This window comes from Petromyzon marinus, unplaced genomic scaffold (genome assembly GCF_048934315.1).
Source record: "Petromyzon marinus isolate PM22_M1 ecotype Great Lakes invasive population unplaced genomic scaffold, UKy_Petmar_22M1.pri1.0 PM_G_Scaffold_3, whole genome shotgun sequence".
Classification (NCBI taxonomy): domain Eukaryota; kingdom Metazoa; phylum Chordata; class Hyperoartia; order Petromyzontiformes; family Petromyzontidae; genus Petromyzon; species Petromyzon marinus.
In genome coordinates, this window is record NW_027422872.1 from 4,875,033 (window position 1) to 4,947,121 (window position 72,089).

A 72,089-nucleotide genomic window follows, 5' to 3' on the forward strand; every position below is an offset into this window, starting at 1 on the left:
CAAAAATTAAATGCATTTTTGAGCTCCCCCCCCCACCTAAAAAAAACAAAAGTGTATTTTTATAATTGTTGCACGGTGTACAGTCTGGAAAGTACCCACATGGCAAATGTAAAGTTTGTTGCATGTCTGGAAGTACGCTAAACATTTTGAACAGACACACACAATCACAACTTTGCCTTTTATATGTGTGGAGATAATACGTTGCAGTAACAAGTAACCATCTCCCGTGGGCTCAACAGATCCAAAACAAAGCGTTCATAACCATCAACAATCAATTCGATGCGGCTCATTTTCAGACCATTACAGAGCTCCATTCCTTCAACAGTTCTGGAGCTTTGATGTAAAGCTGCAGTGACTGCAGTGATTCATATTCCTGGTTCTTTCGGTAAAGTCACCACGTTGAAGGGAAACAATAAAATAATACAATATATATAAAACAATAAAATTCTCACGACGTTTCGACTGCAACACAATCAACGGCAAGAACATTTGTAGTAGTGAGTCAGGGCCAGGATGCAGTTCCATATCTCCTATGAAGAACAACATGAAGACTCAATGTTTACATTGGGCGACGATACTTGTAGGATGGATAAAATCTGTTCGGTGGTGGCGCACTTAATAAATATGACTTTTAGGAAAGTGTTTTTTTTTTCAAATTTTATTGCTGTGGTTTTCACACCTGATGATGACTGCTTGTGTTGCGGTCGAAACGTCGTAAGAATTTTTATTGTTTTATACATATTTTATTATTTTATTGTTTCCCTTCAACGTGACTTTACCGAAAGAACCAAGAATAAATAATTCTGGAGCTGATAAATTACCTGCCTTTTGCTTTAATCAATGTGGGTGACTTCATTTTCAGGCCCCTAACCCGTATATTTAATTTGTCCATTGCAGAAGCCTCAGTTACCCTGTTGAATGAACAACTGAATTTGTTCGCCACCTTCGCAAAAGAGCGCCTACAAATTATCCTCAACATTAAAATCGGATGTTGATGTTGCCTTCATATCCGCATCTCCAGTTTCTTCAGCCTCCCACTCCCAGCCCCGCCCACTCCCCCCCCCCCCCCCCCGGCATTTCATTGCTAGTTTCTTAATCCCTCTAGCAGCACTCCACTCCCCATACCCCACACCCCCCTCTCTCTATCTCTCCTCCCTGGGTCCTCCCCCCCTCTCTTACCTACATAGCCTCTTGTCACGGCAACCCTTTTGCCCACTTCAGCAATTGTCTCTTGCTGTGGTTGTCCCACCTGATGACGGACGCTTGTTGTGTTGCGCCCGAAACATCACGTGATTTAATTTATTTTATTTTATACCTACCTACGTGATGACTTTACCGAAAGAACTTGGAGACATCACGACACCAAACAGCACGGTGCGAAGCCGAGACGCTTGGAGCGAGCCGCACACCTACACCCCCTCCCTCCCTCCCCCCCATGGTGAACTGGCCTCACCCATGTCAGAGTGAACCCCCTCCCTCCCCCCCATGGTGAATTGGCCTCTCCCATGTCAGAGTGAACCCCCTCCCTTACCCAGTGCCCGTCCCTCCTGACCCCCCCCTCCCGGAATGACGATTCCATCTCGGCGTCACGACCTGTCTCAGTCGGTCCATCCACTCACCCACCCTCCCACCCCTCTCCCTGCCCCCTCCTCCCTCGGCCCTCCCTCCTCCCCCCGCTCCACCCCCCGCCTCCCTCCCCGATATTCTCTGCACCTCCCCCCTCGCCCCTCCCCCCCCCCGCCTCCCCCCACGATCTTCTCTGCGCCTCCCCCCTCGCCCGTCCCCCCACCCCTCCCTCCGCTCCCCCCGCCCCTCCTCTCGCCGCCTCCTCTCTCACCCCCCCCCCTGCTCTGCTCCTCCCCCCCCCTCTCCCCCCCCGCCCCACCATGCCCCCCCCGGCGGCCGTCCACGCCTCCTCCGCCGGGTTGAAGTAAACGTTGACCCCCCGGCTCACGAGCTCCCGTCGCCTCTCGGCGAACCTCTGGTTCATCGCATGCTGCTCCCTCAGGAAGGCGTCGTGCTCCCTCGCCTCCCTCGCCCGCTCCGCCGCATCCCTCTGCCTCGCTCGTTCGCTCCTCTCCCGCCTCGATTCCCCGCGGCCCGTGGCTCCGCCGGCGCCCTCCGGGTGCCGGCCCTCCCTGGCCAGCGGCCGCCCCCTGTCGGGGACAATCAGCTGCCTCAGCCTGGCCGAGATGTCGGTGATCCTTCTCGGGTCTCCTCCGCCTCCTCCACCTCCTCCGCCTCCGCCGCCGCCTCGGCCCCTGTCCATGGCCGGCGGTTGTCACCGCTCGGATTCTCGCTCGGCCCTCCTGTGCTGTCACAAGCAGTGGGTCTCTGTGAGTGTGGGTCTCTGTGGGTCTCTGTGAGTGTGGGTCTCTGTGGGTCTCTGTGAGTATGGGTCTCTGTGGGTCTCTGTGAGTGTGGGTCTCTGTGGGTCTCTGTGAGTGTGGGTCTCTGTGAGTGTGGGTCTCTGTGGGTCTCTGTGAGTGTGTGTCTCTGTGGGTCTCTGTGAGTGTGGGTCTCTGTGGGTCTTTGTGCGTGTGGGTCTCTGTGGGTCTCTGTGAGTGTGGGTCTCTGTGGGTCTCTGTGAGTGTGGGTCTCTGTGGGTCTCTGTGAGTAGGGGTCTCTGTGAGTGTGGTTCTCTGTGAGTATGGGTCTCTGTGGGTCTCTGTGAGTGTGGGTCTCTGTGGGTCTCTGTGAGTATGGGTCTCTGTGAGTATGGGTCTCTGTGGGTCTCTGTGAGTATGGGTCTCTGTGGGTCTCTGTGAGTGTGGGTCTCTGTGAGTATGGGTCTCTGTGAGCATGGGTCTCTGTGAGTATGGGTCTCTGTGGGTCTCTATGAGTATGGGTCTCTGTGAGTATGGGTCTCTGTGAGTGTGGTTCTCTGTGAGTATGGGTCTCTGTGGGTCTCTATGAGTATGGGTCTCTATGAGTGTGGTTCTCTGTGAGTATGGGTCTCTGTGAGTATGGGTCTCTATGAGTATGGGTCTCTATAAGTGTGGGTCTCTGTGAGTATGGGTCTCTGTGAGTGTGGTTTTCTCTGAGTCTCTATGAGTATGGTTCTCTATGAGTATGGGTCTCTGTGAGTATGGGTCTCTGTGAGTATGGGTCTCTGTGGGTCTCCCCTCTCACTCTCCCCTCTCACTCTCCTCTTTAACTCTCCCCTCTCACTCTCCCCTCTCACTGGACAGTGTTGAGTCTATGGTGCAGTTCTGAGTCTATGGGCAGTGCTGAGTCTATGGGCAGTGTTGAGTCTATGGTGTAGTGTTGAGTCTATAGTGCAGTGTTGAGTCTATGGTGCAGTTCTGAGTCTATGGGCAGTGCTGAGTCTATGGGCAGTGTTGAGTCTATGGTGTAGTGTTGAGTCTATAGTGCAGTGTTGAGTCTATGGTGCAGTGTTGAGTCTATGGTGCAGTGTTGAGTCTATGGTACAGTGCTGAGTCTATGGTGTAGTGTCGAGTTTATAGGCAGTGTTGAGTCTATGGGCAGTGTTGAGTCTATGGGCAGTGCTGAGTCTATGGGCAGTGTTGAGTCTATGGGCAGTGTTGAGTTTATGGGCAGTGCTGAGTCTATGGGCAGTGTTGAGTCTATGGGCAGTGTTGAGTCTATGGGCAGTGTTGAATCCAGCAGATGTTCTTGCTTGGACCCGACATGTATCCATGATGTTGTGTGGATGCGCCGATGCCGGAACAGCGTGTTGGTAATTACAAGCCCATGGGCTGCACAAAAACCTAGCAGCCTCCTACCGTTGTTATTGAGCTGATCTGGCCCATGTCTTCCAATCACTCCAGGCCAGGTGCCAGCATCATGATCAACTCGGGCATTCACCCAACATGATGACTCTATCCCGAGGGTCCACTTTAGCCAGCACCTGTGACAGGAGGTCATAGAAGGCATCTGACTCATCGGCCTTGCCTGCATCCCTCCACGGATGTTCATCTTCGGTGGGGGCATAAGTAACCACGACCACCATTCCTCGCCACCGGTTGATGAGAAGGCGAGCCCAAAGTAGCCTGGGGCTTAGAGCTTCCTACACAGGTTTGGGTTAGAACGCCACTCCCTGTTGGTTGGCAGTCTCATGTCGTCATGGTGACGGGTAAACCACTTTCGCCGTCGCCATGGTGACGGGTAAACCACTCACTCCGTCGTCATGGTGACGGGTAAACCACTCACCCCGTCGTTATGGTGACGGGTAAACCACTCAATCACTCTGTCGTCATGGTGACGGGTAAACCACTCACTCACTCCGTCGTCATGGTGACGGGTAAACCACTCACGCCGTCGTCATGGTGACGGGTAAACCACTCACTCACTCCGTCGTCGTGGTGATGGACGGCTGAACCTAGGGGACGAGGCCCAGAACGAGTGTCTGATGGTGGCGCCATTCTTATGGCGTCATCCCTTGACCGGGGAATCAAACCCAGGCCGGAGAGTTTGCGGCGCTCCCACTTCTTGCATGGGTAAAGATGTAGAGGTGTTAACTACGCACTGTTGCGTAACCTGCGTTGCCACCAGGGCAGTGCAGCATTACCCCTGGGTACAACGGTTGGGGTCAGTCGAGGTGAAACGGATCGTGGCCAGGGTTTGGTGCGAACCAATCAGACGGTTCCACGTGGGAATGTATGATTGGTTCTACCTGGCCACGAAGGGGTATAAGACGGGTGACCCAACGGACCTGGGGAAGTTCGAAGACAGAAGACTGGGGAAGTTCGAAGACAGAAGACTGGGCTGAAGCCTAGCTAGGACCCTGGACCAGCCTTTCAGCCCTTCTAAGGGCTAAGGCTCGGTATACCCAGTGGTCAGGACCCACCGGGCCAGCGGTGGGTCAGATAGCCTCCCCTAGGTCCTAGCTGGAGGCCTAGGATAGCGGTAGACGTGTGAGTCCCGCCAAGTCCGGAGGTTGTACCTCCTTAGGTATCAAGGAGGTTAGCGGTAGACGTGTGAGTCCCGCCAAGTCCGGAGGCTGTGTACCTCCTTAGGTATCAAGGAGGTTAGCGGTAGGCGTGTGAGTCCCGCCAGGTCCGGAGGCTGTACCTCCCTAGGGTATCGGGTGAGGGGACCGAATATCCCTCTGTGTGTGTTAAGCGTTGTATAAGGAAATAATACAATAAACAGAGTGTGCCTCCTAAAGAAGTCTGCTTGTCCTTACAACACTACAAAGACAAAGACACCACTCCACCCCCCCCCCCCGACCCCCCCGTATAGCCCCAACAGGGTGTCGGGGTAAGTGCAGTCAGCGAACAGCAGTGCCTGTGAAGGCTACCGGCACTGTGGCACACAAGGGGGTGGGTGGCCAGCACCACGCCCGGCCGCCTTTGTCTCCCCCAATTCGGATTATCGCTAACCGGGCATTGTTAGGAATCAAACTCGGTGTCGTGACCAGGTCCGCAGCGCTGACCGCTTCGCTGATTTCCGCCAACATGCCACATGCACGCACACACACACACACAAAGATCCCCCGTGTAGCCTTAACAGACTGTAGGGGCAAGTGCTGTTAGCGAGCACCTATGAAGGCCGGAACGGTACACGAGGGGGTGGGTGGCCAGCACCACGCCCGGCCGCCTTTGTCTCCCAAGTGACGATGTCCACGACACACCGCTACACCGGGTACTCGTTTGAGCCCGGAGTCGACCGAGGGGATGCCCGGGACCGGTTCAGATAATCGTCGCCGATGCTTGCCGTGAGCGCGAATCGAAACCCGAATCGCCAAGTTCGTGGCGCGACGTAGCGCTAACCTCTACACTACGCACACTCGCGTAGTGTAGAGGTTAGTGCAGCGTAGCGCTAACCTCTACACTACACACACTCGCGTAGCGTAGAGGGGACGCGTCGAGGCCGGCGGGCCACTCGCTACCCCGCCGTCTGGCACACCTGCTGGTAGCCGCCTGGCCGCGTGGCCGGGGCCGACAGTGGCGCTCCAGCCAGGCCCCGAGGCGGCGCTGTGCGCAGGCTCGGCACGCTCCACACTGACGATCCACCGCGGGGGGGTTTAAATCGCGGCGCTCGCGACCGTTACTCCGTAGACGACCGCCATCGTAACCCCCCACCCCCTACCCCCACCCCCCATCCCTCCCCGCCACCCCCCCCCCCCCCCCCACGTGCCTCCTTGGTTGACCCGACTCTGTCAGGAGAGAGCTTCACCTCGCACGGACTGCCAGCTGCCGATGTTGCTACATGCGGCGAGGAGCCGGATGTGTCGGGTGGGGGCGGGTTTAAGGACACACGTTCTAACCCGAACGAACCTGCACCGCGGATGATGTTGGTTGCGAAAGTTTACTAGATTTCGATTTAAAGCTTTCATGACTACAAGGGTTCATCTCCTTTGGTTCTTTCGGTAAAGTCACCACCACTTAGAATGAGAATAAAATAATAAATTGATAAAATAAAATAACACAATAATATTCTCACGACGTTTCGGCCACAACACAAGCGGCCTTCATCAGGTGAAGGGACGAGACTGTCTGGAGGCGCTGTCCTCCAGACAGTCTCATCCCTTCACCTGATGTCCTCCAGAAAGTCTCATCCCTTCACCTGATGAAGGCCGCTTGTGTTGTGGCCGAAACGTCGTGAGAATTTCATTGCTTTATTTTATTATTTTATTCTCATTTTACGTGGTGACTTTACCGAAAGAACCAAAGAATATGTTCGTCACGTAAAAATAATCAAAGTGTCGGCCTACGGGCTGCACTTTTTGTTTTCTTTCAATCCCTTTGTCTCAATTCATTGGTCTTAGCCTGACGCAACTTTATACAAAATGTATAATGGTGTGGCAACTGGAGATGTCACTGTGTGGTGCCGGGCCTGCGAGGCCACGGCGGGATGGACACTGTCGTGGGTACACCCCGGACACACGTGGTGTAGCACCAGCCCTAGTGGGGGGCTTGGGTGAGCGCTGGTTCAGCGCCGTGGCTCCCGTTGAGAGAGCGAGAGAGCATCAGCCCAGCCAGGGTTACGTTGGGGGCATGGTACTCTGGCTAACCTGGGGACGCGTGACCGGATGATACTGGAGGGGGGCCACCGGCAGAGGGGGGCCAATAGGTGGTCACGTGGTCCGGGAAGAACTCTCGAGAGCCTTCGGGCAAGGGCGAGAGAGTTCTAGAAGGTGGGCGGGGCGAGAGGCGGAGCCGCCCCATATAAGGGGGGGGGGGGCCTGTGAGGGGCTCGGGGTTCTTACTGTTGGAGAGGCGGGAGATCCACGTCAAGCTTGAAGAAGCCTCCAGCCACGTGGTCCAGGACCCAGCTTGTGGTCCGGACCGGGATAGCGGAGCCGTGTCTAGTTCTGCCGTAGCGTGGTTAGTTGGGTGGTCACCACCCCAGAGTTTGTTGTGTTAATAGCCTGGAGTGTGTTGTGTTAATAGCCTGTAGTGTGTTGTGTTAATAGCCTGTAGTGTGTTGTGTTAATAGCCTGGAGTATGTTGTGTTAATAGCCTGGAGTATGTTGTGTCAATAACCTGGAGTATGTTGTGTTAATAGCCTGCAGTATGTTGTGTTAATAGCCTGGAGTGTGTTGTGTTAATAGCCTACAGTATGTTGTGTCAATAGCCTGGAGTATGTTGTGTTAATAGCCCTGGAGTGTGTTGTGTCAATAACCTGGAGTGTGTTGTGTTAATAGCCTGGAGTGTGTTGTGTTACTAGCCTGGAGTGTGTTGTGTCAATAGCCTGGAGGGTGTTGTGTTAATAGCCTGGAGTGTGTTGTGTTAATAGCCTACAGTATGTTGTGTCAATAGGCTGGAGTATGTTGTGTTAATAGCCCTGGAGTGTGTTGTGTTAATAACCTGGAGTGTGTTGTGTTAATAGCCTGGAGTGTGTTGTGTTACTAGCCTGGAGTGTGTTGTGTCAATAGCCTGGAGGGTGTTGTGTAAATAGCCTGGAATATCTTGTGTTAATATCCTGGAGTATGTTGTGTAAATAGCCTGGAGTGTGTTGTGTAAATGGCCTGGAGTGTTTTGTGTTAATAGCCTAGAGTGTGTTGTGTTAATAGCCCTGGAGTATGTTGTGTTAATATCCTGGAGTATGTTGTGTGAATAGCCTGGAGTGTGCTGTGTTAATAGCCTGGAGTGTGTTGTGTCAATAGCCTGGAGTGTGTTGTGTCAATAGCCTGGAGTGTGTTGTGTTAATAGCCTGGAGTGTGTTGTGTCAATAGCCTGGAGTGTGTTGTGTCAATAGCCTGGAGTGTGTTGTGTTAATAGCCCTGGAGCGTGTTCTGTTAATAGCCCTGGAGTGTGTTGTGTTAATAGCCTGGAGTGTGTTGTGTCAATAGCCTGGAGTGTGTTGTGTCAATAGCCTGGAGTGTGTTCTGTTAATAGCCTGGAGTATGTTGTGTTAATAGCCTGCAGTGTGTTGTGTTAATAGCCTGGAGTATGTTGTGTCAATAGCCTGGAGTATGTTGTGTTAATAGCCTGGAGTGTGTTGTGTTAATAGCCCTGGAGTGTGTTGTGTAAATAGCCTACAGTATGTTGTGTCAATAGCCTGGAGTATGTTGTGTCAATAGCCTGGAGTATGTTGTGTTAATAGCCTGGAGTATGTTGTGTAAATAGCCTGGAGTGTGTTGTGTAAATAGCCTGGAGTGTTTTGTGTTATTAGCCTGGAGTGTGTTGTGTTATTAGCCTGGAGTGTGTTGTGTTAATAGCCTGGAGTGTGTTGTGTTAATAGCCTGGAGTGTGTTGTGTTAATAGCCTGGAGTGTGTTGTGTTAATAGCCTGGAGTGTGTTGTGTTAATAGCCTGGAGTGTGTTGTGTTAATAGCCTGGAGTGTGTTGTGTTAATAGTTAATAATCGTGTTGCTCCTAAGACGTCTGCGACTCAGTTACACCCCACCTGCTGGTCATACACAACAACAACAACCGCTATTCGCCACTTAAGTGTCGGTGACGTCACCACGGCGCTTGTGCCAGGCTAAGTGCACGTTAAGGCAACATGAAGTATCGAACGCCCGTCATTATGTTCGGGCACACGTATCAGCAGCATTTGCAGCGACTGCGGGTCGTGTTTGCCAAAGTGCAGGCAGCCAATCTCAAATTTAAACTTGCAAAAGTGCCACCTCTTGCAAACATCGGTGCAGTATTTGGGCCACATCGTTAGCGAGTCCGATTTAGCCATGGCTCCCGACAAAACGGCGCGCGTGCACACATGGTCAACCCCCAAGTCGGTGGGTGAAGTTCCCAATTTTGTCCGGGTTTCACGTCATATTATCGCCGCTTTTTTCCCCAAGTTCACGACGATCCCAAAACCGCTCCACACGCTCGCTGCCAAGGACCAGAGATTTCGGTGGGCGGGGGGGGAGGAGGCCGCGTTTGTCGCGTCGGGCGATGGCCTCGTCAGCGCGCCGACCCCTCGGCGGCCCCGATTTCTCTCCGCCCCTTTGCGTTGGACACCGACAGCGGCGACGCCGGAATTGATGCTGCGCTGTCCCAGGTCGCGAACGGCACGGAGAACGTCGTGGCCCGCGGGAGCCATGCGTTGTCCCGCGCAGAGCGGTGCCGCTGTGCGACGCGCAGAGATCCGCTGGCCGTAGTTCGTCTTGTGCAGCGATATAGGCCGTATCTTTACGGACGGGACTCTGTCGTGCGCACGGACCACGCGGCCCTCCGATATTCCCTGCATATTGACCAGCCTTCCGGCCAACTGTCCCGCCGGTTGGAAAGTTTGCGGGATAACTCCTTCGCGGTGATCTACGGGAAGGGCGCGCGGCACTGTGATGCAGACGTCGCTGTCCCGTTTACCACCGAGTGACCAGCGTGCGTGCTTAATGGGTGCCGGTTGACGTAAGCCATCGTGCGTGAGGTTGCCACGTGCTGTAGTGGCATCTGTCGACGCGCCGCCACCCGTGGCGGATGCACCGCTCCCTCCTGTCGTTCAATTGTGTTCCAACGCCGTCTGGCGGGTGGTCGCAGCCGTGAGCCGGGCCGTGGCTTCTGGTTGATCCGTCAGAAATTGTTACGCTTCCCTCGCAGTTCGGGGGTTAATCGTTAAAGGGTTTTTGTTTCGAACGTTCGGTAGCCCTCCCTGTTAGGTAAATTGCGTTCGCGCACATTCCTGTAAGTGTTCCCCCTCCTTACGGTGAGGGAAAAAAAGTATTTGATCCCCCTGCTGATTTTGTACGTTTGCCCACTGACAAATAAATGATCAGTCTATAATTGTAATGGTAGGTTTATTTGAACAGTGAGAGACAGCATAACAACAAAATCCAGAAAAACGCATGTCAAAAATGTTATAAATTGATTTGCATGTTAATGAGGGAAATAAGTATTTGACCCCTCTGCAAAACATGACTTAGTACTTGGTGGCAAAACCCTTGTTGGCAATCACAGAGGTCAGACGTTTCTTGTAGTTGGCCACCAGTTTTGCATGTTCGGTCGACCTTTTGAAGACAGAATATTTGAAACTCAAAATTGTTTTTAGCAAGCACCAAATAATTTACTCTGAACCTTAACCTGAACATCAAGTCGAGCATTGGGGTTATGCTCCCTCGGTTTTACGTAAAACTCCATATCGGCAAATTCAGTTCTACCCTCCACACATTTTGCACCGCTTTTAATCAACGCGCGCCCAGCGACAATCGGCGCGTTCAGCAAAGGCAACTTCAAACGTGACGTTAAAACAATCGCCGTCAACAAATTATAACCGTCGAACGACGATGAAGGGTGCCAATTCAATCCCCGGTCGGGGGACGACTCAGCCCGCCATCGTCACCGTCGTCGACACCTCCCGGCCGTCGCGAAGCGAGCACCACTTTCTGCGAATGAAGTCAACCAGCCCCACCGTAGGAACGAGGCGGCCTTCGTGTCCACAACGAACACGGCCGTGCGTGTGCACGTCGTTCACCCCTCTCCCGCTCCGGCCCCCTCGCCGGCTCGCAACGGCGGCGACCGCCGACGGCGGCGGCCATGCGACGTCCGAGGCCCCCGGACGCAAAGAGGCGGAAACCTCCTCAGGGTTCCACGCGGAGACCTGGGGACACTTGGAGGCATTCAATCAAGATTCTAGGTTTTCGTGACTGCAAGGGAGCCACACCCTTTGGTTCTTTCGGTAAAAGTCATCACGTAGGTATAAAGTCAGGTAGGTATAAAATAAAGTAAATTAAATCACGTGACGTTTCGGGTGCAACACGACAAGCGTCCGTCATCAGGTGGGACAACCACAGCAAGTGACAATTGCTGAAGTGGGCAAAAGGGTTGCCGTGACAAGAGGCTACGTAGGTAAGAGAGGGGGAGGAGCCAGGGAGGAGAGATAGAGAGGGGGGTGTGGGGGGTAGGGGGAGTGGAGTGCTGCTAGAGGGATTAGGAAACTAGCAAGGAAATGCCGGGGGGGGGGGGGTGGGGGGAGGAGTGAGCGGGTCAGGGAGTGGGAGGCTGAAGAAACTGGAGATGCGGATATGAAGGCAACACCATAAAGCAGTTAAGGTTTTACCTGGTTAATAACATCCTTCCAATGAATGCTCAATTTGTATCCATCTTCTCGGTTGAAGTTATGTCTATGTTTAGATATCTGGATGGCTTCATGAACAAACCTTTGATAGTGGTTTGCAGAGTACCTTGGTCTTGGAAAAAAAACTAAATCATGAGAGCCCACAGCGTTATAGCAATGGTCAGCCACGGCGGAGGTATTGGTTCTGCCGTGTTTCAGATCTGACTTGTGCTCGCGAACACGGTCCGAGATATGTCCTTTCGTTTCCCCAATGTAACAGCCACCACAGGTGCAACTTAGTTTGAAGACTCCAGGATATTGCATGTCAGGAATGACATCCTTCACCAATGGGATTAGATCACGGATTTTGTGTACTGTACTGAATCGGACCTGGATCTTGTGTTTGTTTAAGATTTTGGAAATATTTTTGGTAACACCTGCTATGTATGGTAACGTCATGGTGTTGATAGGCATCTCAGGGGGTTGTTTCTCCATGGTTGGAGAAACAGCTTTGCGAATGTGGTCCGAGTACCCATTCCCTCATCAAAACACTACACCATAGGGCCCACTGTATTTCTGACCAACACCACCTAGCCAGTGAACTGGAACACGTACACCAGGCCCTCAAGATGAATGGGTACTCGCAAAGCTGTTTCTCCAACCGTGTTTCTCCAATCATGTTTCTCCAACCATGGAGCAACAACCCCCTGAGACGCCGATCAAAACCATCACGTTACCATACATAGCAGGCGTTACCAAAAAGTTTTCCAAAATCTTAAATAAACACAAGATCCAGGTCCAATTCAGTACAGTACACAAAATCCGTGATCTAATCCCATCAGTAAAGGATGTCATTCCTGACATGCAATATCCTGGAGTCTACAAACGAAGTTGCACCTGTGGTGGCTGTTACATTGGGGAAACGAAACGACATATCTCGGACCGTGTTCGCGAGCACAAGTCAGATCTGAAACACGGCCGTGGCTGACCATTGCTATAATGCTGTGGGCTCTCATGATTTTGTTTTTTCCGAGACCAAGGTACTCTGCAAACCTTCAGGCTACTATATTCTTAGTTTTTTCGGTAAAGTCGCGTTGAAAAAACTAATAATATGAATTACTGCAGTCACGAAAGCTTGAAATCAAAATTTCTTCAGGCTACTATCAAAGGTTTGTTCATGAAGCCGTCCAGATATATAAACTTAGACGTAACTTGAACCGAGAAGATGGATACAAATTGAGCAATCATTGGAAGGATGTTGCCTTCATATCCGCATCTCCAGTTTCTTCAGCCTCCCACTCCCAGCCCCGCCCACTCCCCCCCCCCCCCCCGGCATTTCATTGCTAGTTTCTTAATCCCTCTAGCAGCACTCCACTCCCCATACCCCACACCCCCCTCTCTCTATCTCTCCTCCCTGGGTCCTCCCCCCCTCTCTTACCTACATAGCCTCTTGTCACGGCAACCCTTTTGCCCACTTCAGCAATTGTCTCTTGCTGTGGTTGTCCCACCTGATGACGGACGCTTGTTGTGTTGCGCCCGAAACATCACGTGATTTAATTTATTTTATTTTATACCTACCTACGTGATGACTTTACCGAAAGAACTTGGAGACATCACGACACCAAACAGCACGGTGCGAAGCCGAGACGCTTGGAGCGAGCCGCACACCTACACCCCCTCCCTCCCTCCCCCCCATGGTGAACTGGCCTCACCCATGTCAGAGTGAACCCCCTCCCTCCCCCCCATGGTGAATTGGCCTCTCCCATGTCAGAGTGAACCCCCTCCCTTACCCAGTGCCCGTCCCTCCTGACCCCCCCCTCCCGGAATGACGATTCCATCTCGGCGTCACGACCTGTCTCAGTCGGTCCATCCACTCACCCACCCTCCCACCCCTCTCCCTGCCCCCTCCTCCCTCGGCCCTCCCTCCTCCCCCCGCTCCACCCCCCGCCTCCCTCCCCGATATTCTCTGCACCTCCCCCCTCGCCCCTCCCCCCCCCCGCCTCCCCCCACGATCTTCTCTGCGCCTCCCCCCTCGCCCGTCCCCCCACCCCTCCCTCCGCTCCCCCCGCCCCTCCTCTCGCCGCCTCCTCTCTCACCCCCCCCCCCGCTCTGCTCCTCCCCCCCCCTCTCCCCCCCCGCCCCACCATGCCCCCCCCGGCGGCCGTCCACGCCTCCTCCGCCGGGTTGAAGTAAACGTTGACCCCCCGGCTCACGAGCTCCCGTCGCCTCTCGGCGAACCTCTGGTTCATCGCATGCTGCTCCCTCAGGAAGGCGTCGTGCTCCCTCGCCTCCCTCGCCCGCTCCGCCGCATCCCTCTGCCTCGCTCGTTCGCTCCTCTCCCGCCTCGATTCCCCGCGGCCCGTGGCTCCGCCGGCGCCCTCCGGGTGCCGGCCCTCCCTGGCCAGCGGCCGCCCCCTGTCGGGGACAATCAGCTGCCTCAGCCTGGCCGAGATGTCGGTGATCCTTCTCGGGTCTCCTCCGCCTCCTCCACCTCCTCCGCCTCCGCCGCCGCCTCGGCCCCTGTCCATGGCCGGCGGTTGTCACCGCTCGGATTCTCGCTCGGCCCTCCTGTGCTGTCACAAGCAGTGGGTCTCTGTGAGTGTGGGTCTCTGTGGGTCTCTGTGAGTGTGGGTCTCTGTGGGTCTCTGTGAGTATGGGTCTCTGTGGGTCTCTGTGAGTGTGGGTCTCTGTGGGTCTCTGTGAGTGTGGGTCTCTGTGAGTGTGGGTCTCTGTGGGTCTCTGTGAGTGTGTGTCTCTGTGGGTCTCTGTGAGTGTGGGTCTCTGTGGGTCTTTGTGCGTGTGGGTCTCTGTGGGTCTCTGTGAGTGTGGGTCTCTGTGGGTCTCTGTGAGTGTGGGTCTCTGTGGGTCTCTGTGAGTAGGGGTCTCTGTGAGTGTGGTTCTCTGTGAGTATGGGTCTCTGTGGGTCTCTGTGAGTGTGGGTCTCTGTGGGTCTCTGTGAGTATGGGTCTCTGTGAGTATGGGTCTCTGTGGGTCTCTGTGAGTATGGGTCTCTGTGGGTCTCTGTGAGTGTGGGTCTCTGTGAGTATAGGTCTCTGTGAGCATGGGTCTCTGTGAGTATGGGTCTCTGTGGGTCTCTATGAGTATGGGTCTCTGTGAGTATGGGTCTCTGTGAGTGTGGTTCTCTGTGAGTATGGGTCTCTGTGGGTCTCTATGAGTATGGGTCTCTATGAGTGTGGTTCTCTGTGAGTATGGGTCTCTGTGAGTATGGGTCTCTATGAGTATGGGTCTCTATAAGTGTGGGTCTCTGTGAGTATGGGTCTCTGTGAGTGTGGTTTTCTCTGAGTCTCTATGAGTATGGTTCTCTATGAGTATGGGTCTCTGTGAGTATGGGTCTCTGTGAGTATGGGTCTCTGTGGGTCTGTATGAGTATGGGTCTCTGTGAGTATGGGTCTCTGTGAGTATGGGTCTCTGTGGGTCTCTGTGAGTATGGGTCTCTGTGAGTATGGGTCTCTGTGGGTCTCTGTGAGTATGGGTCTCTGTGGGTGTGGTTCTCTGTGAGTATGGGTCTCTGTGGGTCTTTATGAGTATGAGTCTCTGTGAGTATAGGTCTCTGTGGGTCTCTATGAGTATGGGTCTCTGTGAGTATGGGTCTCTGTGGGTCTCTATGAGTATGGGTCTCTATGAGTGTGGTTCTCTGTGAGTATGGGTCTCTGTGAGTATGGGTCTCTATGAGTATGGGTCTCTATAAGTGTGGGTCTCTGTGAGTATGGGTCTCTGTGAGTGTGGTTCTCTGTGAGTCTCTATGAGTATGGGTCTCTATGAGTATGGGTCTCTGTGAGTATGGGTCTCTGTGAGTATGGGTCTCTGTGGGTCTCTATGAGTATGGGTCTCTGTGAGTGTGGTTCTCTGTGAGTATGGGTCTCTGTGAGTGTGGTTCTCTGTGAGTCTCTATGAGTATGGGTCTCTATGAGTATGGGTCTCTGTGAGTATGGGTCTCTGTGAGTATGGGTCTCTGTGGGTCTCTATGAGTATGGGTCTCTGTGAGTGTGGTTCTCTGTGAGTATGGGTCTCTGTGAGTATGGGTCTCTGTGAGTATGGGTCTCTGTAGGTCTTTATGAGTATGGGTCTCTGTGAGTGTGGTTCTCTGTGAGTATGGGTCTCTGTGAGTGTGGTTCTCTGTGAGTCTCTATGAGTATGGGTCTCTATGAGTATGGGTCTCTGTGAGTATGGGTCTCTGTGAGTATGGATCTCTGTGGGTCTCTATGAGTATGGGTCTCTGTGAGTGTGGTTCTCTGTGAGTATGGGTCTCTGTGAGTATGGGTCTCTGTGAATATGGGTCTCTGTGGGTCTCTGTGAGTATGGGTCTCTGTGGGTGTGGTTCTCTGTGAGTATGGGTCTCTATGGGTCTCACTCAGTGTGGGACCTTACCTGGTCAAATTAAAATGCTTGTGAGGTGATGTGTGATGATGATGGTTGGCTTGGATCACACGGCCTACGCAGAGGGTGGGGGGATGTGTGACATCATCAGGTGACATCACAGATGTGTCGTCACCGCTCACTTGCCGTGACTAATATTAATATATACAAAAGTCTATTTTTATACTTGTTGCATTGTGTACAGTCTGGAAGCTACCCAGGTGCCAAATTTCAAGTTGGTTGCATGTTGGAAAGTAAGCTAAACATTTCGAACAGACACACATATTCACAAATTTCCCTTTTATACATCATGAACTGTATATTATGTGTGTATATATAAACTGTATATTACGTGTGTATAAACTGTATATTATGTGTGTGTATATAAACTGTATATTATGTGTATATATAAACTGTATATTATGTGTATGTATAAACTGTATATTACGTGTGTATATAAACTGTATACTAAGTGTATATAAACTGTATATTATGTGTGTATATAAACTGTATATTATGTGTGTATATGAACTGCATATTACGTGTGTATATAAACTGTATATTATGTGTGTATATAAACTGTATATTAAGTGTATATAAACTGTATATTATGTGTATATATAAACTGTATATTATGTGTATATAAACTGTATATTATGTGTGTGTATGAACTCTATATTATGTGTATATGAACTGTATATTACGTGTATATAAACTGTATATTATGTGTATATATAAACTGTACATTATGTGTATGTATAAACTGTATATTATGTGTATATATTAACTGTATATTACGTGTGTATATAAACTGTATATTATGTGTATATATAAACTGTATATTATGTGTATATAAACTGTATATTATGTGTATATAAACTGTATATTATGTGTATATAAACTGCATATTACGTGTGTATATAAACTGTATATTATGTGTATATATAAACTGTATATTATGTGTGTATATAAACTGTATATTATGTGTGTATATAAACTGTATATTATGTGTATATATAAACTGTATATTACGTGTGTATATAAACTGTATATTATGTGTGTATATAAACTGTATATTATGTGTGTATATAAAGTGTATATTATGTGTGTATATAAACTGTATATCACGTGTGTATATAAACTGTATATTGACGATGACGATGATGACGATGCCACGTGTCTATTGATGACGATGACGACGATGCCACGTGTCTACTGATGATGATGACGATGATGACGATGCCACGTGTCTACTGGTGACGACGATGATGACGATGCCATGTGTCTACTGATGATGACGATGCCACGTGTCTACTGATGACGACAATGATGACGATGATGACGATGCCACGTGTCTACTGATGACGACGATGATGATGCCACGTGTCTACTGATGACGACGATGATGACGATGCCACGTGTCTACTGATGATGACGATGACGACGATGCCACGTGTCTACTGATGACGACGATGATGACGATGCCACGTGTCTACTGATGACAACGATGATGACGATGCCACGTGTCTACTGATGATGACGATGCCACGTGTCTACTGACGATGATGATGACGATGCCACGTGTCTACTGATGATGATGATGACGATGCCACGTGTCTACTGATGACGACGATGATAATGATGCCACGCGTCTACTGATGACGACGATGATGACGATGCCACGTGTCTACTGATGATGACGATGACGACGATGCCACGTGTCTACTGATGACGATGATGACGATGCCACGTGTCTACTGATGATGACGATGATGACGATGCCATGTGTCAACTGATGACGATGATGACAATGCCACGTGTCTACTGACGATGACGACGATGCCATGTGTCAACTGATGACGATGATGACGATGTCACATGTCTACTGATGATGACGATGACGACGATGCCACGTGTCTACTGATGACGACGATGCCACGTGTCTACCTGATGACGACGATGATGACGATGCCACGTGTCTACTGATGATGACGATGACGATGCCACGTGTCTACTGACAACGATGATGACGGTGCCACGTGTCTACTGATGATGACGATGACGATGCCACGTGTCTACTGACAACGATGATGACGGTGCCACGTGTCTACTGATGACGACGATGATGATGATGCCACGTGTCTACTGATGATGACGATGACGATGCCACGTGTCTACTGACGACGATGATGACGATGCCACGTGTCTACTGATGACGATGATGACGAACTCCGACGAACGGCGGCAGTCGCCCGACTCGGCACAGGGACTCACCAAACGTGGCGGCAGTCTTAGCGACGCTTTGCACGCGGCAACTTCTTCACGCAAACAGCCACCCCGTCTACAACACGCGGCAGGGGCAGCGATCAAGCGGGCAGCAGCAGTCAGTCAGTCTCTCTCTGTGTCTCTCTCTCTGTCTATCCCTGTGTGTCTCTCTGTGTCTCTCTCTCTGTCTATCCCTCTCTCTGTCTCTGTTTCTATCCCTGTCTCTCTCTCTCTGTCTATCCCCGTCTCTCTCTCTCTGTGTGTCTCTCTGTCTATCCCTGTGTGTCTCTCTGTCTCTCTCTGTCTATCCCTCTCTCTGTCTGTGTGTCTCTCTCTCTGTCTATCCCCGTCTCTCTCTCTCTGTGTTTCTCTCTCTGTCTATCCCTGTGTGTCTCTCTGTGTCTCTCTCTCTCTGTCTATCCCTCTCTCTGTCTGTGTCTCTCTCTCTGTCTCTGTTTCTATCCATGTCTGTCTGTCTCTCTGTCTATCCCTGTGTGTCTCGGTGTCTCTGTCTCTCTCTGTGTCTCTGTCTGTGTCTTTTGTGTTTTTCTCTGTGTCTCTCTCTCTGTCTCTCTCTGTCTATCTCTCTCTCCGTCTCTGTCTCTCTCTCTCTGTCTGTCTCTCTCTGTGTCTCTCTGTCTATCTCTGTGTTTCTCTCTCTGTCTGTCTCTCTGTTTCTCTCTGTCTATCTCTCTGTGTCTCTCTCTGTCTATCTCTGTCTCTCTCCGTCTCTCTGTTTCTCTCTGTCTGTCTCCCTGTGTCTCTGTCTCTCTCTGTTTCTCTCTATCTGTCTCTCTGTGTCTCTCTATCTATCTCTGTCTCTCGCTGTTTCTCTCTGTCTCTCTGTGTCTCTCTCTCTTTGTGTCTATCTCTGTCTCTGTCTCTCTGTGTCTCTCTCTCTCTCTCTGTGTCTCTCTCTCTGTCTCTCTCTGTGTGTCTCTCTCTGTGTCTGTGTGTCTCTGTCTCTCTCTGTGTGTCTCTGTCTCTCTCTGTGTGTCTCTCTGTGTGTCTCTCTGTGTCTGTCTGTGTGTCTCTCTGTGTGTCTCTGTCTGTGTGTCTCTCTCTGTGTCTGTCTCTGTCTGTGTGTCTCTCTCTCTGTGTCTCTGTCTGTGTGTGTCTCTCTGTCTCTGTCTCTCTCTGTCTCTCTGTGTCTCTCTGTGTGTCTCTGTGTCTCTCTGTGTGTCTCTGTGTCTCTCTCTGTCTCTCTCTGTGTCTCTCTCTCTGTGTCTCTCTCTGTCTCTCTCTGTGTCTCTCTCTGTGTCTCTCTCTCTGTGTCTCTCTCTCTCTCTGTCTCTCTCTGTGTCTCTCTGTGTGTCTCTGTGTCTCTCTCTCTGTCTCTCTCTCTGTGTGTCTCTCTCTGTCTCTCTGTCTCTCTGTGTGTCTCTCTCTCTGTGTGTCTCTCTCTGTGTCTCTCTGTGTCTGTCTGTGTGTCTCTCTGTGTCTCTCTGTCTATCTCTGTGTCTCTCTCTGTGTTGAACTTCGCACTCAGATCGTCAGCGAGGCGACTGCGACCCGAGCGGTTAGCTCGGGTCGCATTGGGGCGGGGGGAGGGGCCAACCAGCGAGGCAACGCCGCGATTGGACAGAGGGAGGAAGAGGGGGAGGGGCCTCTATCACTTCCCCAACGAGGCAAAGATTGTGAATATTAATTCACGTTTTGGGGAAATGGCAATTCTTCGTACAGCAGAGAGATCTCTCCGGAATTATTTAAGACAATATTTGGGCATTGAGGCTTTATTCATGGCAGAGAGCAATATCCCTTCTTTATTAGAGATGTATTTGCGGTTAAAGTAAACAATTAAACGAAACTATATATACTTTTTATTTTACCAGGAAAAGCTGTAGTAGTGTACAGGCCCTTTTCACAAGCGACCTGGCCAGAAATGATAGCTCAGCTAAATGTCTTCTTACGCGGAAATTGACAGAAGCCGAATATCTTCTTTGGTTCTTTCGGTAAAGTCACCACGTAGAATGAGAATAAAATTATAAATTGATAAAATAAAATAACACAATACAATTCTCACGACGTTTCGGCCACAACACAAGCGGCCTTCAGGTGAAGGGACGAGACTGTCTGGCCGAAACGTTGTGATAATTTTATTGCGTTATTTTATTTTATCAATTTATTATTTTATTCTCATTCTACATGGTGACTTTACCGAAAGAACCAAAGAAGATGAATCCTTGCAGTCACGAAAGCTTTAAATCGACAATTTAACCTTAAAAAACCTTCGGCGCAAGCCCTTGAAACTTACCTACAAGCAAGGGGTCCACTGAGCTGTTAGCTTCTCTTCTTTTAGGAGCGACCTGTCCACAAATGATCGCCCCTCCAAGCAAGCGGCGTGTTGTCGCGTGGACAACGTCGGCAGCCAAACGCCGTGAATGCGCCGTGGTGATGTTGACTTTAAATGTGGGGCGAAAAAACCGGAGGGCCCGGAGAGAAATCCACGCGACCATGGGGAGAGACGCAAACTCTAAATATACAGCAGCAGCAGCAGGCGTCAGGGTCGGGATCGAACCCACTATCTCCTGTAGACCAGGCGACGTAGTTAACATCTCGTGTGTGACACGTGTCTCAACACACACGCGAGTGAGGACACACACACGGAATACACACACACACACTGGGGAACAAACACACACACATAAAACACACACACACGGAACACACACACGGGACACACACAGAACACACACACGGAACACACACACGGGACACACACGTAACACACACACACGGAACACACACACGGAACACACACACGGGACACACACACGACACACACACACACAGAACACACACACGGAACACACACACGGGACACACACACGTAACACACACACACGGAACACACACACGGAACACACACACACGGAACACACACACGGGACACACACACGGAACACACACACCGAACACACACACGTAACACACACACGGAACACACACACGGAACACACACAGGGGACACACACACGTAACACACACACACCGAACACACACGTAACCCACACACACGAAACACACACACCGAACACACACGTAACACACACACGGAACACACACACGGAACACACACACGGAACACACACACACACGGAACACACACACACGGAACACACACACGGAACACACACACGGAACACACACACACGGAACACACACACACGTAACACACACACACGGAACACACACACCGAACACACACACACGGAACACACACACGGAACACACACACGGAACACACACACACACATAACACACACACACGGAACACACACACAGAACACACACACGTAACACACACACCGAACACACACACGTAACACACACACACGTAACACACACACACGGAACACACACGGAACACACACACGGAACACACACACCGAACACACACACGTAACACACACACACGGAACACACACACGGAACACACACACGGAACACACACACACACGGAACACACACACGGAACACACACACGGAACACACACACGGAACACGACTGGGTGAGTGGGTGAGTGTGTGGGTGGGTGAGTGTGTAGGTGAGTATGTGAGCGACTGGGCGAGTGATTGGGTGAGTGAGTGTATGAGTGGTTGGGTGAGTGGGTGGGTGAGTGTGTTTCTGGGTGAGTGTGTGGGTGGGTGAGTGGGTGGGTGAGCATGTGAGTGAGTGAGCGACTGGGTGAGTGGGTAGTGAGTGTGTGGGTGAGTGTGTGAGCAACTGGGTGAGTATGTGAGCGACTGGGTGAGTGAGTGTGTGTGTGAGTGAGCTACTGGGTGAGTGGGTGGGTGTGTGAGTGTGTGAGGTGAGTGTGTGAGCGACTGGGTGAGTGTGTGAGTGAGTGAGCGACTGGGTGAGTATATGGGTGGGTGAGTGTGTGGGTGGGTGAGTGTGTAGGTGAGTATGTGAGAGACTGGGCGAGGGATTGGGTGAGTGAGTGTATGAGTGGTTGGGTGAGTGGGTGGGTGGGTTAGTGTGTGAGTTTCTGGGTGAGTGTGTGGGTGGGTGAGTGGCTGAGTGAGTGGGCGAGTAAGTGAGCGAGTGGGTGGGTGAGTGGGTGAGAGTGTGGGTGGGTGAGTGTGTGAGCAACTGGGTAAGTGAATGTGTGTGGGTGGGTGAGCGTGTGAGTGAGTGAGCGACTGGGTGAGTGGGTAGTGAGTGTGTGGGTGAGTGTGTGAGCGAGTGTGTGAGCAACTGGGTGAGTATGTGAGCGATTGGGTGAGTGAGTGTGTGTGAGTGAGCGACTGGGTGAGTGGGTGGGTGTGTGAGTAAGTGTGTGAGGTGAGTGTGTGAGCGACTGGGTAAGTGAGTGTGTGTCTGTGAGTGGGTAGGTGAGCGTGTGAGTGAGTGAGCGACTGGGTGAGTGGGTAGTGAGTGTGAGTGCCGGACGGGTAACTCTGTCGTGGACAGTGCTGTGGGGGGAGGTCCAATTTCGATTGGCTCCTCCCCTCATGGCATCTGTGTCCACCACAGGGGCTAAACGGGGGCTCTGGACGGGTGCGAGGGGCTGGTAACCCCTCCACCTTCAATTAATTACCACTAAACCACGAGTTAAACTGAAATATGTAACTAATAAGCTTGTGCCGGAGGCCCCGGGGGCCAGGCGTCTATGACGTCTCCTGGCCAAACCCCAATTGGCGGAGCCAGGAGATTGAATATCTACCCTCGGGGCTCCTCCATAAACAACGAAAAACCACTACGGGTGGCCACGTGGAATGTTCGAACGCTCACTGCGGAGGAGAGGCTGCCACTCCTCTGTCGGGAGCTGGACCGGTACCGCCTGGATCTATGTGACATTCAGGAGGTCCGGTGGACCGGTTCTGGCTCCTGCCACTATGAGGGGTGGACAGTCCTCTACTCGGGGCAGCAGACTGCCAAACAACAGGGTGTGGCTCTTTTGAACAAAAGAATGAAGGGGGCGTGGGAGCATGGCGGTGAGGTGTGGGAAGCTGTAAGCCCCAGGCTACTTTGGGCTCGCCTTCCCATCAACCGGAGGCGAGGAATGGTGGTCGTGGTTACTTATGCCCCCACCGAAGATGAACATCCGTGGAGGGATGCAGGCAAAGCCGATGAGTCAGATGCCTTCTATGACCTCCTGTCACAGGTGCTGGCTAAAGTGGCCCCTCGGGATAGAGTCATCATGTTGGGTGACTTCAATGCCCGAGTTGGTCATGATGCTGGCACCTGGTCTGGAGTGATTGGAGGGCATGGGCCAGATCAGCTCAATAACAACGGTAGGAGGCTGCTAGATTTTTGTGCAGCCCATGGGCTTGTAATTACCAACACGCTGTTCCGGCATCGGCGCATCCACACAACATCATGGATGCATGCCGGGTCCAAGCAAGAACATCTGCTGGACTACATAGTGACGGACCAGCGAATGCGAGCCCATGTCCTTGACACCAGGACCTACCGTGGAGCTGATCTGCCCTCTGACCATCGACTAGTCATCTGTAAGATGCGCCTGCCATTCTTCCACTCCGGTGGTGGGTGTACACCCAGGACCCCATTCCAACATAAAGTGGCCTGGTCTCAGTTATCTGATCAAAGTTGCAAGCGAGAATTTCATCATCGCTTGCGGCTGGGATTGGCATCGTCCCCGACTCCTCCTGATGTCGAGGGTAAATGGGCGAGGTTTAGGACTGTGACTCATGCAGCTGCAATGGCTGCTTTGGGTACGCGGTCCAGACCTCCCCAGAGACCCTGGCTGACAGAGGAGGTGTTCAGGATGGTTGAGAAAAAGCGACAGGCCCACTGTCATCGGCTACAGAATCCCACGTCAGAGAATGAGGAGGCTTACCGCAGCCTTCGCTCGGAGGTTCGGAGAGCCGTGAGGCGCTGCAAGGATGGGTGGTGGTCGCGGGTTGCTGAGGAGATGGAGTCTGCCTCAGTGGCCCGTGATCACAAATCTCTATTTAACTCCATCAAAAAAGTAACCTGCAGCGCCACACCTATTACCATCATTAGGGGAAAAAACGGTGATCCAATCTCCGACCCCCAGGAACAGGTTTGCAGATTTGCTGAGCATTTCTGTGAGGTCCTGGGGGAGGGAAAATCCCTCAGCCAGGAAAACATCGTGGCACAAAGTGAGGATGACCCTGCTGAGGCTGTGGTGCCTCAAATATTGGAAGAAGTCACCCCCTGTGAGTGGCTGGCTGAGGTGCCATTTGCTGAGGAAGTATTGAAGGCGATCCGGAGTCTGAGACCAGGAAAGGCAGCGGGCAGAGATGATCTCCCAAGCGAAATGCTGAGGGAGGGTGGCGTTTGTGCACAGACTGCCCGATATGACATCATAAAAACAGTCTGGACCACTGGACGGGTTCCGCAGGATTGGAAGGATGCCCTGGTGGTCCCCCTTTTTAAGAAGGGGGACCGCACAGACTGTAACAACTACAGGGGCATCTCACTCCTCAGTGTGCCGGGAAAGGTCCTGGCAAGGATTATTCAGCATCGCCTTGCCAGGCACCCTGAGGAGAGGCTTGCGGAGCCCCAATGCGGTTTCAGGAAAGGGCGGTCCTGCACAGATGCCATATTTTCTGTCCGTCTGCTACAGCAGAGGTGTAGGGAATTCCAACAAGACCTACATCTCTGCTTTATTGACCTGGTCAAGGCCTATGATACCATCAGTAGGCCTGGGCTCTGGGTCGTTCTTCGTGCTTTTGGAGTACCTGACCCTCTGCTCACGATCATTAAGGACCTTCATGATGGTGAGCGGGCCCGGGAAAAACTACGTGGCCGGGAGTCAGAGCCATTCCCTGTACACCTTGGGGTGCGACAGGGATGTCCTCTGGCTCCCACATTATTTAACATCTATTTTGACCACGTAGTTCGTGAAGCCTTCAATAGCTGTACCGGGGGAATCTCCATATGGTACAGATATAATGGGAGGCTAATCGATGCCCGGGTGCGGTCAAGGGATGGCTCCCTATTGCTCAACCACGTTATGTATGCTGATGATTTGGTAATAGCTGCTCAGTCAGAGGAGGAGTTGGAGACGCTGCTGCTGAGACTGGAGCATGCCACTAAGAGGTGGGGCCTTACCATCAGCCCTACCAAAACTAAGCACCTGCCTGGGTATTTTGTACCATCGGACACTCCACCCCCACAACTCCCAATCGGTGATGGGGCAGTTGTGGAGAGAGTGGAGAGTTTCCCATACCTGGGCAGTGTGCTTATGACTGGCTCCAGTTTAACAGCAGAGGTCTCACTCCGAATCAGTCGAGCGGCAATATCTTTTCATCGGTTGCGTAACGCTGTGTGGAAGCTACCTGGTCTGTCGCTCCGCACTAAGCTTCAGGTCTTCTCGGCCACGGTCATTCCCTCCCTTCTCTACGCTTGCGAAACGTGGACCCCCCTAATGGAACATCTTCGCCGGTTAGAAACATTTAGGCTGGCCTGCCTACGATCCATCCTGGGTTTAACCAGACTGGATTGTGTGAGGAGCGCACAAATCCTTGAAAGATCTGGGCAGGGTCCCATCAGTGAGCTCCTCCGGCAGGCAAGGCTGCGATGGCTGGGTCATGTAGCCCGCATGCCCAGCCACCGCATGCCGAAACAGCTTTTGTTTGGCCGGATTGAGGGGGCTAAGCGGGCGCGGCACTGGCTAGAGAAGAGATGGAGTGATGTGGTACAGGAGGACGTGGAGCTGAGTGGACTTGCCGATGACTGGTACCAGCGGTGTCAAGATCGGCCTCTGTGGAGGAGGCTCGTGAAGGATGCTACTGGGCAGTTGGAGGCAGTCGCCCTCCAACAACAACGGAGGACGGAGGAGCGACGCTCAGAACAACGAGCGGAGCGCCGGGTGGCTAAAGCACAGCAGGTTGGCACAGTAGGGGGCACAGGTGGTGCATCAGCCAGTCATCTCAGTCAGTCGACCCGTGGCACCTGGGTCTGCCCAGTGACCTCCTGCCAGCGGGCGTTCGACACTTCACGTGGCCTCACGGTGCACATAGCCTGGCACAAGCGTCGTGGTGACGTCACCGCCACTTAGTGGCGAATGGCGGTTGTTGTTGTGTGTCTGTGTGTGTCTGTGTGTGTATCTGTGTGTGTGTGTGGAAAAGTAACTCATTGTAGTGTAGCGGTTAGCGCTACGCTGCGCAACGAACCCGGCGACCCGAGTTCGATTCCCGCTCACGGCCACCACCGGTAATGATTATTTGAACCGCTTCTGGGCCTCCCCTAGGTCGACTCAGCTTCAAACGAGTAACTGCTGTGGTGGTGTGAACATCGCCACTGGGGAGACAAAGGCGGCCGGACGTGGTGGATCCAAGTCCCGGGCGAAGCCGGGTAGTACAGCTAGTCATGAATACATGAATGAATATAGACGTGTAAGTCACGTGTGACTGTATATATTAATTCCTCCATGGCTCGATACTGACGTGTCGATGGTGTGGATATTCTTATTTTCTGTCTGCAGCTGACCCTGGTCTGATGGAGCAAATGCACTCAGCACAGCAGCTCGGTACGACAAGTCAACAATGCGACCAGCGTGCATACGGCACGGATCGGACTGGAAATTTGACACAGCACCAGAGAACTCGCACAGGAGAGAAACCCTTCAAGTGCACTGTGTGTGACAAGGCATTTTCAGATTCATCGACTCTTAAAAAACACCAGAGAACACACACGGGAGAGAAACCCTTCAAGTGCACTGTGTGTGGGAAGGCATTTTCAGATTCATCGACTCTTAAAAAACACCAGAGAACACACACGGGAGAGAAACCCTTCAAGTGCACTGTGTGTGGGAAGGCATTTTCACAGTCATCTGCTCTTAAAATTCACCAGAGAACACACACGGGAGAGAAACCCTTCAAGTGCTGTGTGTGTGGGAAGGCATTTCCAGATTCATCTAATATTAAAAAAACACCAGAGAACACACACGGGAGAGAAACCCTTCAAGTGCAGTGTGTGTGGGACGGCATTTTCACGGTCATCTGCTCTTAAAACACACCAGAGAACACACATGGGAGAGAAACCCTTCAAGTGCACTGTGTGTGACAAGGCATTTTCAGATTCATCGACTCTTAAAAAACACCAGAGAACACACACGGGAGAGAAACCCTTCAAGTGCACTGTGTGTGGGAAGGCATTTTCAGATTCATCGACTCTTAAAAAACACCAGAGAACACACACGGGAGAGAAACCCTTCAAGTGCACTGTGTGTGGGAAGGCATTTTCACAGTCATCTGCTCTTAAAATTCACCAGAGAACACACACGGGAGAGAAACCCTTCAAGTGCAGTGTGTGTGGGAAGGCATTTCCAGATTCATCTAATATTAAAAAACACCAGAGAACACACACGGGAGAGAAACCCTTCAAGTGCAGTGTGTGTGGGACGGCATTTTCACGGTCATCTGCTCTTAAAACACACCAGAGAACACACACGGGAGAGAAACCCTTCAGGTGCACGATGTGCGTGGTGGCGTTTACACAGTCATATAATCTTGTAATACACCAGAGAACACACACAGGAGAGAAACCCTTCAAGTGCAGTGTTTGTGGGAAGACATTTTCAGGTTCATTTGTTCTTAAAACACACCAGAGAACACACACGGGAGAGAACCCGTTCAAGTGCAGTGTTTGTGGGAAGGCATTTTCATGGTCATCTGGTCTTGTAAAACACCAGAGAACACACACGGGAGAGAAACCTTTCAGGTGCACTCTGTGCGGGAAGGCATTTGCACGTTCATCAAATCTTGAAGTACACCAGAGAACACACACGATAGAGAAACCCTTCAAGCGCAGTGTGTGCGTGCAGGCGTTTGCACAGTCATCTGCTCTTGTAAAACACCAGAGAACACATACGGGAGAGAAACCCTTCAAGTGTACTCTGTGCGGGAAGCCGTTTGCAGATTCATCAAATCTTCGAAGACACCAGAGAACACAAAAGCATCACAAGGAGCGGAGTCGGAGTCTGAAATCAGCTTGTGAAAGTCAAAGTGCCGCAATGAGCCCATCCCTCATGAAACAAGAACCGGACGAAAATCCCAGCTTGGACACTTTTAAAGGTATAAAGGTGGAATATGAAGAGGTGATGGTGAAATGTGAAGAGGTGATGAGCGAAGAAGTGAAGGTAAAATGTGAAGATGAAGATTCAACTCCAAAATGGGACCTTCACATCGTGAAGCAGAAGGAGAATTCTCTCTCTGAGTCAGAGTGAGGCAACTCCCAGCAGTTTGTGGAAGTGGAGGTGTGGGTGGACTTGCTCCTAGACAACACAAAGTCAAGTGGAGACCCGGTAGATGTGTAAGCCAGAGACGATGTCGCTACAATAAATGCACCTTTGTCACAGGCCTTTAATGACAATAATGTGAAGTTGAACACTTTGTGGGCCCGTGGGTTGGGTAGATCTCTAACCAGGAGCAAGAGCCAATAAGCTCCCAAGCATTCACTATGTTATAACAGTTGCTTTTACATGGTGCTTGGTTAATCGCCTCAGCAACTTGGAGTTTTGTACCTCATCTCAAACGCTCGAAGAGCATCCCCAAGTAGCAGCTGTCCCTGTGTGGCACAAGGTGGTGGCCCTGCACCGGCCTGCATGTGGACAAGAGCCTGTCAGTAGGGGGCGATGATTCATGTGTCATCTCAATTGTGTAGTTTGTAGGTAATGTTTAGAATTTGCTACATTTTTACTCAGACGCCAGCATGCAATGGCCTACTCATTTTGAATGACACAATAGTTTGTTTTACATACACTGTGAAGCAGACTGTGCAACATTTTTTTAAAAGCTTTTTGTTAATACGATGTAACGTGATGCAGTATATTTCACTGCAGTAAACCAATTTTGTTAATATGCCTGTCAATAATTTAGAATGTCTACTTGTCTGGTTTTGTGCATACTTGTAACATTTTATTTATAAGGGTCAAACATTGACTAAGTGATCTTAGGACAAAGTGTGTGTGTGTGTGTGTATTGTAAGTAACCTGTACAGAGAACTCAGGTGAGACCCGTTGTTCTTGTGATACAGGTCAAAGGGTACTTTTGTGTTCCACGAAGCATCTGGAGCAACTCATTGTCTTTGAAATAGGTAGCACGCTCGGATCATTCATCAGTTACAAGGCATACCACTTGAAAGTTACACGTATAGGAGGAGGTACATTCTCTACAACACGAATTGTAATTGTGTTACGTGTTGACGTAGATTTTGTCTAACTGGGACTAGAAATGCTCCTTGCTGATTCACGTCTGGATGTTCGTAACCATCGGTTGAAGCAAACCCCACTGCTGTTGTTGAGATGCTGGGCACCAATAAGGGTCCAACACATTGACGACCTTCAGGCCAGGAAAGTCACAACATTTGCACACGAAGGATGCATTCACGCAAGTACCCCATGCTCCGTTTTGAAGTTTTAAAATGAAACATCTTTGAATTGTGTTGTGTTTTGAATTAGATGATTTTATTTCTTCATTAAAAGCTTGTATCAATTTACATCTGGAAGACTTCATTGGAAAGGACATTTCGTGTGAATTTTCTCTCGTCATTAAGTAGATGGCCTTGCCGGGGGTTCGGTTCGATGCGGACTTTCACCTGTTTGGGATTGCGGGATCGAGATAAGGCGACACGGAGCTGGCCGTGCGAGAAGACCGCCGTCTGCAGATCGATTCCAACGTAATCGAACGTCTGTCCCTGCGCCTCCGTCATCCATGCAGGGGGTGCGTAAGTTTGCAGCGCCCCCTGCATGAAAACAACGGAAAGTGCAGCGCTCATCACAGATAGATAAAGTTGTGCGCTTATATTTAAATTGTTATTCTTTTATAAGGTGACGTTGAAATCGGAAAGTGTTTGGCCAGTTGATGATTTCAATCAGATTGATTCATTTATTATGCACCGCATATCTGTGCTTTTGTGGTCTTGTTGAGCTAAAGTTGGAAAGAGTCCGTGACTATAACTTCGCTCAATATTGTAAATATGTTTCTATTATTTAGTTATTGTTTAATACAAACTACTTCAGATAATGGGTTTCAAGATGTACTTGAATGGCACGTTCGTTGTTCCGGTGTTTAATGGCTTGGACGTCATGGCAAATGGCTTCCATCGATGTGGAAGTCAATGGTGGATTATGATTTGACATTTCGGTGTTGATTTGGAGTAGATTGTTTAACTGTTGCATACCGGGTGGTGAAATGCTTTGCCGAGTACCTTAACTGTTTGACCAAGTGAATTCATGAAGAGTTCGATACGAGTTTGAGCGTTAATATTCTTGCGGAACAACAAAGGTCGGATATTTTAAAGATTCCTGATCGTACGTTTATTGCGACAATGTTCACAGGGAACACGTGTGGAGGAGAGTTCCGGGTGAAGTCGCCCCTTACCTGGCGACCATGGTGGCTGTCCGCTGATCACTCTCGCTCCGTCACAGCTACGAGCTGTAGGGACGGGACTCTCCACCCTGGCGCTGTTTTAATTCACGGCACCAAGAGCGGAGAGCCTCATCCCTGCAGTTCCCTCCTGTTGTGCCGCAGCGTTTACGGCATAGCGAGGCAATGTTTTCATGAGCAGTGCGTTCCACTACACACCCACACGAGCGAACCATGTGCAACAGTGTGCGTACATACAAACACGAACAAACACGCGGGTGCACATACACACACGAGCGCTTACTTGCAAACACGGACGAGTGGAGATGCACACACGGGTGTGGTCACCACCTGGCTAGCTACACTAGTCACGTGATAACTAGTATACTAAACTATACACTACACTATACACTACAATAAACACTATTATACACTACACTATACACTACAGTACTATACACTACACTATACACGTATACACTACACTATACAATACACTATTATACACTACACTATACACTACACTACTATACACTACACCATACACTACTACACACTACACTATACACTACTATACACTATACACTATACTACTATACACTACACTATACACTTATACACTACAATATACACTACTATACAATACACTTATACACTACACTATACACTACACTACTATACACTGCACTATACACTACTATACACTACACTATACACTTATACACTACATTATACACTACTATACAATACACTACACTACTATACACTACACTCTACACTTATACACTACAATATACACTACAATATGCACTACACACTACTATACACTACACAATACACTACAGTATACACTACTATACACTACACTATACACTACTATACACTACACTACTATACACTACAATATACACTACAATATACACTACACACTACACTATACACTAAACACTATTATACACTACACTATACACTACTATTCACACTACTATACACTACACTATACACTACACTATACACTACACTATACACTATTATACACTACACTATACACTACACTACTATACACTACTACACACCACTACACTATACACTACAATATACACTAAACACTATTATACACTACACTATACACTACACTATACACTACTATACACTGCACTATACACTACTATACAATACACTATTATACACTACACTATACACTACTATACACTACACTACACTATACACTACACTATACACTACACTACACACTACTACACACTAGTGCTGCACTAGTCCCCAAACTGCAAAGACAAAGGCTCCCCAATGTAGACTGACGCACCCACAGACCCACACATGGACCCACGGACTCGCACAGAAACCCACGGACTCATCGACTCCCACTGGGCGTGCGCTGTTAGCGAGCACCGGTGAGGGTCGCAATGGAACAACACCAGGGGCTGGTGTGGACAGAACCACGGCTGGCCGCTTGTCTCTAAAATTCTGATGTTAGCACCCCCACCCACCTCACCACCTCCTTAATTATGGCTGAGTCCACCTAAGTGATGCTCAGGACCGCTTCAGGTAAGGGGCCGACCTTAAATGACGTCACGTGATTTTAGAGGATTTTTGACCCCCCCCCGCCCCCATCGTCACATGACGTCACAAAATCAGACCCCTCCCCCTCAATTATGACATCACAAAGTTCTGCCCCCCCCCCAAAAAAAAAAACATGCTTCAAATCCCTTTAAACTATTGTCATTGTAGTGCGCATTTAATGTAGCGCTGCACTCTGATGTTGTAGGTAGAAAACTTTACAAAGTCTATTTAATCAAGTAGAACGTGTTTATATTTATTTAAAGTTGCGCAATTTGATGTGACGTCACGTTTCTCAAACCCCCCCCCCTTGTCACACATCGTCACAAACGTCTGACCCCGCCCCCCCCCTCTAGGTGCGTGACGTCATTCACGGACGGCCCCTAATTGTCGCTGGTATTGACCGTGAGCGAGAATTGCGCAGCGCCGCTAACCGCTACGCCGTGATGGTGCCCTTACCTGCATGAACGGAGACGCGGTCAGACGATGGGTGAGCCGCTGGTGCGGGCAGGACGAGTGATCTCGGGCGTACCTCCTGACGTGGAAGGCGAGGGAGGTCGGAGTGCGCGTGTGAAGAGAGACGGCAAGGGGCGGGAGGAGAGGGGGGCGATCGGACGGAGCGGAAGCAGGAGGACGAGGGCAGGAGAGGCAGCGGAGCCGTGGAGGAGTCTGGGCGCACTTGATGGTGAAAGTTGACGTGGACGCACGCTGCAGAAGAGAAGAAAATCTTCACGCTCGGCGTCACACACAGCCAGACGTAGCTCACCTCATCCGTCTTGCTGACGATGTGTAGGACGACTAGACTCTGATTGTCTTGTAGCTCTGTGGAAAGGAGAGGTGTCTTGGGTCAAACAAGGCCCTCTGCCACCGGTGTGGGCGGGGGGGGGGGTACCCTAGTGCAGGGCTGAGCGTGGGAGTGAGTCGAGGGGAGGGTGAGTGGTGGTTGACATGAATTTGAATTCTTATACATGCTATGTATTGTAACATTTATTGTCGTATGGGTTTACATATGGTAGAACATATAGGCTATTAGACGAGGACCAATTCAGTGGTAACATCGTTAACACGGACCCACATCGTCATCAGGGACCCACATCGTCAACAGGGATGCTTTCCTCGTCAGTAGAGACCCACATCAAAAGGGACGCTCACCTCTTTAATCTGGACCCATATCATCAATCGGGACTCACATCGTCAACAGTGACCCACAACATGAATATGGACACTCACCTCGTCAGTAGGGACCCACATCGTCAACAGTGACCCACAACATGAATATGTTCACGTTTTTGTTTGTTGCGGTTGCACCCGAGTCAAGGGCCGCACGGCTCACAGGGCTCTACACCTAACACATGAAACTTAAATTAAACTGAAGATGACGTCTCGCCAGCATGCGTCTATCCTCCACGGGTGGCTTCTGTCACACGACTTCCACGATTTCGCCTGAGAGTCTCCCGCCGCGTGCCCCCATAGGTCTTCTCCATCGGTCACTCGACTCGCGTAGACCATTCATCCGCGTGGGCCAAGTGGTCAAAGAAGAAGTTGGTACCAGCCAAGGCAGCACAACGCCAGTAACACAGACTCATGTTAATGGTCGATAAGAGTGAAGTACAGTACGTCATAACCCACTAATTTCAAATGTTTTGCCACATAATTCGTTGCTATTGGTCACATAAAGAACTTGGAATTGCTAATGCTGTGTCACCTCAGGTTCTAAGGCAAAGTGAAATGTCTGCTCTGGGCCGGTCAAGGACACCATTTCTGGGATGAAACTATCTCACATTCACGACACGTGATAAAGCATATAAGCAGTATGCACTGCTGTAACCTTAGCAGGTCCCACCACAGTATGCACTGCTGTGGTGAAAGCAGGTACCACCACAGTATGCACTGATGTAATTATAGCAGGTACCACTAGTCAGTATGCCTGCTGTAATCATAGCAGGTACCACCACAGCAGTATGCACTGCTGTTATCATAGCATAAAAAATATAACGATGCTATCATAGAATGTTAACTAAACGAGCATACATTTTTAACTAATGTAGGATAAACATTAAACTTAATGAGTATGGATAAATAAACTACATTAGCATACAGATTAAAATTAATTAGCATACCAAAATTAGCATAGGACAACCGTTGACCAATCGCTGCGCACCATCGCCGGAGATGCGCCCAGGTTTGCCTCTCGACCAATCGGATCGCTGGCCCTCCCCCCCTCCCCACTTTGGCACGCGGCGACCAATCAGATCGCGGGAGAACGCTACCATTTTTAATGCCCTACACGCTGAACGCCGCGCGCCCATGTGCGTGTGAGTGTTTAGTTTTAATTATTTTAATCATTAAAGTTCGCGAGTGTCAAGGTAAGCTACGTTGACTTCTTTTTTTTAAAGCATTTTCTCAAGAGAACCGTTGTTGCTGCTGCTGTTGTTGTGAAAGGCCCGGTACACCCTGAGGCCTTGCCTAGACTAGGACAGCCTTGATGTCACGTGGGTCCACACTCTTTGCTTTCGGTAGATAATAAAATTAATTTAATTTATGATTTAATTTAATTTTATACCTACATTTAATTAACATTTATAATTAATTTAATTAAATGTATTTTATACTTACGTATTTTTTTTTCTAAATGAATGAGTATTTTTTTATAATTTAATTTTAATTAAGGTTATTTCATTGTATACCTATGTTAAATTTAATTAAATTTTATTTCATTTCATACCTACGTTAAATTAAATTGAATTTTTTAATAAATGTATTTTATTTCAATTACATTTATTTTATTTAATGCCTACGTTCAATTTAATTTTTAAAATTAATTACATTTTTTAAATTAATTACATTTATTTAAATTAATTTTATTTTATACCTACGTTAAATTAAATTTATTTAAATTTATTTTATTTCATACCTACACATGTACAGTCATTTTAACTGCTCTGACTGCTACAAGCTAAGTGCGGCCTGGAAGCGTATTATTAAGTAATACATTTTACAATTACAATTCCTTATAGAGGAACCCCATACTAATGAACTGACTACGTATCTATATAATTAAAAGACCGCACGCAGATATCGCAAAAGCGGACCCCGTTGTCAATGATATAATTCAATACGTCACCAAAGACGACACAATTTTAATTTGACCCCCGGGTCTGATCGCGTTAACTGTGCAGGTGGCGGGTCGAGAGGTTACTTGCACGTGTGTGCAGCTTGTTGAATATTGACGTGCGATGACTTGTGGAGAGGAAGAATGATGATGATGATGGCGATGCAAGTCTTGAAGTCTGACGTTCTCCGAGTTGTGTAGCCTACCGCGTGCGACTTTGGGGATTGCGTAATGTCATTTTAGTTTCCTCTGTGGAACTTTTTATTTTGTTGATTCTAGCGATGTAACTAACGTAGGGCGGGCTTGGGAGCGGCGTTGACGATGTGTTTTGGCGTTGCACCAACCAGCATCTTTGGATTCAGAAGTTGGAGGTGCTTTGATTGTTACAGCGAGAGGTGGAATCGTCACCGCCATCGTCATGGGGTTTAAGTGGGCACGGAGCCCGTCAAGGGAATGGGTAGGTAGAGGAATGGGGTTGGAGAGTATACACAACTTGCAGTTCTAGTCATTTCAACAATTTATGGGCATGCGCATCATTAACAGTACCCTGATTGATGAGCAAAACAAAATCACAATTTAATCATGAATCTATTGTCATAAATGAGTCCGAAATATCAATCAATAGTCATGCTCAAAAACCGCATTCCTATTGTTATAAAAATCATTGTACCCCCATTCATGATGACAATTCCAATGTGGTGATTATGATGCTCAGAATTACACTTATATTCTCAGAATAATGAACATTTATTAAAACAGCAGTGTGCTCAAAATGCTCATTTACCAATTTCAACATGTACACAATCAATTCCAAGATTCTAATCAAAGTAAGTCCTATGTATCGTGGTGTTTTCATGCTTATACATTATTGCGCCCCCCCCCCAAAAAAATATACAAAAGTCTATTTTTATGTTTGCATCGTGTACAGTCTGGAAATTACCCACATGGCAAATTTCAAGTTCAGGAAGTACGCTAAACATTTTGAACAGACACACACATTCACAACTTTGCCTTTGATGTACATGGAGATTTGTAATGATTTGTTAATTTAACTACTTTCATGTTGACGGATTGGAAATAGGAATAGCACTGGCTCACCACGGGGCTTATCGCGTGGTATCTGGGCACTTTATTTGAAACGTAAACCCCACAGTTTGTGAGTACAATTCCTCGCAAGTTGCGTCCACAGAGGCAGACAGACAATGACGTTTCTAGGTAAGAGTAAGAAATGAATCTACGTGTCGAGGAGAGACGAGAGAGCCAAGAGGTCACCTCGGGAGACAGGGCGGCGCGTCAACCTTAGTCACGTGATGGAAAGAGTGAGGGCGTGCCGTGCGTACGTGTGTGTACTGTGTGTGTGTACCGTGTGTGTGTACTGTGCGTGTGTGTGTACTTTGTGTGTGTGTGTGTACTGTGCGTGTGTGTGTACTGTGTGTGTGTGTGTACTGTGCGTGTGTACTGTGTGTGTGTATACTGTGCGTGCATACTGTGTGTGTGTGTACTGTGTGTGTGTGTACTGTGCGTGCGTGTGTACTGTGTGTGTACTGTGCATGCGTGTGTACTGTGTGTGTGTACTGTGTATGTGTACTGTGTGTGTGTATTGTGTGTGTGTGTACCGTGTGTGTGTACACTGTGTGTGTGTGTACTGTGTGTGTGTACTGTGTGTGTGTAACGTGTGTGGCGGTAGTCTAGCGGTTAGTGCGCTGCTCTACAAACATGACGACCCGAGTTTGATTCCCGCTCACAGCCAACACCCAGTGACGATTCTTTAGGATATGTTTTTCAAACGAACGGTTGTTTGGGTTGCGTTGTGTTCATTAAAGTTACTTGCAATTCAAATACAGGTGTGTTGTTGGTGGTTGTGATGCCAGACGATAACATTGTGAGGAGCAATGCCTGAATCCTTACCCTTGGGGTTCCTCTAGAAATGGCAAAAAGCCACTGAGAGTGGCCACGTGGAGGAGAGGCTGCTACTCTGTACAGAGCTGGACCGGTACCACCTGGATCTCTGTGGCATTCAGGAGATCCAGTGGACCGGCTCTGACTCCATCATCATGAGGGGTGCAGAGTCCTCCACTCGGGGCAGGAGACTGCCAAACAACAAGGAGTGGCTCTTATTCTGAAAAAAAGAATGAAGGCGGCGTGGGAAGGTGGCGGCGAGGTGTGGGAAGCTGTAAGCCCCAGGCTACTTTGGTCTCGCCTCCCCATCAACAGGAGGCAGAGAATGGTGGTGGTGGTGGCTGCTTACGCCCCCACCGAAGACGAACATCAGTGGAGGGATGCAGGCAAGCCCGTGGATTCAGATTCCTTCTATGACCTCCTGTAACAGGTGTTAGCTAAAAGTGGCCCCTCGGGATAGAGTCATCCTGTTGGGTGACTTCAATGCCCGAGTTGGTGATGATGCTGGCACCTGGTCTGGAGCGATTGGAAGGCATGGGCCAGATCAACTCAATAACAACGGTAGGAGGCTGTTAGACTTCTGCGCAGCCTGTGGGCTTGTCATTGCCAACACGCTGTTCTGGCATCTGTGCATCCAGACAACATCATGGATTCACGCCGGGTCCAAGCAAGAACATCCGCTGGACTATAGAGCAGTGGACCAGCGAATGCAGGCCCATGTCCTTGACACCAGAACCTACAGTGCTGCTGACCTCACTGACCATTAGCTTTTCATATGTAAGATTTGTGTGCTGGGTAAATCTGTGAGCAGGAGCGAGAGACAATTAAGCTCCCAAGCATTCACTACGTTATAAACAACATTTGCACTCACAAGTCGCTTGCCTAATTGCCTCAGCAACTCGGTGTTTCGTATCGAATCTCATCTCAAACAATGGAAGGGCGCCCCCTAAGTGGCAGCTGCCCCTGTGTGGCACAAGGTGGCCCTGCACCGGCCTGCACGTGGCATGAGTCTGTCGGTAGGGGGCGATCATTGACGCGTCATTTCCGTTGTAGAGTTTCCGGATAATGTTTTGGAATTAACCACAATTTTGACCGTGACACCAGCATGCAATGACCTGTGCGTTGTGAGTGACACAATACTCTGTTTGACATCCGCCGTGAAGCAGAACAGCGCATATTGTGGTGAATGTTACTGGGGTAGCCAGGTGTGCCTGTCGGGTTTGAACTTTGAACCTCTGCAACAAATAGAGAATGCGCTACCATATTCCTGGTTCTTTCGGTAAAGTCACGTAGATAGAAAAGAAAAAATAAACTAAATTAAAGATTAAAAAATACAAATAAATAAAAATAATACATTTTTTAAAATAAATTGATGATAAGATGCCATGGGTCGACTGACTGAGATGACTGGCCAATGCACCGCCTTTGTCCCCCATTACACACACACACAGTGTACACACACTGTGTGTGTACGTACACACACACACAGTGTGTACACACACACACTGTACACACAATAATGTCCACGTTGTTGCTGAGTTCACGCACCCAAGGGAGGGGGCAATGGAAAATGAATCTAAATCAACTTAAACTCCATACCCGCTCAGTGACATCACCACTCAGCATGACCTCATCGGCATGAAGTGCCAGCGGGAGATGTACCTCGCTAGTGACGTCATGTCACCAGGGTATTGTATATATAGGTGTTATGAAAATTGATGAAAATAATGAAAATTAAATTAAATTTGAGATTCGCATAATTTTCCGAAATTATGTTAATCAGTGTAATTATGCGCATAAATTATGCTGAATCGAGAGATAATCGTATTAATGTCTGCGAGTGGGCGTGGTTATGATAATGCAGGTTGTTATGGATTATCAGGTCGAGCCTCGGTGACGAGGATTGTGTTATGAATTGGAATAACGCAATTAATCGTATGCAGTGATGCAGGCGTTGTGAGCGTGAATGAGAGAGAGAGTCGATTCGACTCTGCTCTTTAATTCCATATTATCGATAAGGATACGATTACTCTCGATTGAACATTATTAATTATGTGTGTTAAGGATTATGTGTGGTGATAGTGTGCTTATGATAGGTCCCCAGGATTCAGATCTCATATGCAGAACAATATTATGCAGAATTTCAGGAAGAATCACACACAAACCTTCTGCTTTGATTTATTTTCTAGCTAACTTTAATTTTTGGATAATATGAAACTCAATCTCGGGATTTTGGAATTTCAACACAGTGTTAACATGATACCATCACGATTGCGTTGTTTCACCTCGATAGCGGCACCTGTAGTTAATTCCCGACGCGTAACGCAATCGATCGGTTGTTGAGAGAGAGATTAAAAACAAGCGAACTATTCTATCAAAACCTTAACCTTATAATATGCAAACTCGTATTCTTGAATGATTACACAACACGGCACTCGGTCTTTGATTCGTATCCAATCCTTAACACATTCTGATATGCGAAATTATTATGCTTGAAATTGTCAGCACAGTACCACGGCGATGTTCGTTCATTGATTCATCAACGATTATGCAATTAAAGCGTTCGACTGAAATAATTCTGATTGCCTCATCAACGTAACTCAATGGGTGGCGATGTTTTTCGTTATCAGCTAATAGTTGACGCAGTTATCATGAGTCTTGTATGTTTAATGGGAGGGTTGTTGATTTCTTGCGTTGAGCAAAAGCCTAGGTTGATTTCCTTGTCAAAAAAATGTTTGTTCGTTGTGTAGCGGTGGGGGAGTGAGGAGGGAGTGTGGGGGAGGGGCATACGAACGGCTGCCAGTTTCTGTCCACCGCTGGCTGGATGAGTCAGCACGACGCTCGCCGTCGTCGCGCCGATGGGTGTTGAGTGCGGGGCCGCTGCCCTCTCAGCGCTGGTGACGCGAAGTTGCGCGCTGTGGCACGCTGGTGGCACGCTGTTGGCACGCGCTGGTGCTGGTGGCACGCTGGTGGCGCGCTGTTGGCACGCGCTGGTGCTGATGCTGGTGCTGATGGCACGCTGGTGGCGCGCGCTCCCTCTCCTTGAAGATGCACGAACGCGCCCGTGCTGGTTCGCTGACAGCAGTTTCCTCCACTGCTGGATGAGCTGCGCCGGTGCGCGCTCTTTCCGCTGCTGTAGTATCTGACGCTGCGCTCGTGGGCGACAGGTCAAGTTTTTCTTCTGCTGTGTGAGCCGAGTATCACGCGCTCTCTTTGTTGAGGTTGTTGGCGGCTCTCTGACAGCAGGTTTCCTCCACTGCTGTATGACTCAAGTCGCACGCGCTTGGTCACTGGTTTGCTGAAGTTGTTGGCGGCTGCTCGTGCTTTTCCGCTGCTGGTCGAGCCACGTTGCACGTGCTTTCTTTGTGGAGATGCTCGAGCGCTCTCAGCGCTGATTCGCTGATACTTTGTTGGTGGCTGGCCAAGCTTTTTCTTCAGTTGAGTGAGTGGAGTCGCACGTGCTCTCTCTGTTGAAGTGCGCGAACGCGCCCGTGCTGGTTCGCTGACAGCAGGTTTCCTCCACTGCTGTATGACTCACTTTTGTTGATACATTGCGACTCGGCGATCCTCACTACTCAGCGAGACTCGGAGCCAGCCACTCCATGCGACTGCTCGTCCTGTGGACGTCTTGACTCGCTGATCTGTCTTGACTCGCTGCTTCACTTCACTGACTGTTGAAAATACGGCTGACCATTATATTCAAAGACAATTCTCTCTGCGCAGTGGAAAAGGGGGGGCGGGGTCTGTGTGTGTGAGTTCGTGTGTGTACAGATGGCTCCTGCGATAACGATCTGTTTGCCCTGGCGTGAAATTCCTCTCTCGCGCTCTTCGGGAGAGACAAAGGTGGTCGGGAGTACCTATCTCTTTATACTTTCGACTTTATATTTCTCAAATACAATTTAGTCCCATGTTCGCCAAGACTCGTGTTTGTAAGTACGTCCTCCCGACACCCCTCTCGGGTTACCGAGGTTCGCATTGATATGATGGAGTTATTAGAAAGAAAAATAATTTTCATCCTGAGTTTAAGAGGTCCGTTTCCAGATTGTTGGAATCCATATCCCTTGGTTCTGTAAGGTTCTATAATGGAATATCGTTTAAGGTTAACACGTTATTATTAATGTTATATTGCAATTTTCTTTAAAACTTTGTTTGCCTGGTTGCCGTGTGTGGGGTGGGGTGTGTCTCCTCATCAAACCCGGCTGGCTTTTCCAGATGGCCCCTTGTGATAAGGTGTAATTCCTGCTTCTCCGCGCTGTGAGAGAGACAAAGGTGGTCGGGGTTGCTTGGGATATTGTTTAAACTCTTTCGTAAGTTTGCCCGTTCGCCTCATTCCTTCTCGATAACCTTTGATGTGACTCGGTATTCCTGCTCCAAGCTTTGTTTTAACAGTAAAAGTATTAAAGGTGAAAATCATTTGATAGCGAATTAATTATTGGATAATAATTCACTGATGTATCTGGTGGCCTGGTCTTGATTGGAGTGAGCGCGAGGACCGCTAACTTTAGCTTATTCTTGTTATTGCATTTTAAATTTGAACCGTTGTTTTAATGACAAAGGAAAAAATATATATGGTTTAACTCGTGGGCGTCCTCGTTTCTGGCTTGCGGAGGGCTTCCCTCTGCGTGACCTCCCTTAGGGCACATCAAACTCTTGTTCATCTGGAGATCTTCGCAGATAGCTGCTAACATCCTCGCCTCGAGAGTTTTATTATTTCTTTATTTTTTACTGGTCTGTTTATGATCGACATCTGGTTTTTCGTGTGCCTGGCTTACGGGTTTTATTGATTATTTTTTTGTTTGTTAAAAAAAATATTTATAACGCAAATATTATTGTTAATATCAATTTTTGAAAAGGCTCATATACAACACCAGGCAGCGCTCACAAGAAATGCAAAGTTACATTGTTTCCTCATAGGTTTATGTCATAAAGTTTATAATAAAAACAACAATGATAATTATTACATAATGCATTGGATTGATCCTAACTCTTAACAGAGTTAGTCTGTTGGCAGCAGTCAGTGTCCAGTGCAGTCCTGGCATCTGCTGCTCAGTTTCCTTCCCCGGCTGCGGTCCCAGTGGCACCTCCATCACCCCAACTGTGCGGTCGACCGGCCGCAACCAAACAGCATCATGCTGCGGAAGAGCGCACGGATCGCGTTCGCCACACGAGCCGGGCCCTTTCGTTCCTGCACTACCACCGCCTCCTGCCACTCTGTCTCCTCCTCTGTCTCCTCCTCTGTCTCCTTCCCCGTCGCCTCCTCTGTCTCCTCCGTCTTCTCTTTCTCCGTCTTTTCGACCTCCTGCATCACCATCTCTTCCACCACCACCACCATCTTCTCCTTTTCCTCCTCCACAGCCATCTTCTCCTCCATCTCCTTGTCGTCCTCTTCGTCCTCCACCGCTATCTCCTCATTTGTCTTCTCCAACTCCCTCTCCACCTTCTCCATTTCCTCTTTCACCTCCTCCTTCACTTCCTCTTTAATCTTCTTCTCCACAACCTCTCTCTCCTCTTCAACGGCCTGCGAGGATTGCTGCGCTGGCTCCGCTCTGTGAAGAGACGCGCATGACACCGTTCAACCTTCCTGCTACGGCAGACATCGCAGTCGTCTCCTTGCAATCTGTAGGTGGACTGTGTGGCGGATTAATTCGAATTTAATGACCACACAAAACATCACAATCAGTGAGTACGCTTGGCATTGCAGTTGTCATTCTCTCGATGCAAGGCTAGCACGAAGAAAGGTGCTGCTGAATCTGACACAGACTGCTGAAGTTTCACAGTAGTGGCTGAGCATTGCTGTGTAAATCCAATCGAATTACTTGCAGTGACATTTGTATATGTGTATTATAATTGATCCCTGGCACACAATGGCATACTCATTTCCAATGACATCAGGGGAGATTTTTTACGTCTGCTACGAAGGGGAGGGTGTGCGTGTCTTTGTGGTTAACGCAGCAGCAGCAGTAATACCCAGGGCAGGACACCAGAGCTGAACTGTAAGCAGTGAGTGATGAACCTGCTATCGCTGGCCCGCTTCACGCATGCACGATTGTGGAAAAAAATATCTATGGTGATTCGTGGTCGACCGAGTTGGCCCCTTTGACTTTGATGGCATCTCAGAGCGCTTTACACGTGATGAGCCACTCACGTCTTGGAATTTCTCGTCTCAATGCATTTGAAAGGGGGCACCCCCCTCCTCCCAATGGCAGCTATCCTTGTGCAGCAAAAATACACTTGGTAGTTGGCCAGGAAAGGGGCATTAGTCTGGCAACAATATAGTGGATGTAGGGTTACATGGTGAATGTATGGCCGCATTGTTACGTGGTCTCACCCAGAAACCAATTATGGAGAACATTTCTATCGCCGAATGTACATGTGGGGTTTGCATTGTCTGTGTGTTTGTGCGGGTGGCAGAGCTGGAACATCTTTGCCTCATAACTAGAGGGATCTGGGTTCGATTCCCAACTTGGGCCACTTTCTCTGTGCGGAGTTTGTTCTCTCCCCCTGTTCTGGGTGGGCTCTGCAGCTTTCTCCCCATAACTGAACCCACATAAGCAAAGCAAATCACTCAATTGGGATCGCAAACAACAGTCATTTTTATATTCTTAGTTCTTTCGGTAAAGTCACGTTGAAGGGAAACAACAACAAAATAATAAAATATATATGAAACAATACAAATTCTCACGACGTTTCGACCATAACACAAACGGTCGTCTTCAAGTGTGTTGGTTTGCATACATTTATTTGTAAACGGTGTATTTATTTATTTATAAAAAAAAACGTTAGCGCCACGCGCAGCGATTTGGCAGTTTATTTAGGACTAGTCCATCTATATTCTGAAAAGAGGAGGGGGGAGACGATTTTTTTAATTATTTTATATATATTTTATTATTGTTCTGTTGTTTCCCTTCAACGTGACTTTACCGAAAGAACTAAGAATATGAATTACTGCAGTCACGAAAGCTTTAAATCAAAACGGTCATTTTGTTCTCGATTACTAACAAAACTTGGCAGGACCCTGCTGAAAAAAGGTCTTGAGACTCAGTGATGCTTATCCTGCGTAAACAATATTAATAAAAATAAATACACACAGGACACACGCAGAGTTGCTTACCCTGGCTCAGCGGCTCCTTCTCTAAAGACATCTTCTCCAATGTGCAGTGTGATTGGGCCCTGCACAGGAGTGGTAGTGGTGGTTGTAGCGGTAGCGGAGGAGGTGGCGGTGGTGCTGGTGGTGGTGCTGGCGGTGGTGCTGGCGGTGGTGCTGGCGGTGGTGCTGGCGGTGGTGCTGGCGGTGGTGTTCCGGAGGCAGTGGTGCTTCAATTTGGTGATGCGCTTCTCCTCCTCGAGACGTTTCACTTCCATGAAATGCTTTAACTGATCGAGGCGCTTCTCCATGAGGTGGTTCACATCTTTGAGGCGCTTTTCCACTAAGCGCTTCACTTCCTCGAGCCGCTGCTCTGCAAGCCGCTTCTCCTCTGCAAGGTGCTTCTCCTCTGCAAGCCGCTTCTCCTCTGCAAGGTGCTTCTCCTCTGCAAGGTGCTTCTCCTCTGCAAGGTGCTTCTCCTCTGCAAGCCGCTTCTCCTCTGCAAGGTGCTTCTCCTCTGCAAGGTGCTTCTCCTCTGCAAGCCGCTTCTCCTCTGCAAGGTGCTTCTCTTCCTCGAGACGCTTCACCTCGCCGAGGTTATTCACCTCCCGAATGCTCCTCTGGTTCTTGGGGCGCCTACACTTGAGCTGCTTCTATTCGTACATATGTGCAACGATAAGCACAGGAACATTCAGACATACACACACATGCACAAAATCATACCCACACGCACGCAAACATACATTTCCACCCATACACAAATGCATACTCACACACCTATGCATGGACGCAAACATGCATATTGACTCATCCAAATATTCTGAGCACACACATACATATACACAATCACCCGATGTTAAAACAAACCTTTACCAATCAGTACTTTTGAACACAGAATTAATGTAGCCCTAACCCCTAATTCACCTAAACCCTACAAACTAATGATACATGTTACACCCTCATATATTCCCACAGACACCTATCGACCCCACAGACCTCATGAACCTCATTGAGGCCTTGATCAACTGCGATAATTTAATGGCGATTGTTATCAACATTCATCACGGGCAATAGGTGCCAGAGAATGTTCCATTGTAAGGATCTAGCTGCCCATAAGCTAGAAAAATCTAAAAGCAGCGCTCATAGTGGGTAACTGGAATAGCACCTTCCAATGAGCTCACAGACTGAGGTCGCGTCACTGCCTGAAAAAAAGGCCGATTTATGTGCAAGCACAAGTGGAATATGGCATGACATGGTGGCAAGATGGGGTGATGTCAGGAGATGATGTGGTGGTATTTAGATGTGATGTGCTGGAATGTTATGGAGAGATGGTGTCATGTGATGGTGTAGACACATGGTGAGGTTCTATGATGGGTTATTGACTAGATGGTGGGGTGGTATGATGGGAAAGGTGGTGTGGAGAAATGGTTTGATGTGATGTGTAGTCATGTTGTCGTTTGATCGTGTGGTGGCATGGTGTGCTATTGTGTAGAGACGGTGTCTTTGACCCTCACCGACCATATACACACCTTTTGGTCGCCATTGTTGTCACCTTGGTTCGGGAAAGGGTCAACTCTGTCCATAATGTCCCCCCACGTGGTCGTTTGGAGCTGCGACTTCCGGGCTACGGAGCACAGACATTTCATTCAAAGGATGAGTAATGGATTAGAGAACGAAGCACATGGAGATTTCACAGAACTCATTCTGAGATCCCTCTAGTTACCTCTTATCACACTACAGGCCCTGCTATTGAGAAATATTCATCACATGGCATTAACACTTTACATGTCATATTTTTGTGAGCATGTTGAGATCATTCATTCCATAAACTTGAGACCCTAGTATAATTATAGGTTGCTGAAACCCAGAGCTTAATCAACGTTCTCTGCCATGCTGGATCAGTGTCTAATCCCTTACCCACCAAGCCAGTTCTACTGAATGTCATTATTAGGGAGTTCTCCTCTGCATTTCGTAGTAATTTGTGAAAAGTAAGTTTATAGCTCATCAGAATCCTCCAGAATATATAAATATTCTGATTCTAACAAACTATTTTATGTAGGTATATGTAACTTACTCTCATAGTGCTCCAAGATATCAGCCCACTTAAGTTGTCTGTCCATGGTGTCGGTGTTGTGTCTGTTTGATGGTGGTGGCCTGGAGGGGTTGGAACAAGGATCAAATTTATCAACTCAACGAATCACTCATCCCCTCAATTATTACCATTTCCCACTCACAGTACCAGTTCACTCACTCTTGTGCATGTTGATTTACAAGCCCCTTCATTTACTTGCTTACTGCCAACTCACTCACTTGTGCACCCGCTCACTCACTCATTCACTCACCCACTCACACATGTTTATTCCAATCCACTATTCCATTGAACATAATCGTCAGACTTAACCATGTTCATGTAGAACCCATTTGTATTAATCCACTTGTTGATAAAGGCCTCTCAATGCCTCATGGATGATGAGGGTTATGTAACCATACTTTAAAACGCTGGTCAGTGTGGGTTGGTGAAGGTCGGGGAGACTGCAAAAGAAAATATATTTCTGCACTGCCCTCCAATGCTCACAATGGCTATTACACCATTTATAACACGTGGTGGCCACCCAATGCTATCACATCCAATCACTCCCCAAGCTAGACCCTGCTTAGCTTCTGAGACCTGATGAAATCAGGAACATAACGGGTACTCTATTCATAGGTCAACCAATCATAGTTCATAGTTCATTTATTTGGTATAGCCCTGTGAGCCATTCGGCTCTTGAATCGGGTGCAACCGCAACAAACAAAAAACATGAACAAGAAAACATATTAAAGTGATTATGTGACTGTGCAAACAGAAAATACAGGAAAAAATATCAAAATATTCCTGAAATAGCACCGTACACCAACGCTGTGTGCAATCGAATAACCTGAGCAATATCCCTCACCCAAACATCAAAATACTGTTACTCAAGCATAACCCGAACACCTGATAGGCAACCCTAACCCGTCATACCGAACACTAACCCTTAATACACAAACCCTAATACACAACCGTAACTCTAACTCTTAAACCGTAACTGTATCACACTTGCCCGTATGGCAAACTCCAACCTCTAATTATAACTGTGAACTCTAACCCTTCACTCTATCCCCAAACACTAAAACTCAGCCTGTAGCCCATAACCACAACTTTTCACCCCTAATAATTAACAACAATCCCTGATCATTTTTAAAACGCCCGTGTCAGGCTCACTTTTCAGATGTGATGAAGACCAGGCTCACAACTGACGAGATTAACTTTACTTTTATCACCGGTTGTGCATCTTTTAAAAACTAGAATGTGAAATAATCGCGTCCAGTTGCACATTATTTAATTGTAAATGCATTTACATAATTTTGCTTTACAAACAATGTTTTCCATCAATAAAATAATTGTTGAATAACAAGACAAAATGCAGGAGCATCTGCATTATTATGAAAAAACTATCGTAACATTTACAATATAGAAATAAAAGAGAAAATAATCAATTGTGTCAAGCAGACGATCATACACTGCAACACATAAATTAACAATTGAGGATTGTTTAATGATTAATGTTCACTTTTTTTGCATGCCATTTCTATTTGAAACTAATTTTTACAACAATGTAAGAAATATCTACATCAATATTAATTCTACCATCAAGAATCCAAGAATCACAATATCCACGACATTGTAGTTTGATTTTCTGATAACATATGCTAAAATTGTATATGTAAAAGTATTTGTTACAGCACGTTACCATAAGCTGAGCTAAACCCCCAAACCCCTCATGCTCATGTAGTGAGTGAGACCCCCACACCCTTGAAAGCTTCAATAATAAACCCCATTAACACGCAAACAATCCTTAAACCACCCCTTTCAGGCTCACCGGTTAAATGATGTGCAGGCTGACAACTGCTGAGATTAATTTCAGTTTCATCAACAGTAGTGGAGGCTTTAATAACCACGAGGCTAAATAATATCACACTTATTTTAGCTGAGACAAGAAACACAGCCACCAATAAACACAGCTCTTCCAATATGAATGACACGTGGTGCATGACGTCATAGACATCATGATGTCAAAGGTACCACCCACATGACTGTGACATCACAGACTGGAGTCAACTACATCATCAGCCAGGATCTGAATGTAATGCAACTCCTATTATTTAGGGCACAATTGTCCCAGAAATAAGAAAACGATGATGGTGAAAATTGTATTCATATTCTAGATGACATAAACAAGCTAGTTAGCAAAAGTTTAAATGGATACACACTTGCGGTCTAAACAAAACATCAGGGAATATGCGAAGCAACGAAACTAATTGTAATTTGGTGGTAGAAAATCAAATTATCACAATATCATAACCATTATAGCCTAGTTTGTGGTGAAAATCTAATTATCACAATATCATAACCATTATAGCCTAGTTTGTGGTGAAAATCTAATTATCACAATATCATAACCATTATAGCCTTGTTTGTGGTGAAAATCAAATTATCACAATATCATAACCATTGTAGCCTAGTTTGTGGTGAAAATCTAATTATCACAATATCATAACCATTGTAGCCTAGTTTGTGGTGAAAATCTAATTATCACAATATCATAACCATTATAGCCTTGTTTGTGGTGAAAATCTAATTATCACAATATCATAACCATTATAGCCTGGTTTGTGGTGAAAATCTAATTATCACAATATCATAACCATTATAGCCTAGTTTGTGGTGAAAATCTAATTATCACAATATCATAACCATTATAGCCTAGTTTGTGGTGAAAATCAAATTATCACAATATCATAACCATTATAGCCTAGTTTGTGGTGAAAATCTAATTATCACAATATCATAACCATTGTAGCCTAGTTTGTGGTGAAAATCTCACATAATTTTTCTTCATTTTATTTTTATTGCACTACTGTAAAATGTACAATAATATAGAAATAAACGTGAGATCCTCAGAAATTGAGTCAAGCAGACAATCATACACTACAACACATAAATCAACAGTTGCGAATTGTTTCATAATTAACTGTAACCTTCTTTGCATGCCGTTTAATTTTGAACCTATTTTTTACATCAATAATCAGTGGCATAAAACGAGAATATAAAAAATATTCGCAAAATTATTAATTCTACCGTCAATAATCCCAACAACACAATTTCCACGACATTGGAATTCGATTTTTTAAAAATAAAATATGCTAAAAAATAACCCGTACCCATGATCCAAGCCGAAACCTACAACCCCTCACTCTTCTGTACTGAGAGAGGCCTCCACTTCTTTGAAACCCTCAGCAACAGACCTCATAAACATCCATGAAATCATATTCTTTGGGTCTTTCGGTAAAGTCACGTAGATAGGTTGAAAGAAAATAATTTAAAAAAATATAAAAAAACTACGACATTTCGATCACAACACAAGCGATCGTCATCAGGAGGAGAAAAGAGGAAAGCTGCCGAGGCAAAACAGTCTCCGACAATTCTGTAAGCAGCCAGGGCCTTAAACGAAGGGCAGACCCCTTCCCAATGTTGAATGAAATGCAACTCGTATCATTTCGGGAACAATTATTTCGGAAATCAGAAAACGATGACTGTGGACATTTAATTCATATTCTAGATGTGAGTGGGGATCGGTGGCACAGCGGTGGAGATTGGTGGCGTAGTGGTTTGCACATTGTATGTGAGGGGGGAGTGGTGGCACCGCGGTTAGCACACCGAGTGAGTGGGGAGCGGTGGGCACAGTGGTTAGCTATAAATGCTCCGATACGTGTGGCATTGCCTTTGTACTGTTCGCCTTTTGGCGATCTCTGGTCTGACACTGGTGGTGAGACTGGGTCATAAAGAAGGCTGTCTCTGATGTAGGCTAATCAGTTTCAAAGACAATTAAAATATGATCAGAGCATGTTTGTTTGCATGTTCACCACAAGTCACGTGTGTGGTTAATGCAGTAACTTGATTCCTTGCAACAGGTTTCTATTTGGTGTTTGAACATCTTAACACAACTTCCAGCTTTACTGCCAGAAAGGGTAAAACCTTTTATTATTTTTCATACTTTGATTCTGGAAAAAGGTCCCATGATACAGCTTGTTTGGCTGCATGGGGCTAAATGGATGTGTCATAGGCTAGAACAGAGATGGAATTATGTGGTACAGAAGGATGTGGATGGAGCTAATTGGACTTTGATGACTTGTACCAACAGTGTCAAAATCGGCCTCTGTGGAGGAGGTTTTCATATAAAGTCTTATAACTTTTTTCACAAGATCCCTAATCTCAAGCAAAAGCCACCCAGAAACGAACATGTGACACATTTCAATGTTTATTCAACCGATTGCAACTGAGCATGCATCAATTTCCAATTGCAGTCGACAGACACATTATGGTTTGATGTGGAAAATAGACTGTTGCAGAGTGTGAATACGATCTTCAAAAAATATGTATTTTTGAAAGCAGCTTACAGTCTTTTACATGATGAAGGATCATTGCCATTTATCATCCCAACGAGTAAACCATCTTAACCAATCAAATATGCTAAATATGATTTTTGGAATACCATGAAACACTATTAACGTGTTCATTTTTGTACATATTTTCATGAAATGTTTCCAATAGATGTTTATATAGTTTTCTTACACACGTCATGTAGTTCACTATGCTAATAATGGTTTTGATATCACGCCATTTGCACAGGGGCGTCTCAGATAAGGGGCGTCTCAGATAAGTGCCATGCATCACATTTCATGAGGTTTTCTAAATTAATTTTTTTGCAGGCTCCTTGTGCAAGCCAGTCTTGTTTTCATGTTGTTAGTAAAGCAAAACTCACAAACTCACATTTACTGTGTTGACCGGGGGAGGTGAAGGTAATCACCAATAACCTTGCCATGGACATACTCTAAGACAGGGGTCGGGAACCTTTTTGACTAAGAGAGCCATGAAAGCAAAAAATTTGGAAATTTATTTCAGTGAGAGCCATATAATATATTTTAAAAGTGAATTCAACTAAATGTCAGTATAATAAGCCTCTGAATTTATTCTTTTAAATAATGTTGTTATAACACTCACCATTAATGCGACTTCTGGTGCTGCATGGATTTGCTGATGTCTTTGTAGTCGGGTTGGTACTTTGTAGTCGGGTTGGTACTTGGTGAGGTTAAGCTTCATGCAAGCGTTGAGGCTTTCATCCGTTAAACGTGATCGTAGGTTGGACTTGATGTTTTTAAGATGTGAGAATGACTGCTCACATGCATACGTAGATCCAAACATGGTCAATACAGCAATACTCACACGCTGCAGTGTGTGGTATGTGACAGGAAGCGCGTTCCAAGTTTTGAGAATCAGCTGGTCTTCGGGTTGGAGTTTTTTCATTTCTGTCCACATGTGCTTGCTCGCCAACTCCGCTTTCTGTCGTGTGATTCTTTCCAAATCTTCATTCAGTGACTTGAACTTATTCACCCACATGTCTGAGGCCTTCAGGTCAGCCACTTCTGCTTCAAAATCTCTGACGGAGACACCAGGGATGTAATTCAGGTCGGCTGTGTTCAGTGAACACTCGTTTGGATGGGTGATGAACTTAAAAAGACGAGTGTGCTCACGAAATTCTCCAAAGCGTGCTTTGAAGGACTGTAGGAGACTGGATGTGCAGCCAGCTAGCTGGTGGAGATCAAGGTTTTGAATGGGCTCACTTGCTGTGCATGCATCTTTAAATTGGCTCAGTTTTTCAAAATGTAGTAAACGACCTGTTTCAAGATCCGTGATGAAAAGCTCCAGCTTGTTTTCAAAAGCAAATACAGCTTGTTGAAGGGATAACACTGTATTTCCAATGCCTTGCATTTTCACGTTGAGCTGGTTCAGATGTTCAGTCAGATCTACGAGATAGTAAAACTTGAGGAGCCACTCGGTGTCGGCTAGCTCAGGATGCCCGACGCCTTTCATTTCAAGGAAAGTCCGGATTTCGTTCAGGCAAGCCGCAAAACGGCTAAGCACCTTCCCTCTTGACAACCAACGCACATTGCTGTGCAAAAGCAGACCAGGATAGTTATTTACAACTTCATCCAGCAGTGTTTTAAACTGGCGATCATTTAAGGCTCGGGCAACAATAAAGTTGATCACACGAATGACCAGCGACATCACTTCGCCAAACTGCCTGTCACACATCTGAGCACAAAGTGCCTCCTGGTGTATAATGCAATGGAAACTTAAGATGGGTCTATTTTCATGTTCACGGAGAAGCGCCACAAATCCTTTGTTTTTCCCCACCATACACGGAGCACCATCAGTACACACTGAGAGAAGTTTATCCATAGGTAGACTTTTTTCTTGAGCAAACTCCATGAAAGACTTGAATAAATCCTCACCTCTTGTGGACCCTTTTAATGGCAGAACAGCAAGACTTTCTTCGCGCAGTGTGTCACCAACAGCATATCTTGCAATCACGCTGAACTGCGACAAATGGCTCACGTCTGTTGACTCATCCAAAGCCAGAGAAAAGAACGGCGCTGCATTTATGTCCTTCACTTGCGTTTCCTCCACTTTGTTTGCCATCACGATGGTACGATCATGAACAGTTCTTGCCGACAGAGGCATGTCTTGTATCCGTTTGATTATCTTGTCTTTGTTCGGAAGATCATCAAAAAGTTCATTGGCTACATCCAGCATGAACGTTTTAGCATACTCGCCATCTGTGAATGGTTTTCCGTTCCTCACTATTGCTAAAGAACCAGCAAAGCTAGCCGAATTATAGTCACCTTGCCGGGTCCATACGCGGAGTTGCTGCTGGCTAGCTTGCACCCTGCTCAGAAGCTCTTGGCACGCTTTCTTTCTGCTGTCTCCCGCAGGGTATTTTGATGCAAAGGTAGCGTGGCGCGTGTCGAAGTGCCGCTTTACATTCGACCGTTTCAACGATGTAATTTTGTCATTGCAAATTAGACACACCGCAGAACCCGCTCTCTCCACAAAGGCGAATTCTTCGGTCCATTCGTCCTGAAATGTACGATACTCGTCGTCTTTTTTTCTTTTCGCCATCTTCTTCGTCGAAGGGTTAGCTTTGAGCTAATGACCGAGCAGACGCAGTCTCAGACTGATTCAAAAGGGGGCGTTTACCTGTTTTACCCAGCAACGGCAAACGTAGGCCAGTATCATCCAATTAAAATAATGGACAATTGCTCCTGCAGCCCTGAACAGGACATGCGCAGTGAAAAATCGATGGATGGATTAAAACAAGTGAGAATATTTTGTTTTATCTGCGAGCCATATGCAATCATCAAAAGAGCCACATCTGGCTCGCGAGCCATAGGTTCCCGACCCCTGCTCTAAGACAACCTCTGTGAAGGACGTTCTCCCTGTGGAACCCATCATCCCTTCTGGATGCCCCGATCATTGCAGTGGTCCCCTAGAAGGCCAATAGACCCCCTCCGAGTACCCCTACTGCTCAACATCCATGGCAATTAATGTATGGGAGATGCGAGTTGATGACCCAGGTCAAAATATAACAAGAATATAAATGTATCATACATAGTTTGGACAACACGCACTTTGCTATCATGTATAACCAAGTTGGGCCAAATATTTAGACAGTGCATTCATTGTCCATTGTGTCAGTTTTGAAAGAATTAAGCAACATTGAAAAATATCAAGCTCTGTCTTCATCTCCTGCCAATGCCAACATCATGCTCATGTTTGCTTTGCCAGGCCCGTTGACATGTGTGGCAAACCCAAAAGATAAAAACGCTATTGACAACGCATGTAAAAAAATACTTTTCTGATTTGACCCAAAATCCGTGTTCACTTGGAAATCTTTTTTGCATTATGGTGCAGTTAAAATATAGTATTCAGCTCATTAAATTAACCTTTTAACATTAACTTTAAATCAGTTTTTGAAAAATAGATTTATTGCCTTAATTAATTATTTTGATGTATAGTTCCCATAATATTTATATCCCTGATCTATAGTATTCTGCTTGTGCAGAAATGTGTAAGAGACTACTGCATGTTCTGGTGAATCCAGTCCATGAACTTGGCGACTGTGCGCTAGACACCTGGCTGGTAAGCCCGTGCACAGCCAACGCCCCAGCTGGTGATTCCAGAAAGGAACCAGCGGCCGTTTGAGTCCTGGCAAACAAAGGGCCCCCCAGAGTATCCCTGCAACAGACACACACGACACCAATGTTAGAAGTTTACTGACTGACAAGGAGGCATGATGGAGCGATGATTACAATGAGCCAGTATAGGAAATGGCATGTCATGATACCAAAGAAGGCATATCAGAAGGCCCAATAAGTAGGTTTAAATGTTCAGTGCAAAGAGCAGTAGAACTGAGAGGCAGGCTTGAAATGTTGTGGGACTGGGATCCTGAATGAGGACTTTGTTGTGGAAGGCCCATTCAGGACATGGCATTAAAACTCCGCTCTCCTCTTACTTAAAAACAAACAAATTTCACAAAGGGTGATTAATGCACTCAGCAGTGACTTATCTGTGTGCTCCAGTTTCCTTCCACATATATACACACTCACTAATTGGCTGGCAACATCTGAACATATATAGAAATGCAGGGCAATTGTTGGCGCAGGCTCACCTCCCTTGCAATATTCCAGCTTGGTCTTTGGCTCCTCAGCAATTCTGAGATGCAACTATCATGAACGACGCTATATAAAATGAATCGCTATATATTTTTTAAATAGCATAGCAAATGTGCTAAATTATCAGTGACAATTTGCTTCATTCGGAAAAGCCACATAGATCAGAAGGCTGGCAATGCGTTCACGTCGTGCTGAACAGGGAGCTGTGCGAGTGACTCGAAGCGTGGCTGCCCCTGTGGCGCCCAGCTGATGCCCGCATCGCTCGTGCCACTCTCCTGGACCACCGAGTCGTGGAACTACCCGCTGGACCCTGAGTCGATGCGACTCGTGTCATTGAGGGAGTGGCCGCAGGGCAAGTGAATGTCGGGTGCCCACAACTTAATCGGCATTATTTTCTATTGGCGAGCTTTAGGCAACCCTGTGATGAATTTGTATGTTTGTCTATAGGATACATTCATCATAGTAACAGGACCTTTCTTACCAAAATCTGTTCGTCAATAACAATGACCTTAAAATTAAATAAATATGGAAAAATGTAGACTTTTGGGCAATGGCCCTTTTTCATTGTACAAACGGGAGACGGACCATGGCCCGAAACGTTGCATGTAATGTCGTGTCTATTGAGGCCACAACATTACTGACTAATGTGTTGAGCTTTTTAGTTAATTGTTCTTGGGCACCACTGCCAACGCAGCAACAGCATTGCCAAATAATAATGTATCATCGGGTTAACGTATTAGTACTCCACACTGCTCAGTATCAGCGAAGCATTGAACCAGTTCAGATTTTGCTTTCCACTGATACTAGGCATGACTGGTTATCAAACTCATGTGGCTGGCTTCCACAGCAGGGCACGCTGAACAACACTGCCATTGCCGTGAATATTACATGTTTATATTATTCTTATAACATACGATACTTGTTTCGTACCACGTGTGTTGATTTCGATTTAAAGCTTTCGTGACTGCAGGGATTCATCTTCTTGGTTTTTTTCGGTAAAGTCACGTAAAAGGGAAATAATAAAATAACAATAAAACATAATACAATAAAATTATCACGACGTTTTGGCCACAACACAAGCAGCCGTCCTCAGGTGAAGAAACAGAGCTGTCGGAAAGACGGCGCTCCAATGAACACTGCTAAGCTTGGCAGCATATTTTAAGCTGGGTGGGAGGAGCAGAGCGCCTTGACAAAGGAGTTTACATATCAACAGAAGGATTTAGCATTGAAGTAGCTATGTTAATGTGAGAGATTAGCAGGATGTTAAAGTCAGAAATTAGCATTAAACTGGGAGATTAGCATAATGTTAATGTGACGAATTAGCATGTAACTGGTCACGGAAGTGGCTATGTTAAAGTCACAGTTTACATATCAACAGAAGAATTTAGCATACATTGAGGGAAAAAAGTATTTGATCCCCTGCTGATTTTGTACGTTTGCCCACTGACAAAAAAATTATCAGTCTATAATTTTAATGGTAGGTTTTTTTGAACAGTGAGAGACAGAATAACAACAACAAGAATCCAGAAAAACGCATGTCAAAAATGTTATATATTTGACCCCCTCTCAATCAGAAAGATTTCTGGCTCCCAGGTTTCTTTTATACAGGTAACGAGCTGAGATTAGGAGCACACTCTTAAAGGGAGTGCTCCTAATCTCAACTTGTTACCTGTATAAAAGACACCTGTCCACAGATGCAATCAATCAATCAGATTCCAAACTCTCCACCATGGCCAAGACCAAAGAGCTCTCCAAGGAAGTCAGGGACAAGATTGTAGACCTACACAAGGCTGGAATGGGCTACAATACCATTGCCAAGCAGCTTGGTGAGAAGGTGACAACAGTTAGTTTGATTATTCACAAATGGAAGAAACACAAAAGAACTGTCAATCTCCTTCGGCCTGGGGCTCCATGCAAGATCTCACCTCGTGGAGTTGCAATGATCATGAGAACGGTGAGGAATCAGCCCAGAACTACACAGGAGGATCTTGTCAATGATCTCAAGGCAGCTGGGACCACAGTCACCAAGAAAACAATTGGTAACACACTACGCCGTGAAGGACTGAAATCCTGCAACGCCCGCAAGGTCCCCCTGCTCAAGAAAGCACATATACATGCCCGTCTGAAGTTTGCCAATGAACATCTGAATGATTCAACTCGCCGTGTTTGGAGGAGGAGGAATGCTGCCTATGACCCCAAGAACACCATCCCCACCGTCAAACATGGAGGTGGAAACATAATGCTTTGGGGGTGTTTTTCTGCTAAGGGGACAGGACAACTTCACCGCATCAAAGGGACGATGGACAGAGCCATGTACCGTCAAATCTTGGGTGAGAACCTCCTTCTCTCAGCCAGGGCATTGAAAATGGGTCGGTCATGGATGGGTATTCCAGCATGACAATGACCCAAAACACATGGCCAAGGCAACAAAGGGGTGGCTCAAGAAGAAGCCCATTAAGGTCCTGGCGTGGCCTAGCCAGTCTCCAGACCTTAATTCCATAGAAAATCTGTGGAGGGAGCTGAAGGTTCGAGTTGCCAAACGTCAGCCTCGAAACCTTAATGACTTGGAGAAGATCTGCAAAGAGGAGTGGGACAAAATCCCACCTGAGATGTGTGCAAACCTGGTGGCCAACTACAAGAAACGTCTGACCTCTGTGATTGCCAACAAAGGTTTTGCCACCAAGTACTAAGTCATGTTTTGCAGAGGGGTCAAATACTTTTTTCCCTCATTAAAATGCAAATCAATTTATAACATTATTTACATGCGTTTTTCTGGATTTTGTTGTTGTTATTGTCTCTCACTGTTCAAATAAACCTACCATTAAAATTATAGACTGATAATTTCTTTGTCAGTGGGCAAACGTACAAAATCAGCAGGGGATCAAATACTTTTTTCCCTCACTGTATATATAAATAAATAGTGCATATTTAGTGTATCATTGAGTGCATGTTTACGTGCTCTAACCCAAAAATCTCGATTATGGACTCAAAAAACCGCTGGGAGACTTCTCACTCAGACCCGTAGCAGGACAATATCGCCCCAATATTCAAATTGTTCAAATATCCACCGAACGAGTCCAGGATCAATTTAAAGATCATACTCGGCATTCTGAAGGTCCTCCGTGGTCTGACAATGATCACGTTGCCATGTTTACGCTTCTTACAAATATTTTTGCCCCATTGAATCGATCGCCAAACCCAAGTGACGGTAATGTTGCCGTAAAAAAAAAACTCAGTGGGTGACCTCTGGGCACAGCATGACCTTGCAAACAGACGACCAATCGAGTGAAATAAACATGGGAAACGCACCTCGATGAACAGGCTGACTTCCCTGTGTGTTCGGACAAACTCATTCGTCGCAGGCAAAACGAACATGTCCTGAATGCCCACTTCCTGCAGGAACTGCATCTGGAGGTGTTGGCACACCAATTGCATCACCTAGCAAAAGAGGAAAACAGCAGGAACGACGCGAATACATCATCGCCATGCAGCAGTCTACGCCCGTCAATTTCTCACAGCGGTGGTAAGGTCCTTAGGTGTCTGGGAGCACAAGGCAGGTGCGGGTGGGCGAGTCATAATTTCCTTCCCTTACGCCAAAACTTATTTCAGGCTGTGCAAGAGATAATGACACGGGTTAATTGTCACACAAGCCAATTAGAAAGCTGCCATGCTGTTAATGGTTAGTAAACTGAACTCACAGGCCAGAGGTCGCTAAATGGGCACACCACAGTTAGCTGATCGGCAAGTCACGTGCGATGCAGCAAAGTGTGGCTTTCAGCCGGCTCTTCCAACACATCTGGCCAATGTGGAAAAGTAGAATATGGGACCTTCCTGGTGTGGACTAATCAGTTTTCAAAGAATGTTCACCACAAGTACGTGTGGTTAATGCAGACAGGATTCCTTGAATAAGGATTCTGTTTGGTGTTTTAACATCTTGACACCTGTTGTATTGCCAGAAAGGGTAAAACCTATTGTTATATGGAAAAGCAGACCAAATACTCGTAAAGAGTTCGCTCTCATGAAGGTCTTTTCACCAGCGGTGGTGTGACCAAGCAATTGCAGAGCTGCACTTTTATATAAGTCGGGTCAGAGCCAGATACACATTGGAGGATAAACATCCCACGGTGGCTGGGCAACTGTTGTGCAATAATGTCAGGTCAAACTTACTTAGGATATTTACAGGCGCGTTTTATTCATGCCGTATATATTAATGCACACATTGTGTAGTGGTATTATTACTATTAAACTCACCTTTAATGACGATGACCATAAACATGTTCTTAGTTCTTTCGGTAAAGTCACGTTGAAGGGAAACAACGTGACTTTACCGAAAGAACTAAGAATATGAATTACTGCAGTCACGAAAGCTTTAAATCAAGACCATAAACATGATTAAGAGTGTGACTACTAATGAATGTGCGACTGTACGATGTGGACGTAGCGGAGGGGCCCCCCACAGCGTTGACTCTCAGCTGTTGCTTGTGTAGAGGGGGTCAGATTGTCCAGACATTCGGTTGATACTAATAGGGTTTATTTGCCAGTATTGTAGACTATTTGAATTACATTTGTTTGGGCGTCAGGGTGGTGCAGTGGTCACGCCCGTGCATGGCATCTTCTGAAGGAGTGCCTGGCTTCGCTTTCCTAATTCTGGTCCCTTTCTCTGCATGGGTTTACTCCCATAGCAAAACAACAACAAAAACATACACTGTAACTGGTACTAGTCAAACATCTGGGATTGTTTTTGTTATGCTGCATTGCCCAAAATGGCATTTGGTGATAAAAACTATTTGGCAGGAATTGATGCACTAATGCAATTTGAACTCTTATATATTTTTACTTCATGACTTGCTTAGCGTTCATATTCTTGGTAAAGTCACGTAAATAAAGTCACGTAAATAGAAAACAAGAAATAAAATTCAAATAAAAAAAAAACAAATAAAAAATAAATTGAAAATAATAAAAGCAAAAAACCCAGGACGTTTCAATCGCAACACAAGCGGTCTTTATTTGATTGTTTTTGTTTGTTGTTTTCTATTTACGTGACTTTACCGAAAGAACCAAGAATATGAATTCCTGCAGTCACGAAAGTTAAGTCAAAATTTGCTTCGCGTTCCTTTACTTTGCCCTCCCATCTGTTTGTACTGTTGTTTGTTGTTGTAACTTTCTGACTCGCCCCGACTGGACATCTGTGATAAAAGAGCTTAATAGCTCATCAGATTCGTCCAGCCTAATTAAAGATTCTGATTCGGACATTAACTGACCCAGTTTTCGCGTGGATATCGCGGCCAGGATGCGGAACAAAGGGACCCCCGGTCACACTCACGTGGAATGCCTAGGGTATTGCACAGCATTTAAATGGACTAGTTTTGTGAGATTTAGGGGTGGCTTAGGGAAGGCCTTTATTCAACAATGTATATCATGCATATCATGGCCGATAAGAATTTTTATAGTCATACACCATAGCCCACGATTTCCTGCACCGTTCATTCACTTGAGGAGACTGCGCATGGTGGAGATGGATGACCCTCGGTATCCTGTCCCAAAGTGATTCCAGTGGTTCAGGTAGTGGAAGAGTTGCTAGAGCTTCTGGCTCTTGCCGTAGCCTTGTGACTTTGGGATGAGAGCGTGGTAGGATGAGTGAAGCGTGGAGCTAAAGCTCCTGGAACATCCTGTACCCAAACAACACCAAACATTCAAAATCTTACAATGCTGCTGTTCCAGCACGAACAACATAACAATGAACAACATTTTCACAAATTCAACGTAATGCAGGTAATTGAGTGGCTCGAGGTTAATTTCAATGTCAGAGCACCGAGCCAATGCCATTGAGGTCCTCCGTTCAAAATTCAGTGAGCCATCTATCAACAAACGTTCCTGCGAATTGAGGGCAGGAATGCTGTGGTCTCAACTTGGTCAGAACGCTTCTGGCAATTGCTTGATGATGCTGGTTGTAATCACCAGCGAAAGGTCGTACTCGTTTGAAAATGTTCTGCGTTTCCTCTCTAACACACCAGAGTGCCGAAGCAATAACATAAATGGCACGTTCTGTTCATGTCAGAAGCATTACTAATGGGCTGTGTTGGGTGGATGTGGGTGTACGACGCATTTACACTGACACGATCTAAGCCAAAAAAAACTTGATCATGAATAATATTGGTCGCGAAAGCCTGCGTGTGAAACACCACTTTACCTTTAAAGTCGCCTCGAAAACCCACTGCGATCAAATGGGTTTCCCATATGGCTGTGCACATGATGAGCTACACTGCTGCATGTATTAACTCTTTCCTGCTCCGAGATGACTGCAAGTTGCGGGGTGCATCCCGTTCACCGCTGAATCTCGTGTACGTCATCGGAACGTAATAGGAAGTAAATATTAAATAACTTTATCGGTACCGAGGATCCCACAAGGCCGTGCGGGAAGGTGTGTAGCACAGTTTGCTACCAGCTATAATAGAGTGCTGTCATGTCGCTACGGTGCTCTTCGGCGAGTACAATGTCTTTAAAAACAACGGCGCTATGCCTCTCTAAATAAAATTACCGCTGAACCGCTTGCGCGTTCCGAGATTCGGTGGTGAACGAGACCCATCCTGAAATGAGCAGTCGTCTCGGAACGGGAAAGGGTTAAGGGCGAGAGCGAAACGGCTTACGAACCTCAAGCCGAGACCAGAGCTCGCGGGTTTCCCGTACACCGTAGTCCTTCTCCATCGTGTCCAGCTGAAGATGCAGTCGCTGCCGTGAGAAGAACGTCACCCAGTCCTCCTGCCACTCATTCGGCTGGTGGCATTAATATAGTTTTATTACGGACATTTAAAAACATAAGTTAATAATACCTACTTTATTTGGCCAATCCTTGACCTAAAACAGTGATATTCACTCATTTTCGGAAGGGGGCCACTTTCGCACATAAGACATTATCAGTGAAAGAGCCACCTCACATTTGAAACCATTGGGGGGTTTGACAGCATGATGGGGGTGTTTTCACTTGTGTGTATTGTCCGGGGCTTGCACGTCAAGGGCCGCAGTAAAAAGGACACCAGGGACTGCCACCGCCCCACGGGCCTTGCAATGAAGAACACGGACTTAAGATGTCACCCAGAAACGTTGAATTTTTACGTACAAATGGCTGGGTAATTCTTAAGATGTAATTCGACACTCATGCTATGTACCGATTATCATGCTGTAGTCTTTGAACATCTCATTTTAGCCACCAATTGATATCCTCATAAAAAAATTACAACAGCATTGATCCTAACGATAGGTTCTGCGCTTAATTCCCGCACCTCCGTTTAGCACGGTCGGCTCTGTACGGTGGAAAGGAAGTTCAACATACATTCATACAAGTCTGTCAAACCCGGCTCTGAGTGTAATTGGTAATTAGCGAAAACATAACTGATTATGTGAACACTGGTTATGCAAGATCGATCTCTGAGGGAACTTGAGTGGCATCTGGTGATGTCAGTTGTAACTGTGTGCCCTGTTATCAATGGTACAACTGGGTGCAATGAAAGAAAATATATGCATTTTTTAATCAAATATATTGTTTTATAAATTTGTGTACTTATGCAAGATAAAATGTACGCCAATCTAGTTCTTCTTAAAATGTAACCTTAAACCAATGTTACCATCATCAGTGGTTAATAGACTATTACACAAAGGACTCTCATATTTCTATGATGTAATACTAATTAGACTGACATCTGAACAACAGCTGATTTCACCGCTCCATGATAAAACTAATTTAATCAAGTAAACATTATTGCCGTTCCTATAAAACTTTGGTCACCCAGGCTGTCCTTCAACAAAAGGGTATATTAAATCTATAATATAGTTTTTTTCTGGGTTAGATCGCATAAAAATAAATGAGCCGTTAAACCTACCACCACCTAACAGCCAATTAGTAAGGTTGTCACGTAAACGAAACATGCCAATCCGCTACTTGTACAGCAAACCGAAGTGTTGGAGAGAAAATCCACAACATTTACAATCTGAGTATGATGTTTTGCCAGTAATTATTACTATCATCATTAGGTGGACAGCCAAATTTGTAGATAAATCCTCCTGTTTCATTCCTTGGAGGGATAGATGTGATGACGTCACTTGTGAGCCCTTCACGAATTGGAATGTTCTGTTTACGTGACAAACCTTACGAATTGGCTGTGTCGGTGGTGGCGGGTTTAACGACAAATTTATATTTCAACGATCTAACCCAAAAAAAACGATATTATGGATGATATTGGCCGCAAAAGCCTACGTGTTAAACGGGTATATTAAAATTTAAATGGGCTACAACCAGTTTCATGACTTTAAAGCGGAGATCACATGTGGGATGTAACCACGGCATATAGCCGTATGAAACCCACATACTCCACATCCTCCTGCCCAGGGTCCATATCTGTTGGGAGAAATTCAAGACTGAAATGTTTTATCAAAATCTGTAAAGCACATGAGAACCTTAATTTAGCAGTCCCAAACTGACTGGGACCCCTGTCGTGACGGAGCAGCTGAACATTGCACAAAATCATCAACGCATATACAGATATATACCAAGGGTGACCAACTTTCCTGACCTTACCAGCAGCATACCATAATCTTCAGATGGCCGCGGGAGCCACAAGAGATCAAGATCAGCCATACAGAAGTTGACTCGTGTGGACTGGCTGTGGAATTTTGAGTTTAGAAATCTGAGTGCCCTGGGAGTACTCATGGCCTGCCTCCGATACCAGATTGTTCTCACTTCATATAAAGTTAAATTGAAGAGTTACAAATTAGCAGCGCCTCTGCAGAGCCACACTTGAACTGCCCAGGAGCCACATGCAGATGCCGAGCGATGGTCTGGCCAACCATGGTATTTTCTGTACATTATAGACTTGTAAATCTAGCGTATATAAAAAAATTAGCAGGAAACATTTATTTGAGCATTTACTCTATTGCCCTTTAATGAATGAATAGCAAAACTACATGAACTCTCTCCTAAAGCCTTCTTTTGGCTAGCAGACCTTGACATTTATCTCCTGAACGTATCGCGATTATATTCTTGGTTCTTTCGGCAAAGTCACGTAGAAGGGAAATAATACAAATAAAACATAATATAATAAAATTCCCAGTGTTCACTGCCCAGTGTTCATTAAGACGCTGTCTTTCCGACAGCTCTGTTTCTTCATCTGAGGACGTCTGCTTGCGTTGTGGCCGAAACTTCGTGAAAATTTTATTATATAATGTTTTATTTGTATTATTTTATTATTTCCCTTCTACGTGGTGACTTTACCGAAAGAACCAAGAATATGAATCCCTGCAGTCACGAAAGCTTTAAATCGAAAAATATTGCGATTAGCAAAAATATAAAGGGACACAATGTTGAATGCTCTAAGTCTCCTTTGCAGAAGAGTTTGCCCTGATGGACTTAAATACAGATACTTTTAATAGCCATAATTCATATATTACCGAACATAATTCATATTCTGAAAAGTACATTGCACACACATGAACAATACAGTTCCCTTCATCACAAAGATGGCTAAAACAAAGAGATGAATGTGATTAGGTGTGGAAAATCATGACCGCTGGCTGGCTAGTTGTGTTCATGTATGAAATAATGACATTATGTGTCTATCTCATTCACTAGCTCAATCGCTTGATTTTTACGATTAATAAACAGCTGTATGAAATGTGTGTTTGTTTACACATATTCATTAGATCCGATTAGCATGCCTACTCTCAGTGCGAAGGAATGTCAACATAATACATAGTTGACATGATGCTAGGGTTGGATCGGTGGGCCTAGTTTTCCACATGTTTTACATTTTCATGATTCAATACCGATAGTTTTCTCTTCCTTGTGAAGCCTCTCTCCAATCTTCCTGTTGTGAAGGTGCATTTCAGCCAGATGCTGCCCCAACAAGCCTGAGCCCCTGTCAGAGTGTACAACACAATAGACCTGTCAAAGAAAACATTAACTTTATCATGTCAACAAACCCCAAGCAATAATTCATATGCAAACTAAACTACATCATATTTATTCTTAGTATTTTCGGTAAAGTCACGTTGAAGAGAAACAACAAAATAATAAAATATATATAAAACAATAAAAAAATTCTCACGACGTTTCGACCATAACTCAAACGGTCATCTTCAGGTGTGTTGGTTTGCATAAATGTATTTTTAAACGGCGCATTTATTTATTTATTTAAAAAACACGTTTGCGCCACGCGCAGCGATTTGGCAGTTTACCCAGGACTAGTCCATCTATATTCTGAAAAGAGGAGGGGGGAGACGAAATTTTTTATAATGTATGCTGTCTGAAAGCCACTGTAAGCGTGAACAATCAATTAAGAACTGAAATGGTTTATCAAATCTTTCCAATGATTGCTAAGATAGAATCCATCTTCTCGGTTGAAATTGTCTCTGTGCTTGTATATGTGGATAGCCTCATGAACGAATCTCTCATGGAAGCCAGATGGCTTACAAAGAACCTCTGTCTTGGAAAAGTCAATGGCATGTGAGCCTACTGAATTAGAACAATGATCTGCTACGGCCGAGGTGTTGGTCCTACCGTGTTTAAGGTCTGCTTTGTGTTCACGAATGCGGTCCGAGACATGGCGTTTGGTTTCTCCAATGTAACTACTACCACAGAGGCAACTTAGTTTGTAGACACCAGGGTATTGTATGTCCGGAATCACATCTTTTACAGACGGAACCAAATTACGGATTTTATGTAATGTGTTGAAACGGACCTGGATCTTGTGTTTATTCAAGATTTTGGAGATCTTTTTAGTGATCCCAGCAATGTAGGGATCTTGTGTTTATTCAAGATTTTGGAGATCTTTTTTGTGATCCCAGCAATGTAGGGTAACATTGCTGGGATCACAAAAAAGATCTCCAAAATCTTGAATAAACACAAGATCCAGGTCCATTTCAACACATTACATAAAATCCGTGATTTGGTTCCGTCTATAAAAGATGTGATTCCGGACATACAATACCCTGGTGTCTACAAACTAAGTTGCCTCTGTGGTAGTAGTTACATTGGAGAAACCAAACGCCATGTCTCGGACCGCATTCGTGAACACAAAGCAGACCTTAAACACGGTAGGACCAACACCTCGGCCGTAGCAGATCATTGTTCTAATTCAGTAGGCTCACATGCCATTGACTTTTCCAAGACAGAGGTTCTTTGTAAGCCATCTGGCTTCCATGAGAGATTCGTTCATGAGGCTATCCACATATACAAGCACAGAGACAATTTCAACCGAGAAGATGGATTCTATCTTAGCAATCATTGGAAAGATTTGATAAACCATTTCAGTTCTTAATTGATTGTTCACGCTTACAGTGGCTTTCAGACAGCCTACATAAAAAATTTCGTCTCCCCCCTCCTCTTTTCAGAATATAGATGGACTAGTCCTGGGTAAACTGCCAAATCGCTGCGCGTGGCGCTAACGGTTTTTTAAAATAAATAAATAAATGCGCCGTTTACAAATAAATTTATGCAAACCAACACACCTGAAGATGACCGTTTGAGTTATGGTCGAAACGTCGTGAGAATTTTTTATTGTTTTATATATATTTTATTATTTTGTTGTTTCTCTTCAACGTGACTTTACCAAAAAAACTAAGAATATGAATTACTGCAGTCACGAAAGCTTTAAATCAAAATTTACATCATATTTGTCCAGGTGGTCTGTGGCCGAGAACCTCGCTTGAAAATACGAATATATCAGTTCACATTCTGGTTTGGGTGACTCAAAACAATATTCTTCTAGGGGTTTATACAATGTGTGTTACTTCCTGGGAAGTCAATCCTATGTAGACTATAAATGAAACCATTTTTTATTTTACCAGAGCTATTTTTCAGAACCGACCTGGCCACAAATGATAGCCTAACGAAGTGGCTTATCACATAGAAATTTATAGCAGCCAAATGCTCAAAATACTCATGTTTCTAAATGTGCAGGGAAAAACTGGAGAAACTGGAGAAAAACCTGCACGACCACGGGGAAAACATGCAAACTTCAAATATACAGCAGGCGTCAAGGTCGGGATCGAACCTATGAAGTTCAATATACCAGGCGAGGTAGTTAACATCTCCTAGCCACCATGGCGCCGCATTCTCTGACTTATCCACCCACCCACTCGTAAAGCCACCCACCCACTCACTCACCCTGCCACGTACTGAATCTCTAAACCAACAACTCAACCACCCACCCACTCACTCACCCTGCCACGTACTGAATCTCTAAACCAACAACTCAACCACCCACCCACTCATCCAACCTCTCACTTACTAAACCAGCCACTCACCAACCCACCGACCCACTCATCCACCTATTCACTTAAATAGTTCAACTACAATTGAATTATTTGAAATTCACCAGGTAAGGACCACTGAGCTATACAGATCCTTGTCGGAAACGACGTGGCAAACAAATGATAGCTCAAAGAAGTGGCTTATCACGTGGACATTTATAGCAGCCAAAGCCTCTAAATGTATATTTCTAAATATGCATGAAAAACTCGGAGTTCCCAGAGAAAAATCCATGCAACCACAGGGAGAACATGCAAACTCCAAATATACAGGCGTCACGATCGGGATCGAACCCACGATGTCCTATACAAATGGCGAGGGAGTTAACATTCCGCTACCCTGGCGCTCCACTCTGACTCAGCCTCCCACCCACCCACTCAAACACCCAGCCAAGCACTCATGAACCCAATCACCCTGGCACCCACTCAATCGCGAAACCCACTCACTCATCAACACACCCAGCCACTCACTTAACCACTTACCTACGAACCCACCTGCATACCCCCCCACTCACTAACTCAACGACCCACTCACTCAACACTCCACTAACCCACCCACTCACCTATTCATGCCCCAAATCACACACTGACCCATCCACCCACTTAATCTATAACTCATGCACTCACCCACCCACCTGCTCACCAGCCACTTATCTACTCACTCACCCACTCATCCTGCCACCTACTCAACCTCTAACCCACCCACGCACCGAACTACCCACCTACGCACCGAACTACCCACCTACCCAATCACCCATCCAATAAACTACAACTAAACTATTTTGTATTTTACCAGGTAAGCCCCACAGAGCTATATAAAACATTTTAGAAGTGATCTGGTTACAACTGATACGTGAACGAAGTGGCTTATCACGCTGACATTTAGTGCAGCCAAATCTTCTAAACAAATCTTGACTCTAAATGCGGAGGGATAAATCTGGAGGACCCGGTGAAAAATCAACGAGGCCACAGGCAAAACATTAAAACTCATAATATACAGGCAGCAGGGTCAGAATCGAATACACGATTTCCTGTATACTCAGTGAGGTAGTTAATATCTCACCATAGTGGCACCCCTCTCTCTGACCCACTCACCCAATAACACACTAACTCACCCAATCAACCTCCCACATTAACTTACCCACCCACCAGTCACTCCCCCATTCACCCAACCACCCCCTCACTCACCCAACCACGCACCAACTCACCTACCCACTAACTCACCCGCCCATCTTCTCCCACACTCAGCCAGCCACCCGCTCAATCACATGCCGACTAACTTACTCACACACTCACCGACTAATACACCCATTCACCCACTCACTTACCCACCCACAATCTCACTACCCAAGCCAACCACTCAGCCCCTCACTCACCCACTTATTCAATCACCCACTACCCCACACACTCACCCAACCACTTGCTCACTTACCCATACGCTAACCCAACCACTCACTCACCGACTCACCCACCCACTAACTCATCAAAATTAATTCTCAACCACTCACCCATCCACCCACGCAATCTCATACCCACTAACTCACTCACCTACCCATTTATGCACTCACGCACCCACTTACTCACTCACGCACCCACCAACCAACCCACCTACCCATCTCTTCACTCACTCATCCACCCACACAGTCAATCACTCACCTACATACCTACCCACTAATACTCACCCACTCATCCAACAACGAACTCACCAACCCACCCGCCGACTCACTCACTCAGGTACTAACCCACTCAACTTCTAACCCACACACTAACCACCTAACCACCTACCCACACACTCACTCACTCACTCACCCACACACTCACTCACTCATCCACCCACCCAAACATCCACTCACCCACCTCACCTTCTCACCAAGTACTTACACATCAACTGACCCTGCCACCCACTCAATTTCTAACCCACCCACTCACCCAACCAGCTGCCCACTCCCTCAGCCACTCACCTACTTACCCACCCCACTTACACATCCACTTACCCTGCATTCCACTCAATTTCTAATCCCCCACTCACCCAACCACCCGCCCACTCATCTACTCACCCATTACCACGGAATTATTCACCCACCCATCAGTCAACCACCCAATAATTCAACCACTCGCAAACTAAATCACCTATTAATTAAACCACCCACTACCTCAACCACCCACTAACTTAACCACCGAGCCACTCACCCACTCAGCAAGCCACCCACTACTATATATCTAACCCAATATCTCACTCACCCACCACCCACTCACCTACACACGTATGCACTCACTCACACACCGCTCACTCACCTACACACTAAATTATGTTTATTTTACCAGGTGAGGCCCAATGAGCTACATAGCTCGTTTTCAAATCAACCTTCACCACAAATAAACCGACCATTAAAATTATAGACTGATCATTTCTTTGTCAGTGGGCAAACGTACAAAATCAGCAGAGGATCAAATACTTTTTTCCCTCACTGTACATTGCGGGGGTCACAAAAATATCTCCAAAATCCTGAATAAACACAAGATCCAGGTCCGATTCAACACAGTACAAAAAATCCGTGATCTGGTTCCATCTGTAAAGGATGTGGTTCCAGACATACTGTACCCGGGCGTTTACAAACTAAAGTGCCTCTGTGGTAGCAGCTACATTGGAGAAACCATACGACATATATCGGACCCCATCCGCGAACATAAAGCAGACTTGAAACACGGTAGGATGAACTCCTCTGCCGTGGCAGATCACTGTTATAATTCAGTGGGCTCACATGACATTGACTTCTCCAAGACGGAGGTTCTTTGCAAGCAAACCGGCTACCATGAGAGATTCGTTCATGAGGCGATCCACATATACAAGCACAGAGACAATTTCAACCGAGAAGATGGATTCTGGCTTAGTAACCATTGGAAAGATGTTTTAAACCATTTCGGTTCTTAATTGATTGTATTTTACGGTGACCTTCAGACCGCAGCCCTTTCGCTGGCACTGCCTCTTAATACTTCTCACACCACGGTCAATGGTATGGTTTATAACAAGTAGTATAATAATTAATAGTATAACATTGTAATGTTTAACATAACTCATAAGGCAATATATAGCATCGTAATTGCATAATTAATATACATCAGTGTGGTATATAGTTGGGTTCATAGAATAAGACATAGTGTAATATCACAAGTCTAATAGTTTATAATCTAAAGTATAGGGTAGTGTAAAGTAACGCATTGTATAATTCAAAAGTGGAATTTGTCTATGATATGATATTATACCATGTAGTTTAGATTGGAAGGTATAATATTGTATTATATAGTAGTCCAGTTTACAGCATAGTCATAAGGCAACTCAGGACACAACAGCGCACCTTGGCTGTTGCACTTGCCCCTTTTCTTGTTTCCTCTCTGCCTGTGTTCCCAGACCCCTCCCTCCTCCTCTCCGGAGGTGATGCTGGTAACATGCACATTCATATTTTAACTCCACCCACACAGCTTAATAGACGCGGTCCTTGAATGTCAGCGTTCATTCAAGCTCTGTCTTCCGGACAGACCTGTCTCTTCACTTGAAGAAGGCCACTTGTGTTGTGGCCAAAACGTCGTGAGAATTTTATTGTCCTATTTTATTTTATTATTTTATTCCCATTCTACGTGACTTTACCAAAAGAACCAAGAAGATGAATCCTTGCAGTCATGAAAGCTTTAAACCGAAATTAACTTTTTATTTCACCAGGCAAGGCCCATTGAGCTATATAGATCCTTTTCAGAATAGACCTGGCTACAAATGATAGATATACGAGTGGCTTATCACAGATACATTTATTGCAGCCAAATCCTCTAAACGCATGTTGCTTCTAAATGCAGAGGGAAAACCCTTGAGGATCTAGAACAAAATCCAGGCGACCACGGGTGAGAACTTATAAACTCCAAATATACAGGCGACAGGGTCGGGATCGAATCCACCACCTCCTGTATACTAGGCAAAATAGTGAACATCTCACCACCTTGGCGCCTCACTCTCTGACTCAACCATCCACTCACTTACACGCTAACTTACCCACTCAACTTCCCATGTTAAATTACCCACCCAGCCGTCACTCACCCATTCACTCACTCACCCAACCCGTCACTCACCCCTCCGCTCACCCACCCACTCACTCATTAACTTGCCCACCTATCTTCTCAACCACTCACCCAGCATCCCACTCAATCTCATACCAAACTAATCTACACACACCCACACACCCACTCACTGACCCACTCACTTATGCACTCGCCCAACCACCCACTTACTCCCTCATGCACTCACCAACCCACCCACCCATCTCCTCACTCACACACCCACCCCATAAATCACCCACCCACTAACTAACACCCACACACTCACCTACTCACCCACTCACCGACCCCGCACTCACTCACCGAGCCACTCAATCGCTAACCCACCCACTCACCCACCCACCTGCCCACTCACTCACCCAGTCACTAACGCACTCACTCAATGTATAACCCACCCACTGCCCACCTAACCTCCTTCCCACACACTCATTCACCCAACCACATACCCACCCACACTCACCCATACACTCACCTACTCGCCCAGCTGCTCAATTATTTACCGAGCCACTCAACTAATTACCCAGTCACTCACCTACTCACTCACCCACTTACACATCCACTCACCCTGCCACCCACTCCATTTCTAACCCACACACTCACCCAACCACCTCCCACTCCCTCAGCCACTCACCGACTCACCAAATCACCCACTACCCGAATAACTAATCATCCACCCACCCATCACTCAACCAAACAATAATAAAGCCACCCAATAATTAAACGACCCATTAACTCAACCACCCACTAACTCAACCAGGTTTATTTTACCAGGTAAGGCCCACTGAGTTATAAATATTGTTTTCAGAAGCACCATCACCAAAAATTATAGCTCAAAAAAGTGGCTTATCATGTACTCCTCTAAATACATGTTTCTAAATGTGGAGGGAAATATACAGGCATTAGGGTCAGGATCGAACCCACAACCTTCTGTATACGAGGCGAGGTAGTTAACATATCGCCACTGTGGCCCCCCACTATATGACTCTCCCACCCACTAACCCACACAGTCACTCACTCACTTAAACACCCACCGTCACATGCATCCAGGCACTGACTCACCCAG

The 72,089-nt window shown here is 46.7% G+C and overlaps 1 protein-coding gene and 1 long non-coding RNA gene across 2 annotated transcripts; both read right to left on the minus strand.

Moving 5' to 3' along the window:
* Window positions 1-10,673: 10,673 nt before the first annotated feature.
* Window positions 10,674-18,194, minus strand: LOC142915338 (uncharacterized). Its single transcript, XM_076061173.1, has 4 exons — window positions 18,057-18,194; window positions 15,795-15,858; window positions 13,550-13,978; window positions 10,674-10,949 (listed from the first exon to the last, which is right to left on the minus strand). The coding sequence occupies exons 3-4, from the start codon at window positions 13,931-13,933 to the stop codon at window positions 10,674-10,676; spliced, it is 660 nt and encodes a 219-aa protein (XP_075917288.1). The 5' UTR covers window positions 13,934-13,978; window positions 15,795-15,858; window positions 18,057-18,194.
* A 35,161-nt stretch (window positions 18,195-53,355) lies between these two features.
* LOC142915343 (uncharacterized) lies at window positions 53,356-57,987 on the minus strand. The gene is made up of 3 exons (XR_012935905.1): window positions 57,932-57,987; window positions 55,553-55,603; window positions 53,356-54,185 (listed from the first exon to the last, which is right to left on the minus strand). It is a non-coding gene; the product is annotated as an uncharacterized LOC142915343 (long non-coding RNA).
* Between the last annotated feature and the right edge of the window lie 14,102 nt (window positions 57,988-72,089).

Bases quoted from the DNA above. Each gene is read 5' to 3' on its own strand.
- LOC142915338 (XM_076061173.1), bottom strand. From the start codon at position 13,933: ATGGACAGGGGCCGAGGCGGCGGCGGAGGCGGAGGAGGTGGAGGAGGC. The intron at 10,950-13,549 runs GTGGGGCGGGGG...AAGTGTCCCCAG, and splicing joins CGGCCGCCGGGGGGGGCATG to GTCTCCGCGTGGAACCCTGA.